This window comes from Anarhichas minor, unplaced genomic scaffold (genome assembly GCF_050575085.1).
Source record: "Anarhichas minor isolate MPS153535 unplaced genomic scaffold, ASM5057508v1 ptg000052l, whole genome shotgun sequence".
In the NCBI taxonomy this organism is placed as follows: Eukaryota; Metazoa; Chordata; class Actinopteri; order Perciformes; family Anarhichadidae; genus Anarhichas; species Anarhichas minor.
In genome coordinates this window covers 3200890-3272978 of record NW_027466498.1, presented here as the reverse complement: position 1 = coordinate 3272978, position 72089 = coordinate 3200890, and the positions used below count along the sequence as shown (strand labels likewise).

Below are 72089 nucleotides of genomic sequence, written 5' to 3'. Positions count from 1 at the left end.
GACCGTGAAAGTTAGCGGAAAGATTAACGTGAGATCTTTCAGACGAACATCCGGTTTTCAGAATAAGATGCCAACAAAGTATGAATTATATTCACATTAAGTATAAAACATGCTACCTGCATCTCGTGAGTTAAATGGAAAATACACCTAAATTGTGGGTAAAGTGTCTTTATTCTTTGATCGCTGGGTAACCATCATTACCTCTGAGTTACAGCATTATATTAATGAACAGTAGAGCTGCATTCACATGCTCTGACTGTTATGAAGACAGACATTTTTGCTGAAACGTGCTGAAACATTTTATTCCTGTTGCACAGCAGTGGAACGTTTCACATACAGTCACACACTGAGCACATAGTGCAAGAAATATGATCGCTACTGTGTAAAGGGAATACTGCTGTTAAAAAGAACCTGATTAGTTTAAAGTGTTTGCAAACCAAATGTTATTGCCATTTTGTTCATATAGCAGTACTTTTAAAATAAAAGTGCACAATACACTACTTTTGAATTAATTATTGAACTTTGCCATAACGATGAGATTAATCGCAAAAAATGCATGCGGTTAATCGCGATTAAAAATTGTAATCGTTGCCCAGCACTACTAATAATTGCATAAAGGAGGAAAGCACTTTATTTGTAGCCTATAAGTGCTGCAGAATAGATTTATTTTTTATTTTTTTGTCTTTTTTTGGCTGCACAACTGGGAAAAGGTTTTTATATATATTTTGGATGTAGAATATACTGTTACTGTATATTGGCATTTTAGCAGAACGTTTTTTATTCATTTATTTAATTATTTATTATTATTATTATTATTTATTTGGTGCAGAATACTGTTTTGTATTTAAACTAAGGTTTTGTTACTGTTATGTTGAAATCAGTTCCAAGTTACACAACTGTTAATATATTTTAATAAAGTTTGCCTGTTCAACATAATATCAACCAGGGGCGTCGTTAGGCCTATTTTAGGGGGGCTGAAGCCCCCCTAAAATGTTCTTCAGCTCCCCCAAATAATTTGGCATTATTGGCTTTTAAAAAAAAAGAAGAAAAAAAAAATATATATTTTTTTATTTTGGTGACGTCATTAAATTAAACTATTGTTTCTCACATGGACAAGTTATTTATAACTCTAACATGCTACATATGTGCGTGCGTTCTGGTTTGTATGTTTTCTCCCCCTTCAAATTACAATCCAATAGCCTATCATCATACTGAACGATATAAAGTTGACACTGTCAGGTCCATTCTCCATCCATTGTGTGCGGTCCCTTTAAGAATTAGGATTTGGGAATGACGCGGATATTCTTTATTTGAGAAAAGTTCATATTTGTGTTGTCAAATTTCACTATGACCCTCAAATTCTGTCTCTTGTGTTATCATATACTGAATGCAAGCAAATCTACAGAGCAAAATCACACTCTTTCTGATTGAACCAATCTATGAACTGTCTGAAACAATGGATATCCGCGGCCCCAAATGGGCCCCAAAAAAAATTGCCGCACGCTACGCGCGGAAACATGCTACTCCCCTTGGGGCTAAGCCTAATCCTAGAAACGCCCCTGATATCAACTAAGACTTTTGTTAGATGGCGGGGGGGCATTGTACCAATGCTGAGACCAAACCTACACCCTTGCTTGATACATTTAGGAGAAATCTACAGATACAAATAGACAAAGTAGTAAAATAAACAGCTAAATATGTGTTGTTGATGTTTTCTTTCCACTAGACTGAAAACAGATTTGTTATGGAAGTAAAATTGGTCATGACAAACCTGTCTTATTTGTGACAGTAGACATTAACTGTAAATGGACTGTACTTGTATAGCGCTTTTCTAGTCTTCCTACTACTCGCCATGTCATTCATCCATTCATACACTGATGACAGGGGCTACCATACAAGGTTCATTCATTCACCGTAGTCAATTTTGGGGTTAAGTGTCTTGCCCAATAACACATCGACATAGACTAGCGGAGCCGGGGATCGAACTGCCGATCCTCTGATTGAAGAACGACCCTGCTCTACCACTGAGCCACAGGCGCCCCAACTGTACATAAACAGGTGTGTCTGAGCATCACCTCGAACTGAGGACACATTTCAATCTGAAAATGGGGGTGATGGGGAATATTTAAAAAAGATAGTTGATTTCATAATCATTGTAGTTTAACCTTATCTTCTAAACTAAGTATTTGTTTACTGATCACTTTAAGAAATCGCATAAAGAAAAAATGTAACAGGGTGTTTTTATTGTGGAAAGGGACAGTCATCCGAGCATGCTCCTGCGCCGTAGCAGGACTGAGGTTCTTTAGTCTACACACTGTATGTCTCTGCTGGAAAAGTAAAACTCTCAATAACCCAAAAAGATATTACCAAGAGTAACTTTAATTTCACATTTCATATATATATATTATATATATATATATATATATATATATATATATATATATATTATATATATATTATATATATATATATATTATATTATATATATATATATATATATATATATATATATATATTATATATATATATATATATATTATATATATATATATATATATTATATATATATATATATTATATATATATATATATATATATATATATATTATATATATATATATATATATATATATATATATATATATATATATATATATATATATATATATATATATATATATATATATATATATATATATATATATATATATATATATATATATATATATATATATATATATATATATATATATATATATATATATATATAACATATGTGCTTGGACTAGTACTGCTGCACTGTGGACTCAGGAGTTATAGTTTTTGATTCTTTAATGTCAACATCCTGTGGAAACTGACATTAGTTCAGGAAGCTGGCATCGACACAGTCCACAGAGCAGACAGCTCATGAGTTGGTGGTTGAAATAAAGGCATTTCTGCAGATGACCATCACTCCAGAGGAGCAGCAACAAAACGACAGTGTCTTAAAGTCAAACAGCGTATCTGGTGTGGAGGATCTGCAGCTCATCAAATGGGCCTTGAGCTGAGGTCTATGTGTGTGTGTCCGTCTGCGTGGTCTCTGTTGTCTCCTCGCTGTCAGCATTGACTGACTGCTGCTCTGCCAACATGTCTGTTAGCTTCAGCTCAAGCAATGGATCCCTGGACTCTGCTGACACCTGCAGGACAAAGGCAGTACTGTGATCATGTGACTGAAAATGACTGTTACTTGCCAGGAATTTATCACTTTCACAAGCTTTCGCCACATGAATGAAGTTTCAAGATAATTACAAAATAGTGTTATTTCATTTCATTTCATTTCTATTAAAGTGGTTAATGCTATTCTTCAGTTTATGTGGTAGTAGGACAACAATAGCTCCTAAAAGTGCCTTTGAAGTGAAATAAAAACAGTGCATGTTTTATTTGGTTTGAGAAACAGGAGCATTCCTGTTGGACATTCAGTATGAACATTAGGACTATTTATGAACATGATGTTCCCCTTGCTGAATGTCTCTGTATTCTGAGCTGGAGACGGGGTCTCCATCCTGCAGATCTCAAGACAGTTGAGTCATCTCTGTAGCTTCTACTTTATTCAAACTGAAAGGCCTTCACACACCAGGGATGTTTTCTTTTCATGCAATTCATTTGCACGTAAATATGTTTTCTTACTGCCATGAGTACTTTCAGACAGAATGCAAATATTACGCAGTGAAAAGGTTACGTTTTTTGTTTGTTTTGGAACGAGATCGATTTTTCTGAGGTCTTACACCACAAATACAGAAATAGGCCATTCACAGTTACAAGCTACAAATCAATCAGTGATTTCTTTCCCCATGAAAACATGAGGTTGTGAATCAGCTGCTCTTTGTTTGATGATTCCACTCATCAAAGTTTAGCTGGTAACCCTAGTAAGCACTTAGGCTACATCCACCCTACTACATTTCTATTTTAAAACGCATATCTTTTTCTAAGTTTAAACCGAGCATCCACACTACTCCGGAGTTTTAGAGCACCGAAAACGGAGTTTAGAAACGTTACCGAAAGCCGGGTAAGATTGAAAACTCCGGGGTTACCTCCTAGTGTGGACGGCGGAACCGGAGAAGTTTTAAAACAATAATGGAGACACCCACGTTCGCTACTTGATTGGGTCTTAGCAGTCAAGACATTTCTTTCCCTGATTATCGACCGACTACCAGTTAATTCAACATGGATAACTGATTACAGACGTAGCTGATCTTATTGTCTATACTAACAGCTGTTGTGCAGTTAAATTCTGCATTTTTTAATTCTACTACTGCCGACATGTGGAGGAAGCAGCTGTTATCGGAGCAATTACCAAGCGGCGTGTCCAGTGGCGTTATCAACCCTACGGAGCCGACGTCTGAAGTCACAGTTTGCGGCTTTGAGGAGGGCGGTGGACACAAAACGGAGGACTTTCCTTTTGTTGTTGATGCTTATTTTGTTCTGCACAACTATTGTGAAGTCCACACAGAAACTGTAAAGGAACAAAAGCATAAATACTCTCCAGTGTGACAGGGACTTCAGCCACCGGCAGAGCTACGAGTGTGAGAGCAGACAACTGTGTGTGAGAGAGAGAGAGAGAGATAAAGCAAGACTTACAGCGTTGTCAACAAGTTTGAAAAATACCTCCACAAAATTTGTCCATTTGAGTTTATAGAGGAAGATTTTAGAGGAAGATCTAAGTATCAAGCACTACCTTAAGTTACCTGCAAACTCATAATTGGTGAAAAAGGTGACAAGCACCGAAACCCTATTGGGGGGGGCATGCTTCCCCAGGAGAATTGTATTTTAAATAGGAGCTTGAAAATGTAGCATTCTGGTGTACTCTGAGAAGAAAATTAAGTGATAAGACAATATTTAATAATAATTTAATAAAGTAATAATTTACTTTAAGCAAAAAAACGAATTTATTATTCAGTTATTAATCAGTATTTCAGCTCCATTATTATTAACCTTTATTTAGACAAAATCCATTGAGACCGAGGTCTCATTTTCAAAAGTTTGTCATATAAAAACACAGATAGCAAGAGTAGCGAGAACCATCGCCTGTACAAAATAAAGTGATTAGTTTTCATTGAACCCTGTTACTGTATGTCTTCATATTAACTTCCACTGTTACTGTAAAGTTGTTAGAATTGTGGCCTACCTTCTTGCAATTAATATGCATTCAATCCAGTTACATTATTAAAATTAAAATGATAATCTACTACAACTCACAACTACACGCTCAAAAAGCGAGAAAAAGGTATCCGGGTCTTGTTCACAAGGTAGCTTATCAAGAGTAAAATAATAGCTGTAATCTATACACACCTCTGCATTAGCAACCCGCTGAAATGAAGGTACAGGCACCTTAACCCTCTCATTACTTCAGGGTTCTTGAGAGCAACGTGGGACTGTTGGGACTGTTAGTACACTGGCTGTGGTCATTACAGTGAACATGTCTGTCAGTGTGATGAGAGGGCTTGTGAGCCCTTGTTGCTGTAGTTCATCTCCTCGGAGCAGAGGCTGCATTTATCTGCCTTATCAATGTATTTAATACACTGACAGCGGGAAGCTGTACTCACGTCTGTTTAGACCTCCACCTTTATCCAGGCCCAGCTCCACTCACAGCTCAGCCCTGCATCAAGCTGCGCTACACAAACAGCCTTCTCTTCATTAAGCTCTTTGACCACATCATCTCATCAGTATCTGGGCAAATTGTTCGTGGTCATAAAAGTTATTATGAACACGAAATCGGCTCATTCTACTTTGAGTTAAAAAAACAACCTGCAACCAGATGCGCTGGTGTTTGGGTTTAAAGTTAATGAGTGACCGCGTGAACTGAACCGGAACACGGGGGGGGCTGCATGTTTCATCACGTTACGTTTTTTCCTCCTAAATCGCGATAATGATGAACGTTAACAGTCGACAAAATTTCGCATGCAGTGGACGTTAACTTAACCCAGCAAGTCTGACCTGTAACGGAACATAACGTAACTTAAACTTTAACGGAGGGAAATGAAGACGATGTAGACATCTTAACGCTGATTGGCCAAGACTCGACACGTCTCCTTGTCTCACTCCAATCTGAGAAACGCTGGCGGGCCAGTTTTCAGGCTTTTAAGCAAAAATGTATAAATGTGGAAGTAGCCTCAGACTCTTACAGGAGGAGCTCCTCTCCGCCTCAGCATGATGCCATCTGTGAGTAATGCCTTCCCTGTCTCTTCAAACAGAGCAGAGTCCTCCAGCTCACCGTGGCTCTTCAACTCTGTGTACTTGTCTACAAACCTGCGGGAGCAAAGTGAAACATTTAGTCACATTGTCAAGGAAATAATATCTTTTATTTAACTCAATGAATTAATTAACTTTATTCAACTGTCTTTTCAACCCTGCACTTGGTGTGCAAACACTACAGATTCTGGAACATACATAAAAACAATTCACAGCCAAATCATTTAGATCAGTGGTCCCCAACCACCGGGCCGTGGGTCATTTGGTACCGGGCCGCACAGAAAGAATAAATATTATATTATTTCCGTTTTATTGATTATCAGAGTCTGAAAGAAGATTTATTTTGAAAAATGACCGGATTCTCTCGCACTTTCATCCGCCTGTGTCTCTTGACATGTCAGGACGCTTGTCTCGGTCACGTGATACGTTACCTCGAAAGTTAAGCCCGAAAACTAGCGAAAATTAATACAAAACTTTTGGAGAGCTTCTTTGCAAAGGGGGAAAGGCCCACTAAGGAGACAGAAGACGACCCTACAACTTCCACGAAAATGAAAGCTTCATTTAACAGACAATATCAGGAGTCTAATTAAATATCAGGAGTAATTCTTACACGCCAAACCCGCTCTGCATAATATGTGGCCACACAGGAAGATCAGCTGCTGGAGATTGTAAATGACGGTGGCCTTAAAAGTATGTTTGAGACAACAACTCTGCTGGTGTTTTGGATTAAAATCAAGGCTGAGTATCCTGAGATCGCCACTAAAGCACTGAAAACCCTGCTTCCATTTCCAACATCCTCTTTGTGAAGCGGGATTTTCTGCAGTGACGGCAATCAAAACAAAACGAAGTAGACTGGAACACACTTCGGGTGTCATTGTCTCCCATTACCCCCAGATGGGACCGTCTCGTTGCAGAGAAACAAGCTCAGGGCTCCCACTGATTCAGCGTTATTGTGAGTTGTATTTATTTATGCATTTTATATTTGTTTTCATGCCGATCGTATCATTTTATTTCGTCGTGTTTATCCGCCACACCTTGAAGGCCGGTCCGTGAAAATATTGTCTTACATGAAACCGGTCCATGGTGCAAAAAAGGTTTGGGGACCACTGATTTAGATCACACCTGACATTCTGACGGGTGCTTTCGTGCTTGTATATCATATATTTTTATAAATCACTCCAAAACCGAAATGATGATTGGGGGGAAACATACCTCTGACACGTCGAAACAAAGTTTGACTTGGCCAGATCCAAAGGCCGAGGACCCGTCCCATACTGCACATAGAACTTCCTGAAAGGCAGACTTGTATGGGTGAGTGGGGCCTCAACAATAAGGATGTTCACTTGCGCAGCGCAAGTAGAATACCATGTCGGGCGAGTAATTTACTCGCCCAAGTAAGTGATAAAAACAATTTAACACATTGCCTGTCCTTTGCTGATAATGGTCGCTAAGGGGTGTTCTGATTTATTTACTTAAAGCTACTATAAGAAACTTATTGTGTTGGTTTTGGCGGTCCCTGTGGACAAAAGTTAAGCACCAAACTCCATTCAGAAAACCTCTCATTTCACGGTATTAATTTCCCGTATGATATGAATTTTTCACACACCGTCATAACCGAAACAACTGCTGTAACTCTTCAACAGGCAGCTAAATATATTGTTCGCCGCTAGGAGCGCTACGGTCGGAGCTACTTGTCTTAAGTGTATTGAGAGGGACCCCTAATCATGGTTATAACTTTATAACACAACAATTAATAACCCACAACTAATGCTCTTTAACAGCGCAAAACACCACGGCACACAACAGTTTGTGACAAATAAACAATTTGTAATACTAATAATTGTACATTTATAAAATAACACCGCCGAACGGCATGCTGGGTACAACTCGCTAGCTAGCCCGCTAGCACAACAGTTAACAGTTGAGAGAGGCTCCGTCGAATTAACGAACAGAAAAGAGCGATGCAGGATGAACAAAGACTGGAGATGCACCGATAGTCTGTGCCCAAGAGAGGAGCTGTGTCTGCTGTTTGGAAGTGTTTTGGTTTTAAAAAATCCGACGTTTTGCGAGTTTCTCGAGCCACTGTTGTTGCCGCTGGTGGTAACACGAGCAACTTACTCCATCACCTCAGCAGAAAACATGTGTTGGAATACCAAGAGTGTGATGACGGCCGTCGGATTCGAGGCCGTCAACCAGTAACGTTAACGCGAGTGAAGCCGAAGGGTCAGACATCGCTTGAAGAGGCATTTGCTCGAGGCAGCATATGACAACAAAAGCAAGCGGTGGAGCGACATTACAAACTCAATAATGATCCAGCTATGCAAGGACATTCGAGAAAGACAGGCTCAGAGCAATGATTAAAACACTGGATTCAATGCATGTCTTACCGGGGCGACAATACTTCAGCCAAACTGCTATCACAACATTATAGGAACAAACCCTATAGTAAGCAAAGCCTTTATACATGATGACATTAAAATATTTTTATATTCTATGTACTCCTGACAGTAGAGGAAGCCACTATAAACCTATTTAAAAACACAGTCAAGAAAAAAAAAAAAATACCGTGATATACTGTGAAACCGCCAGAATCTTAAAAAAATACTGTGATACACATTTTTGGTCATACCGCCCAGCACTAGATGGAGGTCCCATTGGAGTCTGAGTTTAAGAAGTTTCTTGGACCTGCATGATTTCATCTGATTTTGTGTGAAATCAGACCCATACACCAATGACAGGCTTAAAGAATAACAATTTAAAATAGACAATCTGTTTGATGGTCTTGTTAATGGTAATGGTCTGTACTTGTATCGTTCTTTTCTCAAAGTGCTTTAAAACTACATGTTCATTCACCCTTTCACACCCATTCATACACTGATGGGAGGGGCTAGCATGCAAGGTGCCACTTGCCCATCGGGACTATCTAACTAAGACTGATCCATACCCAGTAAAAAGTTATTCACAGTAGCTTTAAATAAATATTAAACATGACAATTAACTTTAGTCTCTGTTGTTATTTGATACCTCCTGATAATTAAAACAATTTGTATCGAGGCAAGTAAAAATTTACTTTGGGCATGGAGATTTCTGACCTACTTTCTTGACCAAACACATTTATGTTGAACCCTGTCTTTCAACTACTTTTAGTGCTGACATGAGAGCAGCTGATTCCCATTCAAACATTTTTTGTGAGTCCAGATGAGCTCTCAAACTAAATGGCCAGTTTCATATATATTTCATAAACGTATTTATTACTGTATCACTCAATATATAGTGATGAAACTAGTGAATGACGGGCTAGGAGGGAACCAGTGAACGCACTGCGGTGTAGGGCTGGGCGGTATGACCAAAAATGGATATCACGGTATTTTGTAAGACTTTGGCGGTTTCACGGTATATCACGGTATTTTTTTTTTGCGTGTTAAAGCATTAATTAATTAACGTCGAAAAGAACCGGCTGGTCAACTGGCCAGCGAGCGGTGAACAGCTGTTTGTGAGGCGTGTTTCCGTTCCGTCACTTCCTGTTTCCTTCACCTACATTCCCCTGGGTCCTAAGCCCCTCCACATACAGCTTCTTATCACCCTCTATGTACCAATGTACATTTAGAACAAATACCACACATATTACACGGTAATCAGCATTGCATATGTGTCTAACCAAAATACCTTTTGTTGTTCATCCTGCATCGCTCTTTTCTGTTCTTTAATGTGAAGTTACTGAAGCGACAGAGCCTCTCCCAGCTGTTAGCAGACTGTTGTTAGCGAGCTATACCCAGCATGCAGTTCGGCAGGGAAATTTTATAAATGTACAATTATTAGTGTCACAAACTGTCGTGGTGTTTAGTTGTGGGTTGTTAATTGTTGTTATAAAGTTATAACCATGACTAGGGTTCCCTCTCAATACAGTTAAGACAGCTAGCTCCGACCGTAGTGCGCTCAGCGGCGAACAATATATTTTGCTGCCTGTTGAAGAGCGACAGAAGTTGTTTCGGCTGTGCACTGGTATGACGGTATATGAAAAATTCATATCATACGGGAAATTAAAACCGGTATAACCCCCCAGCCCTACTGCGGTGTATCCACAAACAGTTAATAAAGCTATGAGCTGTGACAAAACAAAACCTACTGATTTAATTTATTCAGGTAAACAACAGGCCTGCTGAACTAATCGGTGTTCTAGTAAACTCAAGTGCTATGATACATGAAGTAGGGGATTCCTTACAAAATATGATTCAAACAGCCATGACTTTGTTTGTGGTTACCAGTGTCAAATAACAACACTCCCGATCAATGTGTTATTTTCACAATATTTACACAGAAAGCATGTAGGTGTAACACATGGAAGCACATATAGTCACCATTGTGAGTACTCGACTTACGCTCTAACTTCATCCTCTCTGTAGAAGATTTCAGGCACAGCTTCCTGTTTGTTGGTACAGGGTCTGGTGTGTGGCTTCACATAAAGTGGGTCCCTCTTGGGTGGAAAAGCCTCATATACATCATACCAGATGGGTTTCTCTGACGGCTTTATGACCCCAGAGCGCATCAGATCTCGAACCCTGTTCATCACACAATTGATCATTAAAATGACATTTGACAAAAATATGATTCATTGTAAAGCAGAGACTTACACAGAGATTAATGATGTTGCTGGCTTAAACTCAAAGATCGTATGTATTAAGCTGCTTTAAAGTATGATCTTGCTCTTGTGTTTCCAAATTATTAGAATGAGCAATAAGAATAAATGTCACATACTCTGTATTATAATATCCTCAGCAGCCAGCACTGAAGAATTAGTCACTTTGATCGCATTTAATTCTGCTGAACTCCTCAATCCTTCTTTTTTACTGATCTGTTTAACTCATTAGTCAAGAGCTTTGGACCATGGTTAATACCCCTTCCGATCAGTTGTATGCACACAAACATGATCCGTCTCTGTCGCATGCTTATGTCATCACACCGTATCCTTAAACTCGTTTGACCGGTCAACGCTTGAAAAGAGAAATTAATTTGCCATTAGTTTCGTCCACATGTTGCATGTCACCACGTAACGTTAACGTGGTGACGATGACTTACGTGAGGGTCAGCTAATAATGTCACCGCTGCTGCAGGAGAGACATTTGATTATGATAACGGTTAACCGATTCCTAAAAACCCCGTTTTATTCACTTAAACAGCATGACGTATTCCGATTAAGCAACACGTAACGTAAATCTGTGGTAAACAACATTTTTTGTGGACCTGATCCGATGGCTTTCAATAGGTAATGGATATGGCTACCATTAGCCATTGTTAGCTGCCTAGCTACTACAAGCTTCTAAGCACAGCGTAAAATGCTGCTCACTTACCGGGTGAATACAGTTCCAAACCTCTCCAGTCTGCTGCCAGCCATTGCTGTTTTTTCATTGACAGCGGTCACGATCGCTTACAATGAATTGGTCCAGTGCTAACATATCTCAGACATCCGGTGGGAGCGTCTATTTCTTCTTCTTTGGCGGATTTCCGGCAGACCAGATGCTTTGCGGCACATTTCTGCCTCCCTTGGGTCGGAAAGTGTGTTGCAGCTCAGATTATTTCCAAAGGCATAAACCTGTCGCAGCAGACAATTCAAGGACTGCTCCCCCTATCTTGAACTGGTTCTCGGTCAGGTTCAGCAGGCTCTTCATTGTGATTGTCTCTTCTTCTTCTGCAGAGAAAATCTGCCCTCAGCCCTCCATTGGCCTCCATTCTGGAAACAAGCCTGAAACATCAGTTCAGACCGGATACAACTGTTAGCGTCTCCTCCCTGAGGCGTGCTCTGTATGTTTCTTCCCACAGACCACTCTGATGGACAGTTGGTTAACTGTCCATCAGAGTGGTCTGTGGGAAGAAGTTAACATGAGTCATACAACATACTGTCAATTACACCGTATCACCAAAATATACACTGCTGCCAATATATATTATAATTCAGTGGCGGGTCGTGTATTTCATACCTGAGCCTTCAGTGCTGTCCTACTACAGTTGAACCACCTCCTAACAGTGGCGGGCCGTCAGGGCCTGCAAGGCCTTCTCTGCTGGCCTAAACAGAATCACAAAGTTATAGCTATTTTATAATTTAATAATTTTTCTTAAATACACCATGTATTATAATTTATAAAAATATTTTCCCATTATCTTATTTAATCATTGCACAGCTACTGTGTTCCTCAGTTGCTCTGCTTCCAGTGCAGCTTGTTTTAAGTAGAGCTTTTATCCAATCAGATTTCACCTCTGTGTCTCTAGGTAAGAAGAGAGGCCCGAGGCCTGCAGACTCACAAGTGAATCCATGTGCAGTTTAAGTGAATGGGAACGATATTGTTGATTGTCATAGTGTTCAACCAATCATATCTTTAGTTTGACATGTTGGGTGTATTCTTTGACGTGTTGTGGAGGCTTGGATTCTACCCCACACGAGAGCAGGCCCCTGATTCACGTTCCACTGCTGTTTACAGTAGAGACGCTTCGATAATAAAATCTACCATAAACTGGTTTACAATCAAAAGTATTTAATCCTATTGAAGCTAATACAATTACAAAGTGAAGCACATTAATTACAGTATCTATAGATATATATTCTCTGCACAGAGAAGCATCTTTACCCTCATCCCAGATGGGAGCACAGCTGCCCTCACGTTGAGACCAGAGGAAAGAGACTGAATTCTTCCCCAGCACTTCCGTTCACAGTTTGAAAACCCCTCCCCTTTGTCTAGTTTAGTTCCTATTGGCTAACTTCAACAGTCTCCTCCTGGCATCAGACCGTTGAAGACCCTCGCACGGGTACAACCTGAAATTGCCTGTCTAGAAATATGTCTGTCCCTAAGCTTAACTCTTAACATACTATATTAAAGATAAGGATTTGCAACTTTTGGCAAAAACTTCACAAGTTTTACAAGCATAAATGGGACTTCCAAGTACTTGCTATATTATTATCCCCCACCTGTAAGAGGTGCTACTAATTCTACTAAGAAACACTTCTAACTATACATTCTAAAACACTCCTATATTTATGACTAATTATGAATTCTTAAACACTTCTACACCAAACACCAAAGTACGGCGGGACACGTACAAGCTACGGTGCTCTTAAAAACGTTTGGAGGGACCCGAGTGGATCTCGAGATCAACGAACAAGTTCGCAGGGAAACGGAGCACCACAAGGAAAAAGTTAAGAAGAATAGGGAAATATAGGGAAATATATATATATATATATATATATATATATATATATATATACAGGTGCTGGTCATATAATTAGAATATCATCAAAAAGTTGATTTATTTCACTAATTCCATTCAAAAAGTGAAACTTGTCTATTATATTCATTCATTACACACAGACTGATATATTTCAAATGTTTATTTCTTTTAAATTTTGATGATTATAACTGACAACTAAGGAAAATCCCAAATTCAGTATCTCAGAAAATTAGAATATTACTAAGACCAATACAAAGAAAGGATTTTTAGAAATCTTGGCCAACTGAAAAGTATGAACATGAAAAGTATGAGCATGTACAGCACTCAATACTTAGTTGGGGCTCCTTTTGCCTGAATTACTGCAGCAATGCGGTGTGGCATGGAGTCGATCAGTCTGTGGCACTGCTCAGGTGTTATGAGAGCCCAGGTTGCTCTGATAGTGGCCTTCAGCTCTTCTGCATTGTTGGGTCTGGCATTTCGCATCATCCTCTTCACAATACCCCATAGATTTTCTATGGGGTTAAGGTCAGGCGAGTTTGCTGGCCAATTAAGAACAGGGATACCATGGTCCTTAAACCAGGTACTGGTTGCTTTGGCACTGTGTGCAGGTGCCAAGTCCTGTTGGAAAATGAAATCTGCATCTTCATAAAGTTGGTCAGGCAGGAAGCACGAAGTGCTCTAAAACTTCCTGGTATACGGCTGCGTTGACCTTGGACCTCAGAAAACACAGTGGACCAACACCAGCAGATGACATGGCACCCCAAACCATCACTGACTGTGGAAACTTTACACTGGACCTCAAGCAACGTGGATTGTGTGTCTCTCCTCTCTTCCTCCAGACTCTGGGACCCTGATTTCCAAAGGAAATGCAAAATTTACTTTCATCAGAGAACATAACTTTGGACCACTCAGCAGCAGTCCAGTCCTTTTTGTCTTTAGCCCAGGCGAGACGCTTCTGACGCTGTCTGTTATTCAAGAGTGGCTTGACACAAGGAATGCGACAGCTGAAACCCATGTCTTGCATACGTCTGTGCGTAGTGGTTCTTGAAGCACTGACTCCAGCTGCAGTCCACTCTTTCTGAATCTCCCCCACATTTTTGAATCGGTTTTGTTTCACAATCCTCTCCAGGGTGCGGTTATCCCTATTGCTTGTACACTTTTTTCTACCACATCTTTTCCTTCCCTTCGCCTCTCTATTAATGTGCTTGGACACAGAGCTCTGTGAACAGCCAGCCTCTTTTGCAATGACCTTTTGTGTCTTGCCCTCCTTGTGCAAGGTGTCAATGGTCGTCTTTTGGACAACTGTCAAGTCAGCAGTCTTCCCCATGATTGTGTAGCCTACAGAACTAGACTGAGAGACCATTTAAAGGCCTTTGGAGGTGTTTTGAGTTAATTAGCTGATTAGAGTGTGGCACCGGGTGTCTTCAATATTGAACCTTTTCACAATATTCTAATTTTCTGAGATACTGAATTTGGGATTTTCCTTAGTTGTCAGTTATAATCATCAAAATTAAAAGAAATAAACATTTGAAATATATCAGTCTGTGTGTAATGAATGAATATAATAGACAAGTTTCACTTTTTGATTATATTCTAATTATATGACCAGCACCTGTATATATATATTAGTGCTGGGCAAGTTAACACGTTATTATCGCGTTAACGCATTCATTAATTAACGCCGACAATTGTTTTATAGCACGTTAACGCATTTTTTTAATTTTGAAAGTCCGTTGCTCACTGGCAGCTGTGGAGGAAGTCTTCAGACTACGTTGATGCAGCGTGTGGGAGAAGTATAGATAAACTGCAGCCGGTTAGTGTTGTGGCTGATGTCGGTCTGAGGAACGTTCTCAAGGTTGCGTTTGGTGTGAACGCACCTTTAAGATCGCAACGAATGACAGCACGTATGAGCCTCAAGAATGAGCTAAGAAAGTTAGCGGAAAGATGACCATGAGACAACATCCGGTTTCTTCAGACGAACATCCGGTTTTCAGAATAAGAATAAGATAAAGTATGAATTATATTCACATTAAGTATAAAACATGTTATCTGCATCTCGTGAGTTAAAGGGAAAATACACCAAAATTGTGCGTAAAGTGTCTTTATTCTTTGATCGCTGGGTAACCATCATCACCTCTGAGTTACAGCATTATATTGATGAACAGCTGCATTCACATGCTCTGACTGTTATGAAGACACAAGACAGACATTTAGCTGAAACGTGCTGAAACATGTTATTCCTGTTGCACAGCAGTGGAACGTTTCACATAAAGTCACACACTGAGCACAGATAGTGAAGAGACAGAACTGCTACTGTGTAAAGGGAATACTGCTGTTAAAAAGCACTTTATTTGTTTTAATAAGTGTTTGCAAACCAAATGTTATTGCCCTTTTGTTCATATAGCAGTACTTTTAAAATAAAAGTGCGCAATATACTACTTTTGAATTAATTATTGAACTTTGCCATAACAATGCAATTAATCGCAAAAAATCCATCCGATTAATGGCGATTAAAAATTGTAATCGTTGCCCAGCACTAATATATATATATATATATATATAAGATTTCTTTCCCAAACGGAAACGTTCTGCCATTTGGGGGAGGAAATTGGCATACCTGACCACCCCATTCAAATGTATTCCAAATGGCAGATTTTGATAATAACTTACTGTCCAGTTGGGACAGTCTTGTATTGAAATGGGTTGTTGTTAGGCCCTTACTAAAAGACTTAGAAATGACTTGTTATCCTAAAATTGAGAGATTGTTTTTCTAAACTTTTAGTATGTTGTTGCCAGGCACCTTGCATGGTAGTCCCTGCCATCAGTGTATGAATGGGTGTGAATGGATGAATGATGACATGCAGTGTTAAAGCGCTTTGAGTGTTAAAGCTTTTCAAACTGTCATATTTTCTAAGAAAATGGCTTTAACTGCCTGAAAGGTGCACCAAACATCCCATCTGAGGACCTGAACCTGCCCTTTAACTGCTGACTTTGTAGACCCTCTGGGGAGCTATGTTCTTTTAGGAACAAACTATTGAGGAGCAATAGGATGTGCATGCTTTTAGTGAATGTGAGTGCATGTGAGTGTGCCCCACTGGCTAGCTCACAGTGTGACCGGCCACAGTATGTCAGAATGGATAGCTGTGCCTCTGAAGTTGTGATTAAAGAAACCTCAAGGAACTGTATTAGCGCCGTTCCTCTTCACTCTCTGCACCTCAGTCTTCCGGTTCAACTCAGGTTCCTTCCCACAACTGCTTCACTGTTGGATGCATCAACAAAGACTTGTCACATGGTGCAACAACCATTGCCTGGAGCTCAATATCAGCAAGACCAAAGAGCTGGTGGTTACTACCAGAGGAACAGAAAGGCCCCCTGTTGCATAATCCAGCTGGTGGAAGTGGAGAGGGTGGACTCATACAGGCTATTGTTCCTGAGAAGACCCAGTTTCAGTGTGTATAACAGGCTTCTGAAGACTTCTACCAGTCTGTAGTAGCCGGTGCTCTGTTCTTTGCTGTGGGTTGGTGTACTGGAGGCCAGCAGACTCTACAAGCTCTGTGGTCGGGCTGGAATTGGACAGGCTGGAGTCAGTGGCAGAGAGGAAGATGAGGGACAAGATCATCCTGGATAACCCCTCTCATCCTCTCTATGACGAGTTGCTCATGGCAGGCTCAAGCTTTCATATCTGAATGTTTTTATATACATATGGAGGGTTAAATTCACTGGATGCATTCACATGGAGACTTCTAGTTGGTTTAAGTATTGGTGAGCAAAATGTCAGCAAGCCTCTCTATAACTGATCATAAAGTTGTATCTTTATCTCTGTCCAAGCATTTCTTTCATATAACAGTTGTAATAAATCAAATTATTAGAACTGGAACAACTCTTTTAAATATAAAAAAGTGAAGTTAAAAATCGCTTTAGCAAAGAAAACTTGTATTGTTAAAACCAGCTATTTAAATATGATACAGTACTTTCTTGATCTTGTATGAAACATTTTCACACATATTTAGGTATTTTCCCAAATATCTAGTGCTTTAACACTACATGTCATCATCCACTCATTCACACCTGATAACTGTTAAACTGATAACACGGGCTACCATGCAAGGTCCCACCTGCCCATCAAGACTAATTAGCATTCATACCCATTCAATTTGTGCTTAAGTGTCTTGCCCACGGAGCTGGGGATTGAACCGCCAATCCTTTGATTGAAGGGCGACCCTGCTCTACCACTAAGCCACATTTGCCCCTCAATCATGTTTAAATGCAATGAAATATAACCAATGAACCAAAGCATATATCCTACTTTTCTTTATAGAATACCTTACAGATGAATGAATTCCCCTGTCATTAGTAAAGGTACTCTAATACGGTAATTGTATAGACTCCCGAAAGAAAAGAAGTCTGCTGGAACAGATAGTAAATCATCTGAATTCTCCAAATAATTTTACCAGCAGATGGTGCCCTTTCTATAAGAATTATTTAATGAGAGCATGTTAGTCAATGCCTTCCCTTTGAGTATGACTCAAGACTACCATAATTATTCAAAGTCATATTCATTAATTTTGGTAATTGCCTATTGATAAATGATTATACACTTCTGGTTGTGATATTTGCTGGCACAATCAGAATAGTGCGTCTTCTATAATTGATGAAGTTCAATGAGGGTGTTTGCCCAAAAGACGTCTCTCTAACAAAAATACGGCAGTTTTAGATTTATTAGATTTTTTACACTGGATTTCAGAAAAAGGTTCTTTTAGAGTTCTCAAAGGTTTTCGACGTAGTTGAGCATAATTTTCTTTGGAGATTTCTTTTTAAGGAATGTCCAATCCCTTACCCATCAACTACATGCCAAGGCCTGGTGATATAATAGGTTAATCATTAGTTATTATTATTATCAGATTCATCTTAAATGTTGGGTCATCAGCCAGATTGGATGGGAAATGTAGCTTTAAGGAAGGGTGCCCAATCTGTTCCTCATTGCTGCCTGACTTCTATGTGACAACATTAAGTCAAGTGATCTTCAGTGCATCTCCACTGGTAGAATTATTGGTGTTATAACAGGCAGATGTCGTCCTTGTTTTCTACTGTGTGGTCCCTCTAGCTATCAAATAATAGATTTGTTCACTCTAACTAATGATCTTTGCTTGAATCTTAAAGTGAATTGTCGCCACTACAGATTGTGTGAAGAATATTTACTGTAAGCTATTTAGATGTTATTATATATAAAAATGAACACCAAAGATGTACTAACGGTCATAAACAGCAGGGTTTTATTCTCTGGGGGGGTTTCCTCATTAACATATGTTGCTCTGTCTATAGTCGTTAATCTTCACATAACAATAGAAAAAGTTTATTTAGTTTTTAAGGAAAAGCTGCAATCATTGTCTTAAACTTATGAGTGAGTATTTCTGGAATTCACTGGACTTTCACATACAGGCTTAACATGGATGATTACAACCTGCTGATTACAACCTGCTTTCACTACAAAATTTCATTGTGCAACCATGTGTTGTAAAAATGACAAATAAATGAACCTGGTAACTTTTTCTTCAACATGTTATTAATGATGTTCATCCTGTCTGTCTTATTTATCTGTCCTAAATCAGTACATGTCAGTATTTTCTTTGTGTAGCGCCTTTCCCTGAAACCATTGTGGTTTACAGTTGCTCTGTATATACAAAAGGACAGATTTCATTCCAACAAAATAAGAAAACTCTGGATTTACAAAAGCCTCCATGCAGGCTTAAAATGAGTTTAAATTCTGCGTAAATGCGAGTGGGAATGTAAAGAATGCAGCCCCACTCTCCAAACCGTTCTTGTTCCCAGGACCTCAAATACCAATGTGTCCATATTTCAACACCGTTGAGCTGCTGACATGTTCCTTCAGAATCAGAATCAGAATCAGAACCGTTTATTGCCAAGTAAGTTACACATACAAGGAATTTGACTTGGTGACTGGTGCATAACAATAAACAATGAACACAGTGCAATAATCAAGACATAATTTAAAAATAGAAGAAATATTAAAATTTACAATAAAATATGGTAAACAAACAAACATATAACAGTACGTTCAAACAAGTATATTATAAAAGTGGCAAGAGTATTTTAATATAGAAAGGATGTGCAAGGGTGTGTAACAGTAGGAAATTGTCATGGGGATGTAAGAGTCAGATTCAGTCAGTGGGGGTCCCAAGCTTTGTTGATGAACCCAACTGCAGAAGGAAAGAAACTGTTCTTGTGGCATGAGGTCTTGGTCCTGATGGACCGCAGCCTCCTGCCAGAGGGAAGGGACTCGAACAGTTTATGTCCAGGTTGAGAGGGGTCAGCTACAATCCTTCTTGCTCGCTTCAGGGTCCTGGAAGTGAACAAGTCTTGGAGGGACAGCAGATAGCAGTCAATCACTCTTTTAGCAAAGCGAATGATAAGCTGCCCTTGTCCTTGGAAGTGGCTGCAGCGTACCAGACAGTGATGGAGGAGTGGAAGATGGACTCAATGATGGCAGTGTAGAAGTGCACTATCATTGACTTCTTCAGCTGCCTCAGGAAGTACATCCTCTGCTCAGCCCTCTTGGTGATGGAGCTGATGTTAAGCTCCCACTTGAGGTCCTGGGTTATGGTGGAGCCCAGGAAGCGGAAGGACTCCACAGCGTCGACGGGGGAGTCACACAGGGCAATAAGGGCATGTGGGGCTGCGTTCTTGCAGAAATCCACAACCATCTCCACTGTCTTTAGAGCGTTGAGCTCTAAGTTGTTTTGTCTGCACCACGTCACCAGATGGTCAGTCTCCCACCTGTAGGCGGACTCAACCCCACCATAGATGAGTCCAATGAGGGTGGTGTCATCCACGAACTTTAGGAGCTTGACGAACTGGTGACTGGAGGTGCTGTCACGGTGTAGGCTTTGCCCCCTGTGTTCCTGTGTCTCTGTGTATGTGTGTGTTTCCCCTGATTACACTCATCCTACTCACCTGCCCAGTCCACCCAGCTGCCTTCAATCTTCTCATCACCCCACACATATATACTCCCCTGCTTTCTGTGTTCTGGTGGTCAGATCGTCTTTGATCATTCCCCTGTCTGTTCCAGTGTTGTGTCTGCTCGGTGCTTCAGCGTTTGGTACTCGTGTTTGCTCCTGGTTTGTACCATTGCTTTTTGGGACTTTGCCTTTTGTATTCTGTTTGGATTTTTGCCCACTTCCTGTTGGAGTCGCTTTAAGTTTTTGTTTATGACTTTTTAAGTAGACGACCTCGTCTTTTACTTAAAAACTTCACCTCGTCTCCAGTGTCTGCGCTTGAGTCTTAGCTAAACCTGAGAGAACGTGACGGGTGCAGCTGTTGGTATACAGGGAGAAGAGCAGAGGGGAAAGAATGCAGCCTTGGGGGGAACCGGTGCTGATGGTCCAAGAGACTGAGACATGTTTTCCCAGCTTCACGTGCTGCTTCCTGTTAGACAGGAAGTCTGTTAGCTAGCTCCGGGATGAAAAGTGCCAATGTTAGCTGGCTTTTTGCGCAACATAACGAAGCATCTCACTGCGCTAAACCTGCAGCTTCAGGGACGGGGACGTATGATCAAAGACATGTGTGATACAGTAAAAGTCTCCACCGCTGTGTTCCCGACTGCGCATTTTGCTGATAATTGGGCGCACTTGGCACAGAGATCACTCGGCGATTTGCCGACTTTGCAGCTCAGAAATTTTAATTTGAACTGCTCAGCAATCCGTTTGCAGTTGATGTGGAAAGAGCACCTGTGGAGCTGATAGACCTCCAGTGTAATGACACACTCAAGACAAAGTATGACTCTGTTAACGCTGCACAGTTTCCAAGCTTCACCCCGAAACGATGCCTTAACTCCGCCTACATGCTGCTCAAACGCTCTGCATGTTTGGAAGCACATACCTGTGTGAGCAGCTGTTCTCTGTGATGAAGAGGAACAAAAACCCACACAGGAGTCATCTCACTGATGCACACATTCACTCCATCTTGAGGGTTTCCACAGCACAGAACCTAACCCCAGACATTAATGAACTGGCAGCCAAGAAAAGATGCCAAACATCTGGCTCTGGTACATATGCATAAAATAATGTAGCCTACCTAAACATGTATTCTTTTTGCACTTTGTCCAATATCCCTTCTATCCTGTTTATTACATGGTGACTCTATTTGGCCCTCAACGTAGTCCCAATTTCTTATTTTGGCCCTCTCTGTGATTGAGTTTGACACCAATATGCTGCATTATGCTAAAAGGTGTCATTTTGTAACGTTTTTGGTTGTTGGTGTGCCGCGGGATCTTTTTAATGTAAAAAATGTGCCGTGGCTCAGAAAAGGTTGAAAAACACTGCCCTAGAGCACCAAATGTGTACTAATCTGCCACTAAAAATAGTCCTGGCTAAAACTTACAGTGCTTGTCAAAGGAAATTACTGAGCCTTTTTTTAAAGTGAAACTGCAGTTTGTTAAATGCTCACAAACTGCAGTTTGTGAGCTGTTTTTAAAGATTCTTCAGTAAGAACGAGTGGGCATGGAGCTGAGATGGCTGCATCAGAAAATTGATGGATGGAATGAAGAAATGCCAGCATATCTTTTAACAGGAAATAAAACGGGTGATGTGTCGATCAAGGTATTTTACAGTAATATAACCAAAACCTATACTATACACACAGTGCATGCAACAGCTTGTTCCTAAACTAAATCATCATACATCAGAGGGCAATTCAAAAAATAATGAACAAATTTAGCATTATCTTTGTCAGTCTAACCCTACTACAACATGTCCCGCTGGACAACAATGCAGGAAATATTGTGTCTGAGGACACCCTTTTGTTCGTTACTTTGATTTCACAACTCTTGTTTATGAAGAGCGGCACAGGCAGGCTGATTGCTGTGAGGAAAATTAGAGACAGTGAACTTTAAACCCTCCTCGTCAGCTGACTACAGATACAACTACTATAAGCCCTGCTCAACAGGACCTGAAACATTACACACATCACTGTAACACACAGTTCTATAAAAATAAATAACTGACACCATATGCAAAATGTATTCAATGTACTTTGTAATTTATTCTGTTCCTTAACCTGAATAATTTAACATTTTTCTGAGACAGTCCAAGAGCGAGAACATGGACAGATTTTGTAGAGTGATCTGAGAAACCCTGAAAGCACAGAAAAGTGAACAGACTGTAGTTTGTCAGTAGGTGGCTTTTCAGGTTTCACAACAGGGAGAGTTTTAGAGCCGCGAGGCATGCAGGCTGGTAAGACCAGGTTGAGTTCAGGAATGTCAGCATGTAAGCGAGTGGTGTAGAAAGAGGGACGGAGGTAGGCAGCCTATCAGAGGAGGGGCAAAGAGCAGGAAAGAGAGAGAGAGTCATAAATGCAATAATTACAGCTTAGGCAGAAATAAGTGACGCACTCTGCTGGTTCCAAAGGCTGCCTGTGTAGCTAACAACACTGCTGTCCCACTGACAGGAGGGAGAGACGGCCCAGGAACCAATTCTCTGTTCTTGGACTTGGTCTTCGGATTTATTTTTCACCAGAACTTTTGATTTCTAGTCATGGATTTGCTTCTGGATTCTGGCTAATTATGATATATTTTCAAACAGAATCTTCCAAACACACTTTTTTTTTAAAAGCAAAGGGAATCATTTACCATGTCTGTGACTGCCCTATTCAGGGGCAAGTGGGGGCACAAGTCACCGGAACCCCCAGAGAAGCATCCAGCAGCTGTGGTTAAACCCAGCCAGGGGGAGGATGATGATGAAGATGTGACCAGAGAGCCTATCCGCAGGAACTCCCGCTTCTATCGGTCCATGAGGAAGAAGAGGCCGAGCTCATCTGACCAGCCTGAAAGTAAGAACATATCAGGCCCCCACTGTGCCTGCATTTTAACATTGTTTTTGTACTAAACTTCAAAGTTAATCATCATTTAAGTTGACTTTTCTGGTCCTTACGCAACATGTATTTAGCCTAATTCAAACCTGTTGGCACTTATTCAACTGAATGCATATTTAACATTAACATGCTTCATTGGAGAGCATCACACTGCAGCAGAATTGTTTTGCAAGTGGAATCACTGTGTATTGTTGCTCTGCATTCTTGCCCCATTGGCAGTTAGCATTGATGCAGTTGTTTTTTAAGAAGTGGAACAAAGGCTTGGTACTTCCATCCTATTTACGAGTCCAACCTGAGAAACTAGTTTTGTTTAAGCAGCACTATGATCTGAGTTATTTTTCCACAGGTCAACCTCTGACCTTGTGATTTCAAGCAAAAAACAACTTGAAGTATGTTGAAATGAAATAACCAACATATCCCTGATATGACAAAGTTCTGGTGTTGATATGAGAGTCTGAAATGATTTGCAAAGTTCTTCTGGTGGAAATTCTGTTTGTCATCGTGCTTTGTTCTCAACAGTCTGTCAGAGGCACAATCCCAGAAACTGAATGACAGTGATAAAGAATGTATTGTTGTTGTGTTTTATGCGCTGCATTAGTCATTGTTCTCTATAGGAATGTAACACATTCTTACAGTAGAGCCACACCAAACGTAACAATAAAGCATTTGAGCTTAGACTTTGCCCGGCATCTCGGACAGGCCTCAAAGGGGAGGGATTAAAGTGATTACTTCATACATAACTAGACAGCTTCAACCTTATAAATACATTAAATTATAAAACACTGAGGCCTGTTGAAAAATGTCACACAATCCAGTCACCTGATCATCCTGTGACCTGAAATAATAAGGAAAATGTGCATTTTCAGAAGCAGTTTATGAAATTATGATTATGATTACATTTATTTCCTATCAACAGTTGTCAGCTATCCCATAGTGATCAATTTCACAGGCACTGATAACTTTGATCTTTGTATTTCATCAGGGATATGATCAGATAGTATTTGTTTTGATAGCATGTCTGATAAATGCACACCAGATCACAGCACAATGTGGCCACCACAAAGGAATATCTAACTGTACTTTCTCACTGTATTCATACGCAGTGAAGAATAAATACAGCAGTTTCTGTAATTATAAAACCTACAATTTCAAAGAGAGTGCAGGTGGTATAATGTTGGTACAGTTCTAAGTAGAGATAGAAAAGCTATAATGAAGCTTCTAACATAATACACTTACCTCCAGGAAACAGGTCTGTAGCTGACAGAAGCAGCTTTAGCTCAACTTAGCCCAAACACGGGCAGGCCAAATATTTCTTATCTATTTGATCTTATTATGTATGTGTTATGTATTTTGTGTATCTACCATGCAGGAAACAAGACATTAGGCCAACATTTGTTTTTGGAGCCACATACGAGAGACTTTGTGCCATTCAGAGGTTTCCTGCATTTACAATTTTCTCATAAGTCGTTTTATTTTTTGAGTGGAGGAGTCACATAGAGATGGTCTGCTTTTCTTTGCAGTGGAAGAAACACTGGCCTTGAAGAAAGATAATGCCTCAATATACTTTACAGAAGTCCGTTTTAACCCTCTGAACCCCAAGCCGTGTTGGGGCGGGTTTTTCATGAATAGTAGTAGAGAGAACTAAAACAAGTCTTTTGTGCAGAATAACCCAGCTACAATGACGTAAATCATAAAAAAAAAAAAAAAACACAAGTTAAATATCTTTGATAATTTATTATACAAAAAATGGCAAACAATCTATTATCAATGGAATCTATACAACATTGTTCCAAGTGCCCACAAGCGTTACCAATGTTGTAAAAAACAATGGAGGCTCTTTGTGCTATAAATATGAACTCTTTACATTTTTACAACCTGTACTTACAGTCTCTGCTGTCTTCACCTCTCTGCTCTGTGTTCTGAGATGTTAAATGTAGCATAAAATGATTTTGATGAAATAGCACTATTTTAAGCTTAGTTTTGGTCGCTTTTTCTGACAGAACTGTTCATTTCACATAATGAAAATCTGATAAATGGTGTAGTTCTGGCAAATGTTTAAAGAAAACATGCTTTTCTGCTGGCAGGTTTTGGGGTTCAGAAAGACAGATCAAAAAATACAAATCAGCTAAATTAATGTTCTGTTTATGATATCATCATTATTATGGGGTCCCAATTTTCTGAAAGATTCAACAACATTTTTTTAAACCTTGTCTTCACAGTTCATTAAGTGATGTCCCTCTGGTGTCACATTTACTCTATAAATCAAATCAAACTGTAAAGCATGTCTGTAGTTTGTGTTTAACTAAAACGTTTCACTACTTACACATCTTCTTTCCGAGCAGCAATGGTACATTTTTGAATTAAGATCTTCCACCGATTTTGTACAAGTTAACTTCTTCATGACCGATTAGACTGATCAGATACAAGTGAGAACTCTGATTTATCAACTACCAAATCATCCAAAGAACTGAAAACTGTGATAAAACACCCCATGTTCAAAAGGAATGTAATGTCTGATGAGAACCAATAGCTTGCCCTTTTTTATATAGGCCCTGAAATACTGTCATATACCAGAAGGCCTTTCAAATATGAGTTATACAATCATTAATGAAAGAGGGCAAAGTTCCATTTGTATACAAGTGAGACTGAATACAGACACATTGTCGACACCCTTTATTTCTTAAGTTTACTGCTTGCGTGTTTGCCCTCCACAGTCTATTCAGAAGGACAGAATAGGATTTTGGAAAAGCAATTGGCGACATCTGGAAAAAATATTAGAATTTGTATAAAACATAAAATATTTGGATAATGTTTACATGACCTAAAGATTCAAAGGACTTTTCAAGTTTTCACCTACCGGTACTTTCTACTCTTTCAACCAAAGACTAATAATTCATAAGTCTGAACACGTCTGCCTGTGCAGACAGGCAGTATAGTTTACATTATCTTTATCACTAAAAGTCACCATAAAATATTGTGTAATGTGACAAATTTCTGAGTAAAACAGATTATGTAAGTGGGGTAATTATGAGAGAAATCAAATCTTACTGTGTTTTTTTCCACTCCGTCTTTCAGAATGATTAGATGGTTTCAAACAATTCTAAATCAAAGTGGAGTTAGAGCAGAGTTAGCAGTGCCAAGGAGTGCAGAGAGACTGTCACTTTCCAAATCAGTTTCAAGGTAATTACCACACAAATAGCCTGTAAAAATGTGTACCGGTAATCATTGCCAAATCATATTGCTTCCATTTTGTCCCGAGGCAAATGTCTCATGGCCCTGGAGTTGTGAACCCCTCCAGTATATAATACTATGCTTTCTTGTAGATTTATGACAGGCAGTTAGTCATGCAGAATGATAAACAGGTATTCTTGACCATGGGAATAGGTGACAAAATCATCTAGACTCAAGGTTGTTCTGGAGGGTTGAAACACAGTGCACGGTGTCTTCATTAGATGAAAACTGAGCAAACTCCCTTCAATGACTGAGAGATATCATTGAAAGCACCGGAACAAGCCAGTATGAATAGACATTATGGACAATGATGGAGAATATCCTATTGTATATTTTAAATATACATCTATTGATCAATTTCTTCATTGTAGTTTAAGTGCACTATGTGTTTGTGAATGTGTGTAAGAGATGAGTGTGTGTAAGGACACACAATTTCATACAATACAGTGCACCAGCTGAAGGATGAGGAGCGGGGATTGGCCTCGTCATTTCAGCAAATACGTTTACAGTAAAAAGATGTTTGTCTCTTAACTTTGTCCAACTTTATTATTTTTGTATTTCTCATATTTAATTATAAAATGCTTTTGTAGCTATGCACTGCTGAGTGTTAGTCTTAAATGTCATCATGAATAGTATTATAGGGGATGCTTGATTTGTGCAGCAGCTTATCTTCGGGGCTTATTTGCAGTCTTTGTAGCCTGTCCAGAGGTTTTCCAAATGAATCTGAAGATACTGTATTTATCTGTCACATGTGGGAATGTACAAGTCAAAGTGAAACACTCCCAGTGGATATTCAATGTATATTCATAGACACCCACACACAGTGGGAACGATACAGTAGCATGCGGTGCTAACTGGAGATTCTGTTATTGTCAGGACAGGATGACGGGAGATTTGTAGGCTTGACATTAGGCTATAGGCCAAAGATCATTCTTAAAGTCTCACATCATTTTATTTTACTGTCAAATATAAATATAGTGTTTATTGTATCCGTATTTAATGAGGCAATGTAATTAAAATCAATTTTTTAAGAGTAACCTGAGAACACGAAACATTCCCAAGAACATGATCGGCAAAACAGAAACAACACAACTACACAAAAAATGTAAAACAGTTAAAAGAATCATAAAAAGCATTTTAGATAATAACAAATTTCCCCATGGGGATGAATAAAGTATACATCTATCTATCTATCTATCTATCTATCTAAAGCTTTAACATCTCCATGGGGAATGCAAGACTCTAGTTTGAGGGTAGTTTGCAGTTCATTCCATTTAAAAGGTGCATAGTACCATAAACCAGTTTGGCCAACATTAGTGCGTACATGAAGGATATCCAAGTAGTTACTGGATGATGAACTGCAGATACTAGACTTAAATGAGAGAAGAAATGTCCAGCAGTAGAGCTCTTTAAATGATGAAAATGAGATGGCTGTAAGGAGGCCCATCCACTCGGTGAGAATGACATTTGGTAATGCCCTGTGATACACAGGGTTTAACAGCCAAAGTGTTGATGGGCGGCGTGACAATTCAGAACATATCCATAGTTAGGACAGACATGAAGGTTGACTGCACAAAAAGATAGACATCCTTTAATTGATACATGATACATTGATTGTTTGATTTTTGTGTCAAATGTTGAAAATAAATACTGAATAACAGTCTGCTGTCAAGCCAAATTCCTAAGTATTTATATGACTCGGCAAGAGCCTTGTGAGTGCCATTTAAACTTTTAATGGCCGGAAAGTCAGTGTCCCTGGCATCGAAGGCAGACCGAAGATGAGTCAGAGTCTGGGTTGGCGCAAACGTATCCTCATACAACGGTTCGTATGATATCTTACAAAAAATTACTCTTCACCTTTTGTGCGTTTTCCTTCAAAAGTCCAGCAACACGTGTCAATTTCTGCTCGTTCCATGAAATACAGTCTTCTCTAAATAAACCTCCGTCTGCACAGGAAACTCAGTCAGGTTTAGGTAACAAAACCACTTAGTGAGGTTTAGGAAAAGATTGTCGCAAGTTAGCATGTGACAAATACTTTCATATAATAAGGTTTCTCTAAACATATAGAATCGATTAATCTATTAAACAGTAAAGCTCTCTTTAATGAGTCTTAATAATGTGGCATGGATTGTTCCCTGTGTGAGTCTATGTAGCAGGTGTGCTAAGTTAAAAAACAACAACCACAAAAACAAAAAACATTTTACATTTAAAGATATGAATAAACAATGTTTTAGTCTGATTGCTGGTAAGTGGTAAGACACTGGTCTCTGCTTGACATTGCTTTTAAAAAAACCATCATGGCTCATTATGAATTATTCCTTTCTTAACCAAGGTGTTGCTTCTTACTGTACTACACTCAGCACTCGAAGAAGGCTGTGCGTGTGTGTGTGTGTGTGTGTGTGTGTGTGTGTGTGTGTGTGTGTGTGTGTGTGAGAGAGAGAGAGAGAGAGAGAGAGTGAGTGATTGAAATGTTGGGATGATAACGTTCCACACTATTGTGCCTGATTATACTGCACTGTCTCCTTCTGATTACTTCTCTCTCTCTCTCCGTCTGTCTCTCAGGTTCTACCAGTCCTGGAGTCTCCACCTCTTATGCTCCCTTACCCAACAAATCACCTTTGTTGCCTGTGGCTAGACGGTGAGTCCTCATGCCTACTACTGCCCAACCCTGGCACGGAACACGCCCAGAAAACAAACAAGCACATACAGTGCTTGTTTAAACACTGCACACACACACACCACGGTTACACTTCATACTTGACACACACTCTCAAGGTGTATCATGTCTGTGATAAACACACAAGCCTCTCCAGTCCCTCTGAAGGTTAATTCATTAATACTGAAACAGCTGTCCAAGTTATAGCCAAAAGAGGAAGCAGTAGATGTCCAAGCCCCAGTACTGTGATAAAACTGTTAACTTGAACGAGAAAACTGCAAAAAGCATTCATCTTCAAAGTCATTTGGTCAGTTGTGTGCCATAAAAATCAGAAAAATAAAGCCAAACCAGAGATATAAGCTTGTTGCCCGTTGGCTTGTTAAAGAAAGCTGAGGCTTCAGAATGAGTGGCAAACAACCAGCTTCCAACAACCCTCAATAAAATCGATGTTAGTCTTTCATCCATCTGCCAACAAGAGAAAGAGTCCAAGGAGGCGGCCTGCACAGTGCTGTATCTGAACACATGTGAACACCCTAACTGACTTATAGCTTGGGGATTTCAGTATGGATGACAAACCTGTAGAGAAAACAATTTGGACACTTGATACATAGAGAAGGTTGTAATCCACTTAAAATGGACATGGTACAAGATGGTCTTTGCCACAAAATTTGACATCAGAGAAACATTGTCCATCCGCTTTGACTGTGTTTGAGCACCAAGCATCATTGATGTAAACAGAGTCCACCTCCTCTCATCCAACCAGAGACCTGCTCTCTGTCCTGTGGTCTGCCTGTCAAGTGCAGCTTGATCTGGGATGAATGATGGAGCCAGGTCTCTGTGAATTAGGACATTGAATGTCTAAAGAAGTCTGTTGCTGAAGAAAAGCTTAGAATGCACTCACTTAGACAACTAGATATACACTGTTAAAATCACATGACAAATGTACAGACAGATGTACATGGCCTTACTACATGGCAGTTTAAATAATTTTAGTTTCTAGGTGAAGATGACTGTATAGATGTGATTCTAAAGTGTTTTGCTATCAAATGTAGCCCTCAGCTTTCACCACAGCTCAATCATTCCAGAACTGTGTTGCCAAGCAATGGTGCGGCCAGTAACAGACATGCTCTGTACAACAGAGATGCTGTGGATAGAAGAAGAGGAGGAGTGGGAGGAGGGAGGAGTGTGGACATATCTGCTGCCTCCGACAGCCAGCATCGAGATTGTACAGCCGACATGATCCCTTACCGGACTCACAGCATTCATAGCGGAGACATAAAAAATTTGTCCGAGCAAACAACTGCAGCTTGCACTGTACAGGAGGTCGGAGGGAAAACCATGAGCACTCAACGGCCCAGTTCTCAGGGAGCAGATCGGAACGTCAACCTCAGGTCAGATCTGATTACAGTGGAAACAGAGAGGTGTAAAGAATAGAAATGCAAGAGGATTATTTGTTGAAGCTTAACCTGTGGGTTTCTGCCAATAGTAAATATAAAACATAAAACAGGCAAATATAAATAATTATTGTTTGTAGTGCTTTTGCTTGTGAGCAGCAAAATTACAAATGTACTGTGAGTTATGAGAACATAGGCGATGGAGAGATTGGAATAATTGAGTTGTGACTCATTTTGTGCCTAGAGAGTGAATATGAAAAGGTGCAGATGGATGTTTTATATTTTCAACAAATAATGTGCAGAGTAATCCCGCTGCTCAGGTTTACTTTGTTGGATTTGATGGAGAAAATAATTGTATGTCTGTGTGCTGGAATGAACCAAACAGCTGCATCATTTGTTGATACAAATTGAATCATAAAGTGAATATATTCAGCCATCTGTCTGCCTGTCCAAACTCATATTTCCTATTTTCTTTCATTTCAGGTTGCCGAGCAATGGAGATAGCTCCCAGACAATCTGCCACAGTCTCAACATCGTCAAAAATATTGGTGAGGAAAGACATGACGTGAGGGCCGCGTATGTATTCCACCCACTGTTACCAGTGCCACAGCTATAAAAAAACAATCTTATTTGTGAATATATATTATATGACTAAGACTTAACATTGGCAAGACACACACATTCACATATGCAACACACATGCAAACACTTATTTCTGATAAATAATGTACTAACCCAACAACAGGCATGATACGGCTTCAGCATTGCCACTAAGCTGTATATCTGTTACTGCATATCTGACTCCTTCATCAAGCTTGAGTGTCTCTATAAGCCGATTGTCGGCTGTGTTGACCGACTACTCACCCAAGTGTTGTTTAGTGTGTACACAGGATAATGGTTATTTGCAGGGTTTAGTCCAAATTTACTCAAGACAAGTTTACCTGCAGGACTATGGTGAACAATTCACAAAGGGCAGAAACAGTTTTATATCTTCGGTAAACAAATAAATGTGCCGTTTCCTTTTCTCCAACCTGTGCATTTCTTGGCTATATACACACATTCCACTCTCTCTTATGTAAGTGTCAGTCCAGTTCTACGCCCACCAAAGCAATCTGCAGTATATGACTGAGAGAGATTATGCAACAGGCTCCTGTTGTTCAAAGTCACCTTCCCTCTTGATATACACATAGCCAATGCAGTACATTAGCTTGATGTTTGTGGGTGCATTTAACTGATGTGTCCACCACGGAGAAGGATCCTAATGGACCATGGATTGCCATTGTTTTTTGTGCTGAGCGACACAAATGGAAAACGGACAATCGTGTCAATGTAAAAAAATACCGAGATTTCAATTTCATGACTATTTCACGAAGATGTGAGAGGGTTGATTTATCAGTACGATGATGAAGGTCAATGTTAATAACTTATAGCATTAACACATTTGCCACAGACGATCAATGAACCAGCTTTGTTGTTCTGGAAGCTGATTTATAAATATTAATTAAAAAGTTGCTTCCCAAACAAATATGCAATGTGTAATATTGATTTTTAAACTAAAATTATAAATAATCTCTTGGCTGAGCTGAGAATAATAATCACATGTCAATTTAAACTAGACTGTGTGTAATATTGTAACTATAAATGAGTCGACTTCTGTTATATTATATTGTTATAAGCACAAAATAAAAGACAAGGAACAACACATTCTGATCAGTCACCATGACTGTTATCACAGTAACATGACTAGCTGATCCCAGAGCAGTGTAGGGGAACATAACTAGCTAATGCTGCTATGTAAATAGCAGTGGATGTTTGTCAGACTGCTGTAGTGGAGAGTCTCTCATGGTCTTCTATCGGTCTGTCCTTCACACTCTACAGAATATTATAAAACTGCTCAGATATTTGACAAAATGTAGGGTGATTACAAGCAGCAGATGTCAATTTACAGAATGGCACACATTCTAACTTCGGATATAAGCAGGAAGTTATAAGCAGGACAATGTGGTAAACTTGGGCAAACATAGCTACCCAAAACTGGTCACAAACTACTACAAACAGGGAGCAGTAGAACAGAAAATGTAGGTCTATGCAATTGAATTATCACTTTTGTTAAATTGTGTGGGAAATGTGAAATAGCGCATTATAGTTAACTTGTGTTAACTTGTGTAATTTTATTATTTTGCGTCTGTCCAGAGCAGCTGTTTTTTCCCATCTAAAACACCACTGCTAGTCACAGTGGTAATCCAGACCTTTGCAAAAAAAAAAAAGAGAAATTCTACATGTGTACTTCATGCCTGACTCATTGTCTTTTGACTCTCCAGCCTTCCTGTACCAGGAATACCGGGACACCTCCAAGCAGCAGGAGATTGAACAACGGCGGCAGCATGAGAACCTTTCTCCTGGAGTCCCACCAGGGACTGTGGTAGAAGGGTCTGGTGTCATGTCCCCTCCAGTGCTACAGCTGCAGCTGAGGAACAATGCTCGGTCACTGAGCTTGTGGCAGAACCTGGAAGTTGTGCAGGCCAGCGGCCTGCTCACCCAGTTACCACAGAGTGAAGTCATAATGCAGGAGGTGAGCAATTTTGTGCAGGTGTAGGCTTATATAGATATGTACAGGTTTTAGTTATAGAATATTGCATTCAAGAGTAAATATGCAGTACAGCTGAGGCTGTAATGGGAATGGCATTCATTCGGCAAGTATTTGGTCATAAACCAAAGTATTTGACAAATTCAAATTTCGACCTGATGTTTGTTATGAGATCTCCACAGTGATTGCAATCCATCCTGATCACGAATGTCTGAACCAAATTGCATGGCACTCCATTTAACAGTAGTAAAGACATTCACTTTAAACCACAAATGTTGAATGTTAAAAAATGTGTTTCACTAAAACCTCAACCTTAGAGGAAAAGTCAGGGTTTCACCAAATAAGGTAGACTTCATCATCTGGGGACCATGAATGTTCATCCATCCAATAGTTCCTGAGATATTCAAGTCTGGATCAAACTGTTGCACAGACCGTGCAACAGACTGACATTGCCATCCCTAGAGCCACGCTGCTAGCTGGACTAACATTACTGACAATTCTAGTGACAGTATAAGAGAAACAAACAAGAGATACATTTAGACTGACAGCTGCCTTACTCCAAAATAACTTCATGAATATTCATGCAAACAGATTGTGATGTCTCATCTTCCATCAACACATAAGTAAATGGATTACTCTATTACACATCCATCATTTAAATCTGGAAATTTGGTAGGTTTTCCAGTGAAAATCAGTAAAATAAAAACAATGAGCCTCATCCAGCTGTGCAGCAGGACATCAGATTGTCATCATATCAACTGTTCACTGGGTATAGGGATCCTCGGTTAGTATTAATGTGGCATTGTGATTTGTTTTTCTGTCTAGGCCATGTTTGAGCTTGTTACCTCAGAAGCATCGTACTACAAGAGTTTGGAGATTTTAGAGACTCACTTCCTACGTAACCCTGATTTAATCAACACTCTTAGCCAATCCGATGTGCATTTTCTGTTCTCCAACATCGAGGAAGTGATGAAGGCCAGTGAAAGGTAGGATGAGGTCTTGATTAACACAAATCAGTTTATGATTTAAAAGTCTGATCAAGTTCTAGTCCAGCAAACAAGCTTTGCCTTATATCCCTGGATAACGATCTCTTAATAATTTCAGGTTCTTAATGGATCTTGAGCACCGAATTGAGAAGTCTATTTTGATTTCTGATGTGTGTGACATTGTTTACTACCATGCTGTGGAACACTTCGATGTCTTCATCAAATACGTCATTAACCAGGTGTACCAGGAGAAGAACTACAGACGCATTTTGTGAGTACCTACTTTCTAAATACATTGTCTTCTTCATACACTGCTCACAACAACACTTCGTCCGATTTGACTACTGATGATTAAGAGAGAGGAACTGGGAGAAAGAATAACATACTTCATACGCTGCTATTTTTTGTGAATGTTGTCAGCCGGCTTTTCAGTAGAGAACAGGTTTGCTTTTGATCATAACAAATGCGATGTGCAGGGTGTGGTTGACTATGACTATAATGCGTATGTCTCTCTTCATCAACCACACATACCTGAGTGAGAGGGTTGCTTTCCCACGCGCTGCAGAGGACAGGTTCCTCGGATGACTGACACTGTGGGACTTCTGCCAGCTAACAGAAAAAATGTCTGAGACCTGCTGGTTGTTTCAAAACTTAATATGAACATTTTAAGCCTGCGACTGCGTTTATGAACTAACATATTGGAGATGCGGCACAAAGAAGGTATATCTATTAGATGCCATTGTCCATCTGTTTTGTAGATGTACAGTACATAATGCCAAGTCTTTGGTGTAACAGTCTAATCACACTCATATGGGTGTTAGGAGTGCCAAGCCTAATTACTTGTCACAAACAATAACATCAGTGGCAGTGTAGAAAGATTAGTTCTATCAACCTAGGAAGAACATGACAAAACTGTTCAAAACACGGTGACTAATTATCGTGATACTGAGAGGAGAAGAGCTGCTTTCGTTTTCTCTCAGGTGTAAAGCATGTTCCTTCTTCAAACAGGCTGGTCCACTCTTATAGGTTTTTAGCGGATTACAGGACAGATTATTTCTCGGCTGAATCAAAGGTAATTTACTCTCTAACTTCACATTCACCGTCATGATTTAATGTTGTATCACTGTGTACCTTAAAGGACAGTGATGGTGGTATATTGTATTTTTCTTAGTGTCATAAAAGTCACCTAAAACAAGACCAAAACAAGTGGATTGATCCAAGTATTGCCTGTGGGGCTGATGTTTAGGTCTACTGGAAACTCAAAATCAGGATTTTGTTGCTCGTCTTGCGTTCATTTCTCTCTTTTACTTTGATCATTCTTATTTCCTGCTCCAGACACTGGCTTTTAAAACACTTTGGCAGTGTTTCCTCACAGGGAAATGCTGCTGCTGCTCTTCACTGGGTTTTCCCTTTGATGTATGATTGATAGACCGCCATTAGTCGATTTAGTGTGATGGGAATACCAACATGCAACATTACAGCTGAAACATTCAATTGACCTTTCACCATAAAACTTCCACAACATTCATTCCAAGTGACAAAGAAAAATGATATCTGTGTGCAGTTAGAACTGGATAGAAAACAAACTAAGCTGGTAAACAATTTAGTGAGAAGCTAAGAGGACAGGGGACTTTTTACCTAATTAAATGTACAATGGCAGCAATATACATATAGTTTATGCTTTATAGCTTTGGGCAGACCAACAAGTTGTTATATCATTAAATTGATTCTGTCTTTGTCTCTCTCTGGTGAAACTATGGGGCACACAGAGAAATACAGTCTTTTTGTCATTCATGGGGTTGCTTCATCGATTTGGTGTATAAGCCGGTCACAATCATATACAATAATATCTGTTGTTCAGGTTGTTAAAAGCTCATCTGGCTCAAACACAGTTTATATGGCTGGATGCCTCCATTACCTTTACACTGTGTGCCATGTTTATGCATTGCCATAGCAACCTCTGCCCTGTTGTTTTTGCCGTCTTCTTGATTTGCATGTTATTGAAACACCTATACCTTCCTGGGGCTAATTGTACTAATTTTAATCATAGTTTTAGTGATCATTATCATTCTTGTAATCTACACAGTGTTCTGTAAAATGCCAAACAAATTGTGATACATTTGAGCTGTCAATGATCTTTAAATTGTATCTTTAATTGTAAAGCACTTTGTATCTCTTCCAATTTGAGCCTATAAATAAATCATTGATCAGCTGTCTGACATTTAACAGGGCTGTCTAAGATATCTCGTGAATATGTTTTTCAAGTGATTAATCGGTGACGTGTGCCACGGATGCGCAGAACTGTATTTGTCCCCAGTGGGGTAATTTCATTGTATATGCAGCGGAGCACACACACACAAACACACATATCTCAATAAAAACACATAGGATAAATGTCATAACAAATAATAATAATTATTGGGGCTTGGTGCTGGGAACCTCAGTCTGTAGTGGAGCTTGGAGGGGGTGATTCCCAGAGGGGACGGAGCAAAGTTCAGGAGAGGTGCCGAGTTCAACAACTATGCATATTTCTGACTTAGTGCGCACTCATGTTTTAGACAGTGTCATGCATCTGGCCCCTGGCATCTGAACTTTAATTAGAAAGGTCAAAATAAAATGATTTTGAGCTCTTATGTGATTTGTATTCTTTACAGAACATCAAATGCTTACCAACAGTACATATGGATGGAATTAACTTCTAAAGTAACTTTCCTGTACACTTAAAAACACCTGAATAGATTAAAGATTCACCTCTTCAGTGGGAACCAATGGGCTTGGGGTTGAGAGCCACAAGTCACAAAGTACTGAGCGATGGACCAACACATAGTTGGCTTGAGTATTTTCATTCATTGGATTTGTTGACAATAGGAAAACACTAGCCTTATCCTTTAAGTGAGGTAAAGAACCTCAAGGTAATACAATTAAATCTAGCCCTCAACACTGCCAGGGATCACCCTGGCAGTGTTGAGGGCTAGATTTAATTGATCCATGGATGATTAGCAGAAACCTAACAGAGGTTAGTGTTTAGTTCTCTGTCTATTTCTGTCTCTCATCACTGTATCAAAGAGAGAGAGAGAGAGAGAGAGAATGTGTGTGTTCTTAATGTAGGATCAACTAAGCATTGTGTTGTCTTAACATGTCTGTCCAGAGAGGGAAACCAGGCTTTTCGGGAGGCCATGGCTTCACTGGAAAACCATCCGCGGGTCAGGGGCCTGTCCTTTACCTCATTCCTCATCCTTCCTTTCCAGAGGATCACAAGGCTCAAGTTGCTCGTACAAGTAAGTGTGCCAACATGAGTTCAAACTGAATGGATACTTTCTAGTAAAATGGCAAGATTCAGCAGTGAGTCTGGATATATTTTGAACACGACAAAGTTTCAGTCATAATTAGGGGTTTTGTGCCACTGTCAAGGCTTTTTGTTGTTGTTCTTTTATTTCACTTGGTTTCATTCCCAGAACATCCTGAAAAAAGCAGAGGAAAACTCAGAGAGGGAACCAAACGCTATAAAAGCACATCAGCAACTGGAGCAGGTGAGCATCAGTCAAGGGGCGGGGGCCAAGTTGGGTTGAGAAAGGAAATGGGGCCAAAGGATTGTGTCAACATAATGATATGACTATAATTACAATGATATGACTATCATTATCTTGGCACATTTCTTTACGAGCAAGCACTGGATTCCCGGTGTACCACTGTATGATGAGTTTGACTTACATTGATTGTTGACATGAAGGATAAAATGATTGTTGCCATGATAACTTTCCAACACAGCGGTGCAGGGTTTTGGTGTCTGATAACCTGCCTGGTATCTCGTTGTCTCCCCGGTACCTGAAACAATGAATCTGAAGCCCCCACACACTTAGCCCTTTGCCTCTCCAGTATGCAAAACCATTTCCTCTTTAACTGTTATTTATGTTCTCAGGAGGAATAAACTAAAAATAGATTAATTACCTCTACCTTGTTCACAGGGCAGTCACAATACACTGATAAATCATAAAATAAATGAGATAATAACAACAATAAGGAGCATGTCTCTTCAACTCATTAAAACCTTTTAAAACAACGTGTTTGCTTTGCTCTTTTTCCTTTGGTTGGGAGTTAAGACAGTGAAGCATAATTGTAAGTTATGACCAGCTCAAACTGGGTGAGGCCAGCAGGCGCTGTCAGCACCTCCGACATCCAGCTGCATAAAAATCAATAACCATTGGAGTTTGTAAATCACGTGTGATTAGTAAGCGTGACTTTGCACCCCATCTAAGTCACAACTAGTTCACAAGAGCTTGTGCTCAATCTGTGTTTTCTACAGTGGCACCACAAAGCTCACCATATTCAGTGTTTCTTGACCCTGCAGAGAAAACCAATGGGATATTAGTCAAGAAAAGCAAGTTTGATTTGATAAGAGTGACGGATGCACTGTTTTTATCAGAATTCTTATTTACACCTGCTGTACAACATCAAACATTCACTGGGTCCAAGTGTAATTACTAGTGCTGGGCAACAATTACAATTTTTAATCGTGATTAATCGCATGATTTTCTGCGATTAATCTCATTGTTATGCACAAAGTTCATATGGTATTCATTTTAACAAGCTGGGTAGCCGCCTGCTAGCGGCTAATTTACAGCATGCTGTACACTCTTGTCCACATGACTGACTATTTACTTTCCACACACACGCCCCTTCTTCTTCTACGCTGCCACCTCTGAGCACAGTTTCCCGTGACTGCTCCCCCTCCTGGCCTTCCCTGTCATCAACTCCTTCAGCTGCAGCTCTCCCCATTCAGACTATTGTGACTGAGAGGCTGCCCCGTCCACACCGCATTCACAAAGCCATAAACAAAAACAACCTCAGCTATATCCCTCCCAGTGATGTTTATATCGGCTCCCAGCACAAGTTCATCATCTACAACCCCACTTCTGTCAATTCCATCCCGTCTCTGTGGACTCATCATCGGCGTACCACCACTCCCTCATTACGTCATCATAACAAACAGCACGTGAATGCAGCCAACCTCAGAACCCTCCCCAAAACCTCACAACCAACCACAAAACACTCCATGAAGCTTGCTCTGTTCAACACTCGGTCACTAAGCAACAAAGGCCCAATCATCAATGAATTCATCACCGACAACAACCTTGATATCCTCTGTCTCACTGAAACTTGGCAAAAACACCTGGATTACTACGCACTCAATCAAACCACCCCAACTGGATATCATTACCTGGATAAACCACGCCCTGATGGCCGCAGTGGAGGAATTGCCGCTCTTCACCGCCAACATATCAAGACCAGACTGACTAACATCGACAGTCCACCCTCCTTTGAACAGCTCACATTCAAACTCTCTGGTCCTAAACCCCTGGTCATTGCAATTATCTACCGCCCCCCCAAAGCCAACCCTGCCTTCCTCTCTGACCTATCAGAATTCCTCACCCAGCTCTGCTCCGTCTCACCTTCCATCCTGTTGCTTGGTGATTTCAACATCCACATCGACTCCTCAGACTGTAAAACTGCCACCGAATTTCTGGACCTGCTTAAATGCTTCAACTTCACTCAACACATAGACTTCCCCACCCACAACCGCGGGCACATCCTGGACCTGGTCTGCTCCACTGAAATCACCATCAACCACCTCTCCGGCTATGACCTCACCATCTCCGACCATCTAGCCATCATCATGGAGATCGACATCCCCATCCCAGAACCCAAACTCACGCGCACCATCACTCTCCGAAATATCAAGTCTGTCTGCCCTTCATCCCTGTCAGCCTGTCTCACTGAAAAATTCTCCACACTCTCCCCCTCCCTTAGCCCTTCCCCCTCAGACCTGGTCAACCTCTACAATAACACACTATCCTCCTGCCTTGATCAGCTTGCCCCTCTCAAAACCAGAACTGTCTCATTCACCCACACTGCTCCCTGGTTCACCCCTGAACTCCGCCTCATGAAATCCCGGAAACGCAGACTAGAGCGACTCTCCAAAAAAACCGGCCTCACAGTTCACACCCTGGCGTACAAGGAACACATACAGCAATACAAACTGGCTTTAAACTCTGCTCGCTCCACCTACTACTCTGGCATCATCCGCTCTGGTTCCACCAACCCCAAGGTCCTCTTCTCCACAATAAACAAACTCCTCAAACCTATGGACAATCTCTCCCACTCCTCCACAGCAGAGAAATGCAACTCCTTTCTGACGTTCTACAAAGCTAAAATCGACACCATCTACAACCAACTGGCCACTTTCAGCCCTGCTTTGTCCAACCCTGTATCTGCAAATCCTCCACTAACTGACCGGTCACTCTTCCGATTCTCTCTCATCTCCCCCTCGGATCTCAATAAATCACTCTCTGGCATGAAGACTCCGACCTGTGACCTCGACCCTATCCCTTCCACTTTAGTTATGGCCTGTCTCCCGGCCCTCCGCCCGCACCTCCTCTCTGTCATCAACTCCTCCCTGTCTACTGGCTCCGTCCCTCCCGCCCTCAAACTCGCCTCAGTCACACCCATCCTCAAAAAACCTGGCCTTGACCCCGACATTCACAACAATTACAGACCAATCTCCAATCTCCCTTTTCTGTCTAAAATACTGGAACGCATTGTTGCCCATCAACTGAAAACTCACCTGGACTCAAACCAACTATATGAACCATTTCAATCCGGATTCAGATCTCATCACAGCACAGAAACTGCCCTCATCAAAGTCACCAACGATCTCCTCCTCTCCTCTGATGAACACTCCCTCAACATCCTGATACTGCTCGACCTCAGCGCAGCCTTCGACACCATCAACCACTCCATCCTCCTTTCACGTCTCGAGTCCTCCCTCCACATCACTGGCACAGCCCTCTCCTGGTTTAAATCATACCTCTCCGACCGTGAACAGTTCATCAGCATCAACAAATTCAAGTCTGACACAGCCCCAGTCTCTCAAGGTGTCCCCCAAGGTTCAGTACTCGGTCCCCTCCTCTTCATCCTCTACCTGCTCCCCCTTGGTGACATCATACGCCACCATGGTCTCCAGTACCACTGCTATGCTGACGACACCCAGCTCTACATCTCCACCAAATCCATCACCCCCACCATCCACTCCACCATCACCAACTGCCTCACAGATATAAAAACCTGGATGCAAGCAAACTTCCTCAAACTCAACACCGACAAATCTGAAGTCCTCATCATCGGCCCCAAATCATTAAACAATTCCCACCACGACTTCTCCCTCTGCATCGATGGCATCACTGTTCCTGCCTCCACACATGTCCGTAACCTCGGGGTCATCTTCGATCAAACTCTCTCATATGAACGCCACGTCAATCACATCACAAAAACCGCCTTCTTTCATCTCAAAAACATCGCCCGTCTCCGTCCCTCCCTCTCCTCCGCAGCCGCTGAAACACTCATCCACGCCTTCATCACCTCTCGACTGGACTACTGCAACAGCATCCTGTACGGCTCACCCACCAAAATCATCAATAAACTACAATACATCCAGAACTCAGCTGCCCGTCTGCTCACCCACTCCCGCACCAGAGACCACATCACCCCAGTCCTTCAAAACCTCCACTGGCTCCCCATACAGCAAAGAATCCAGTTCAAGCTCCTCCTCATCACCTACAAAGCCCTCCACAACCTTGCCCCTTCATACCTTTCGGACCTCCTGTACCATCACATTCCCAACCGCAACCTCAGATCTGCTGACGCCAACCTCCTTACCCCCCCTACTCTGTCCAAGCATCGGACCTGGGGGGACAGGGCCTTCTCCGTTGCTGCCCCCTCCCTCTGGAACTCCCTGCCCCAACACCTCAGACATTCTTCGTCACCTGCCACTTTCAAAACTGCACTTAAAACTCACCTATTCAAATCTGCTTTTAACCTCTAAAGTCAGTCATGTATGTTTTCTTTCTTTCTTTTCATGTTTATTTTATTTTATTTATTTTTTTCTTACTGTTATGTCGTATATTTTGTTCTTATTATAAATGCTTCTATTGTTTCTGTTTTTAACATGTAAAGTGTCTTTGAGTGCCTTTTAAAGCGCTATATAAATAAAATGTATTATTATTATTATTATTAATAATGAATTCAAAAGTAGTGTATTGCGCACTTTTATTTTAAAAGTACTGCTATATGAACAAAAGTGCAATAACATTTGGTTTGCAAACACTTTAAACATATAAGGTGCCTTTTAACAGCAGTATTCCCTTTACACAGCAGCAGTTCTATCTCTTCACTATCTGTGCTCAGTGTGCTGACTTTATGTGAAACGTTCCACTGCTGTGCAACATGAATAAAATGTTCTGCGCACGTTTCAGCAAAATGTCTGTCTTGTGTCTTCATGATGGTCAGAGCATGTGAATGCAGCTCTACTGTTCATCAATATAATGCTGTAACTCCGAGGTGATGATGGTGACCCAGCGATGTCCAGTAGCCTTGTCTCCAGTGAGAGCAACAGCTGGTGCACGTTGTAACGCCGTCGCTTTTATAGTCCTCTCCTTTTCATACAACTCATGTATTCTTCTTGTGATGGTGCATCTTGAGGCTCATACGTGCCGTTATTCGTTGCGATGCTAAGAACGTTCCTCAGACCGACATCTTCCACAACACTAACCGGCTGCAGTTTGTATCCACTTCTCTGTGGCATTTGTTAGCTTGTCTTGCTTTTGTTTATCTATACTTCTCCCGCACGCTGCATCCAACGTAGTCTGCCGAAACTTCCCTCCACCGTTTGTTTGGGTGATTTGCTGGCATCAACGGTGTGTATTGCATTTTAAAAAAAAACTGCGTTAATGCGTGATAAAATAATTGTCGCCGTTAATTAATGAATGCGTTAACACGATAATAACGAGTTAACTTGCCCACACTAGTAATTACCCAAACTCATTTCCATGTAGTGGAGTCAGAACTCAGATAATGATTTGAAGCAAGACTGACATTCTTGAGTCTTATTGATGTTTGCCATATCATACATGTTCTAATGACCATGTACATGCATGATTTATTTGGATTGATGGTGTACATTTGTGTCTTCCCCAGATCGTGAAAGAGTGTAATGAGGGGGTGAGAAAAATGAGTCGCACTGAAGAGCTTATCAGCATTGAGAAAACACTGGAGTTTAAATCCAAGGTAAACAAAAACCTTTGTTTTCATGATGGCACATCTTGTCCTGCATCCATTTCATAATATGAAGCCTTGCTAATGTGGCTGTAACAAAGTGGGAGGAGACGGTTAGTAACAATCAAACAGTGAGATACAATAATGGTGTTAAGGATAAAGGGGATTTTGTTCAGACTGTAGCTGTGTCCCAATTTAGAAACCACCTTCTTCAAGTCTGGATTGAAAATAAGTCCCATTCCAATGGTTTGAGAAATGCAGTGGAGGGCCGTGAATTTTATACCTGGCCCTTCACTGCTGTCCTGCAGCTGAAACACCTCATTATGACGCCACAGCTATGGTTATTATTTGTTTCGTGTAAAAAATGAAGCTCAACACCTATAAATACACTAACATGAATACGCCGAGAATGTGTCTCCTCTCTTCTCTGACTGCAGCTGGGACTGCTGCGCACTGCTGTGAGAGTAACCGCCTGTGAGTGCTTTGGGGCGGCTCACGGCAGCACCCGCTGCTCGTTCACGACAGTGCAGAACGTACGTGCTTTCACGTCAGAGTCAAAACACCAGAAAAGTTTCCAACAACACCAGAAAAAGTAGCTAGATTTGTCGCGAGTAGCTTTTGACAAAAAGTCGCCAAGAGGGTTTGGAAAGTCGCCAGATTTAGTGAGAAAATCGCCAAGTTGGCAACACTGGCACCGACTAAATGTGTCCCCAGAGCAACATTAGACGTAACAATGGTTCCTATCACATATAAAACAAAACAAAAATCCATCTTCATAAAAAGAAGTTGTACAAATAATAATATATAAACAAGCATATTAAAGCTACTGCAGATGTAAAAACAAACGCATTTAACTTACCAAAGCTGCTGTTCACTATTTAAAGACAAAGCCCATCCTCCTTTCTTTGTTAATAAAGAGTTTAATACCACGGTTGTACAGTACATCCGTGCATTTTAGTTCCAGTAAGAAGTCCTTCTGGATTCATGGACGCCAGTGAAGACAGTCGAGCCTCCCCAGTTGTATTTCTTGAATACGTTTTAATGCGTTTGAGGCTGAAAATGTCCGCTCGACAGAGGCAGCAGATATTGGGATTGTCACCCCCCAACATGTCACTCTAGCCCACTGACCAATCACGTATGGCTAGGCCAGCTAGAAGGCTCTCACATGTCAAAGAATACGCCCAACATGTCAAACTAAAGATCTGATTGGTTGAAGACTATGACAATCAACAATATTGTCCCCATTCACTTAAACTGCAAAGGGATTCACTTGTGAGTCTGCAGGCCTCGGGCCTCTCTTCTTACCTAGAGACATAGGGGTGAAATCTGATTGGATGAAAGCTCTACTTAAAACAAGCTGCACTGGAAGCAGAGCAACTGAGGAAGACAGTAGCTGTGCAATGAGAAAATAAGCTAATGGGGAAAAAAAATATGATACATGTAGTGTATTTATGAAAAATGATAAAATTATAAAATAGCTATAACTTTGTGATTCTGTCTAGGCCAGCAGAGAAGGCTTTGCTGGCCCTGACGGCTCACCACAAAAGAAAGCCACATTTCTCAGAAATGTGGCTTTCTTTTGCCCTGTGTTTAAATATGCCACTGTACGGAGTAAACCAGAGAAGCTGCTATTAAGAGGGATGAGTAGAGTTCATGTAAACTACTGTATGAGCTATGGACAACCTATTCTTCTTTACATATGGAAGCCAAAAGAATGGGTGGAAATCTTGTGTTCATGACTAAATTAAGTTAATTATCTTGCATAATGTTTGTCACATTAATTATTCAAGCTTGAAGAAATAAGATAACAAGTATTAACAACTCTGTGTCTTACAAAATCACTTCCCAACTAAACTGCATTCTCAATTATGTTTCGAAGGAAATGCATCTCCTCCCAGATTACAGCTGTGTGCTCTCTTTAGCAAAAAACAAAGAGCCATGGCTGCTACAGAGACCCTTCCTGATAGTATCACAAAGGAAGAATACTGTCAGATTCTGCACCACCCGAATAGCACTGATACAAAAAGCCCCCTAAAAAGAAATTCCGAAGAAATTGTGATTGTATATGTGGCGGAGTCTAGCCCTCTGTCTAACTGCAAGTGTATCGGACATGGTTTTTCATTTGCACGTCTCAATCAATACACATGTCTGTACTGGCTCTGTGCAGGCTCAGCGCCGTCTCACAGACGTAACTGACACTTGGAGTTTGTTTGGGCTTCAAGTCTATTTTTTGACAATACACAAGTAAATGTGAGGCTGATGCCCAATACAAAGGCATGGAATAACTGTGTCTTTGGCAGAAGGTTATTTGAGAAAGTGTGAGTCGAGAGGTCCTTGAACACGGAGCCATAAATGAGCTCCTCACTAGGAAGCCAGTAACAATCTATATCAAAATGATATGCTTATTCTACTTAATTATAAAAACTATAGATAAACTAAAACAATTAAGTGAATATTTAATACAGATATGCAATTATGATTGCTGGGTGTGCCAAGACAATACTCAAGCTATCTGTCAAGATGAGTATATCCGCAAGCCGAGTGAGCATCATGCCTTTTAAACATAAAGGCGGCAAGAAGAACCTAAGGCCCGTCATAACAGCGTGCACTGGAGCTTATCGTAACTACTAAGGAATCAGGAGACCACAATCCCATATTAGGAACTTTTCAAAGTAAAGGACACTTTGGCGAGGACAGAAATGACTCTGGGGCAATATATTTGTTTAATTAGTGAGGTAGTCAACGAGCTCAATCACACACAAGCTTGAGACTGATCTTTGAATTGTATTCTTATGGGGGGAAAGGCACTGGGGGGGGGGGGGGGGTCGCTCCGCCAGACTTGTGTTTATGGCACATACCACATACCAACAACGTCCCTTGTGGGGGTTTTTGTTACATGTCATAACAAAACCCCTCCCTTCGTTTGCTGTGTGCCTCTCTACTATCATCCATCCAATAAAGGCCATGATGCCAAAAACAAATATTTAAGAAAAATGTGTACTTAGCAGAGGTACAAAAACAACAGGTGAAAATGTATGCTGTGTTATTACTTTGACTGCATATGTAGGTAAGAGAGGAGAGAAAATGAATCCAGTTGAGCTGAATGGTTGATGAAAGAGCACATCTTGTTTAAAGAAAAAAACAAAAACGAGTTGGTGAAGTACAGGTTAGTTTAAATGGAAGAGGGAAGGGATGTTGTGAAAAGACTGTTGCAACTGCTGTTGCACGTTGAGACCGATAGAAGGCTGTAGTACTGTTTGGTAAAGAGCCACGGAGTGTATGCTGTCAGGAGTGGAGACATGGTAATGCAATCCATCTGTGACAAACATCCACATAGACATTTGTCACAGATCGAGAGAGGCAGAGATGCATGAGCAGCCATTCCTCACTGAGAATAATGCGAAGAGTGCTAGACTGGCCAATTGTGGCAATTGTGTGGATTCATTTTGACAAATGTGCTTGAGGCGTTTGGTTTTTAGTTTTAACAGACTTTCAGATTTTTCAGAAGAATGGGATTATAAAAAGAAACAAATTCTTATTAATTTGGAGTTCAGTCCCAAAGGTTTAGGCTAAATTATGTTTGGCTCTTTGTGATTATACTGTTTTCCACAAAGCTCAACAGTTAGTTTGGGCCAGAGCAACCAACTGTTAACAAACCATACTAACTCTATTCACTCATGTTTTGAGTAGGAGCATGGCACTCTCCACTGACTAACCAACCCAAATGCTCTATTAACTGCTAATAATCAGTGATACGTATCTATGATTAAGGACAGGTTCTCCACACCTACTAATGGTCAAAGAGGTCACACGAAACATAGTTACAAATGTAACTTACTATCCCGTATCAAGTACATGATGTACAAACTAATACATCAGAATGATACTGTGCAGAAACTATGACATTAAAGAAGTTTTAGAAATTAGGAAATATTCCACTAACCCTGATTGGAAACTCCTATCTTTCTTCCTGTAGTCTGTGCCCATCATTTCACACTCGCGCTGGTTGCTGAAGAAAGGTGAAGTGCAGCAAATGGCTGGGCCTAAGAGCACTAGGACCATGCGGAGTCGTAAGCTCTACCAACCAGTCTACTTGTTCCTTTTTAACAATCTGCTGCTGATCACCAAGCGCAGCTCAAGGTAAGCATTTGGTAATGTATGCTCACTGTGAAATACTCAGTTAAACTGTAAATCCTTCCTACATGAAGCTTCATTTTGTGTTGAAAGTGTTTCATAGAGGTGTTTAACTTCATGATCACTATGAAGGATATAGTTTGTGGTGCTGTGTAACTATTTTGCATTATACAGAGAGGTCTTTTGTTGTTTAGCCTACCCTCATTGATGTTAATGGACTGGACAAAATAATTAAACAGTATACAATACAATTCAAAAGCACCACAAACGTGTACATGTATGTTCACATTCAGACTGTTAATTCAGTCAACTTGTTGTCAGTGGGGACAAGTTCCAGGTTATTGACTCATGCACACGGGCCATGTTGAGGACTGAAGATCTTGAAGACCAGGGCCAACTTCTGGCGAATGTCTTTAATCTGAAACTGCTGGAAAACCAAGAGGAGCGTCCAGTCAGCTACATGCTCAAGGCCTCCAGTATGTAAGTATCTGAAGCAGAATCAGCTTAGGGTTCCACTGAGATGTTGAGAATGAGATGGGGTCAGCTGTGGATGGGTTTGTTTGAAAGCAAACAGACTAATCACGGTTATTTATGATATAGATATGTGATTTTAGCATGAAGCTGAATTACTATTAAATTAAACTGCTGATTGTAAACTGTTCAGAGGCAAGGCAAGTTTATTTGTATAGCACATTTCAACATCAAGGCAATTCAAAGTGCTTCACATAAAACCATTAAAAGCATCAAAACATAAGGCAAAAGTAAAGGAGATTTAAAACAATTGAGAACATTCATTGAAACATTAAACACAGTCATTAAAACACTAAAAAGCAGTGTACGAAATAAAATACTGTAGTAAAATGTAGAAATGCAGGAAATTGATTAATATCCTTGAATCTGGTTGAATTAAAGGAAGCAGCAAACAGAAAAGTCTTCAATCTTGATTTAAAGGAGTTGAGGATCTCAGCAGACCTGCAGCTTTCTGGGACTTTGTTCCAGATATGTGGAGCAGAAAAACTGAACGCTGCTTCTCCATGTTTAGTTCTGACTCTGGGAACAGAAAGTAGACCAGTCCCAGACGACCTAAGGGGTCGGGATGGTTCATAAGATAGCAGCAGATCAGAGGTATTTTGGCCCTAAACCATTCAGTGCTTTATTAACCAACAGCAGGATTTTAAAGTCTTTGTTGGACAGGAAGCCAGTGCAAAGACCTCAGAACTGGAGTGATGTGATCTTAGTGAGGACTCGAGCTACAGCGTTCTGATTGGCTTTTTACAGAGACCTGTAAACATACCTTTACAGTAGTCGAGTCTACTGAAGATGAATGCATGGACAAGTTTTTCCAAATCCTGTTGAGATATAAGTCCTCTAATCCTTGATATATTCTTCAGAACAATGTAATGATGAGCAATCCATGTAAGACATTAAAATATTTACGTATGTAAAATATATATAAGAGGAAATACATTTAACTTTAGTCCTTGCGCTTTTGGCCAGTGTTTTGGCCTATAGTCCGCCTTTGTATACAAGAATGTGTTCTTAACAGTGGTGGGCCGTGCATTTTATACCTAGGCCTTTAGTGCTGTCCTACAGTTGAACCACCTCCTAATAACCTCATTATGACACCACAGCTACGGGTTATTATTTGTTTTAAGGGGTGTAACACGTATTCGTATTAAACTGTTCAGCTTACGAACCGAACAATATGTTTGAATAATACTAGTGCTTAAATTGTGGGAAATATAATATTCTTTCGGTGGAGCCACTGCTCTCAACCTGGCAACCCACTCAACGTGCTGTCTGACATGCCCACCACGGAAGACAAACATTGTACTCTGGTGATGCACGTGTGTTCTGGGAGACACACTATGCTAAATTAGCTTAGCAGGAAAACCAACAGCAGCACACATGCTGAAAACTCTCCCTGCAGCATTTAGCTGTTCCCTACCGATTCAAACAGGGCTAAAGCAATCGCCACACAATCCCCATTTCTGCAGACCATAGTTCTTACTTTATAAAAGAAAACAGATACATACACAAATCTGTACTTAGGGGGACGAAGGCAACTGGTGCCTGCGACTGCCCAGCATGACGACATGCGACAGCATGACGACATGCGACAGCATGACGGGATGCTTCGTCATCAACTGACAATGCATATAGTCAAAATCAATGTAATTAACACAATGACAAGAACAAACTCACAAGAACCAGTCACATATATTTATATGACAACAAAGCATGACAAATCGATCCAGCAACACTGCAGCGCTAAAACACGCATTCTGCCACACACTGAAGAGTACGGGCCATGAACAATGTTAATCATATCATAAAAACGACATCATAGACAAATGAACACAGTAGTAACGCTACTGCAGATGTAAAAACAAAGCAGTTCACTTACCAAAGCTGCTGTTCACTTAAAGACAAAGTCCATCCTCCTTTCTTTGATTACAAAGAGTTTAATACCGCGGTTGTACAGAACATCGGTGCAGTTCAGTTAAGAGGTCCTCCTGCGAACGTCTTCGTTGAGTTGTAAATCCACTCAGGTCTCAGCAAAAGTTTTCAAAAGCACCGTAGCTTGTAAGTGTCCTGTCGTGCTATGGTGTCTTGTTGCTGCCTTGGTTAGCAAATCTAGCGTAGCTCCAAACACTAAGACGCTCAGTCGCAAATAAAACCCATTCTTAGCCATAAAATGTGCAACGCTTCTACGACGCTGTCAGCCAGGAATACCATTCGTACAAATCCTTTTCCTGGCTGGGTCAGGGCTGCTAGCTGTGGGGTAGGCCGACCCTTTCTTACGATGTCCAGCTTTTCTGGAAATGTCCTTCTCCAGAAAGGCCAGTAACTCCCAAATCCGCTTCTCTTCCTCCTTCAGCCATTGAGTGTTAACAAAACAAAGCTACACCAAGCAAAATGCTAAAAATGTCATGTCAATGTCATAACTTCTTACATATCTTTCAACTTGAACTCGAACCTTCCCTTAATCACAACGTTAAATAATTACTTATCATTCTCTAGATCAGCCTTTTTGAAACTGAGAGCTACTTCAAGGGTACCGAGTAGTACGAAGGGCTACTTGTTTGATACAAACTTCCTGAATAACAAAGTTGCACATATGATTATTATTTAATAATAATCATAATGTATGTGAAGAGACTGTCTGATGACATGTCAATGTTAATTATTCCTCACAATAATTATTAACAATGATTGTGTATTTTGTTCAAAATCACACCTGTTATATTTTTATATATATTTTATCACTTCTAACATGTTTTAGGAAGTCATTAACTGTCATATCTTCAAATCATGTCTTGTTTGTACTAATCACTGTAACATTTTTGAACAGATCATGAACTCTGTCCCATGTTTGACAGCGTAGCTCCAAATAACAAATAATTTGATAACAAATTATCAGTTATGTAAGATTTTTAAAAAATCAACTCTTTCACATTTTTTAATTAATCCTATTGCATCAGTACTAATCACCAAATTTTGGGAAGTCTGGGTCACCTTTTCATTGCTCAATGAAGCCTGCATGCCGGCCCATCATGGCGGGAGCCCCGTCTGTTGTCACCGACACCAGCTTTTCTAATGGTACCTTTTTCTCCACGAAGAAACTAGTAAAAAGTCTCGTCTATAGCCGAGGGGAGGATCCAACCCTCCGAGGCGCGCGAGCATCTTCGGTCGCCCGCGTTCAAACGAATGATGAAGAAAATAGAAAATAGAAAACCCAATATATATTTTTTCATTGATGATTATGCAGTAAGTTTAGGGGAATCAAAGCCGTGATACAGCAAAAAAAACAAAAACAAACAAAAAAAACTGGCCATGTAATCCTCAGCAATTTAAAGACATTCTTATGCAACAACCGCCCCTACAGACTATATTAAAAAATGGATCAAACAAAAGCATCCTTGTACAAAAGAAAATAAATCAATGATGGTAATAAAAATAAGAGTACAATGTAAATATATATTCATATCAAAACAAGAACGAAGTTTATAAAAATGTATTAACCTTTAACTGGTTACTCATCATGACATCCTGTGAACAGGAGTGATAAGCTGCGATGGATGTGTGCCCTCACTCCTAACCGGCGCACACGCTTTATGTCAACTAGTGCCCACCAACAAGGTGAGACAGAATATCACAGCAACATTGTGAACAGTCCTCAACACGCAGACATGGATATATGAACTAACTATCTGTGATATTTATCAGACTCTCCACAGGTGCAATGTATTCACTCATACTCATCTCAGGAGCCAGATGAACTCTCCATCGAGACGGCCGATGTTTTAAACCTCCTAGAAAGAACAGACGATGGTGTGTAGATGCTTTTATGTCCCAGTCTTGTGCATTGTTTTCTCTTTCCATCTCCATGTCATCTCTGGTCTTTCTGTGTCTTCTGTATTCCAGGCTGGATGATGGGGGAAAGGCTCCATGATGGCGAAAGGGGCTGGTTCCCTTTTCGATTAGTAGAGGAGATCCTGAGCAAGGTGGTCCGAGCTCAGAACCTGAGAGAGGCCTTCAGGATCCAGCAAGCCCAGAAAGGTGGAGGAGTTCTGCAAACTGAAGCCAGGATTGGTACAAGGGTGGGAAGACGCACTCCAAAGTTCTCCAACTTCTCCAATCAGTGAATTCATCAAATGTGGAGACCAATGAAGTAAAACAGAGAAAGTAACAGTGATGAATGTCAACATTCAGGGCCATATGCATAAAAAAAAATGATCAGGATACATGTGACTTAAATCCCATACAATGACATCTTGTTCTTTTTATTTTCACTTAGCAGTTGATGGTTTTAATAATCCAAATGATCAAAACGCTTGAGGCAATTATCTTGTACAAGCGATGCTGCATGTCTCATATAAACGCATGCTGAAGGTGTTTTGTAGGCCCACACACTGTGGTGTGTAATGCATGGAGCAAAGCTCTGTTTGGTTGGGAGCTGTATTTGGGGATGGCAAGAACTCCAAAAGTCTTGTAAAGGAAGTGTAAACATCCTTCAGCTGCATGGGCATGTTTTAAAAGTTGTATGTGTTAATTTCATTGTAAAATTCCTTTCAACACTGAATTATACCCCACAGCCACAACACAAACATTTAGGTGGACGGTGACCACGAGAGTTTAATATAAAATACAACACAATGAAATACAGAAACATCGAAAACAAAACAAAATACATGCAGTGCATTTAGTGTTTGATGAAATCCTATTTTATGAAAATTAGCAATGATCACTAAAAAGTCTTTGTCTACAAATAAGTGAGTTATACTCCGCCCAAAATCTTTTGAGTTTGAAACACTGAGCAATCAACTCTGCATCCAGACTGTAAAATATGTTATAAAGGAGAACAACGGCAGTAGTCAGCTTAGCTTCATAGCGGTTACAAAAGTGACTGGACATCCATAAGAAAATCTGTGGTGTCAGCTTCAAATGTGTGCACAATCATGCAAACACATATGCCCCAAATAGATTGCACGCACACAGACACATAATATATCTCGTTAGGTTTGGTACATGCACATCCATATCAAAACTGGTATATGTCCCAAAAAATACATGCTTTGCTAGCAGAGACCCAAATCGGACCCTATATAACAGCTTGGCATGGTGGCTGATCAGAACACACACCCCTACCAAAACACACCTATAGTCTACTCACCTCATTTTATTTAAATGGAATCCGACGAGTCTTGTGTCGTGCAGAATCCTGTCCTGTAAATCAAACTCCCTGTCTCTGGGATAGTTTTGAATTATCTAAGTTTTTATTTCATTTAGGTTTTGACTTTCATTTTAGTTTAGTTTTAATAGTGTGTTTGCTAGTTTTAGTTTAGTTTCAGTTTCTCAAAAAGGTTGTATTTTTTAAATATTTAGTTTTCGCTTTACAGTAGTTGTAGTTTGTTTTAGGGCCAGGTATAATGTTTTAGAAGGATGTAGCTACCACATAGCTATCATATTGCAACTTCATCCTGACCCCAATTGATTAACATTGGACCTGAGCTGCCATTTGATTTACTAAAATATTTAAATCATGCTCTTGTTATTTAATTAGTCTGCATGTGAAAAACAATAGTGAAATATGTGAACATTTTTTTTTTTTCATCTACTGGAATGTCAAGTCTGTTCAATTTCTGTAGTTTATTGTCACGAGAGAAGACAAAAATCACACCTCTCTCCTAGAGCTAATAATCTAAAGTGAAATGAATTCATGTTCATTTTAATTTCAATCATTTTTAACCAGGCAATATTGTTTCAGGAAAGATCTTTTTTTCTTAAGGGATATTGTAAGTTCACGTCAGTTTTTTTCAAATGATAATTTTTGTTTTGGTTTTGATTTTATTTAACATTGAGAACCCTGACACTCTCTCCTCTGCCACAGTGCAAGTATTTTCGAATTTGTTCGAACGTTAAAGGTGCTAAATTCAATATTCAGAGCATTAATAGAGCAAACAACTATTGTCTATGCAAAGATATAGAGGAGTAATGTCTACGTAGGCCAAGAATTAAGTCACTCTCCCTCTGTGTGTGTTGTGATCTGAGCTTTTCGGGCCGGACGGTTAGCGTGCCCACTAGGTCACAGCGGCCGTTCTGCACTGCTTTCATACAACGATTATAGCGCCCACTCTCTAGTTCCCCCTTAGGAAAACACTGTTAGCTTTGTCAGCACCTTTGCTGGTGTTTGCGCTGTTAGCTGCAAGCTTCCTGCTTAGCTGACGCCATGTTCGGAGCTGTGGGAAGACAATAGATATGCTCTGAAGAACCGTTAAAAAGGATCTCTCTGCTCCTGCAACATCATCTACATCATCTTGTTAGATCATTACTGTCACATGATGAAATAGACACTCGTGCGTGGACTAGAGTATTATTCCATTAATCCGTACAAATAAAACAAAAACAATGTACACAGATAATTTAATTGAATAACTCTATAATATATATATATATTATATAACTATATAATATATAGCTATACAGTATGTACATATAGACATATATGACATCATACAGACATCAGAAAGTGTGATTGCAGTTTTATAGTGACATGTACTTGAAATATATATACTACCAAGTGCAGCTTCAGGTGAGATTACAGTTTACATTCCTGTGCATTACACATGGCTCCCAGCTGCAACAACGTATCTAGCACACTGTCATAAACAGTCCTCTTGATTTTTGACCTGCCATGAACCTAAGCTGACCACAGTCTTTGTCCTCTGTCAAAGAACAAACTACAAACTAATAGTCACCTTCTGAGCCTACAGTATTTTCTAGTGAAAAGATACATTTTGTACGGGTTACTTCTTTAAAACTGTCAATACAACAGAAGTACACACACACACACACACAAACAAGGGATAAATACTATAAAAGCAGTTTAATGCCAAATAACTGCAATTTGTCGTAACTTTATAGAATGTATCAACACTATGGATCAGCATGATTGTAAAGCCTTGTTTGTCTTTAAATATGGTATATGTACAGTGATGCAAATATTTGATGTTCAAGCTAATAATTACTAAATAATTTTATTTTGTAAGATATAAATTATTGTTCATAAAAAAGCATTAATCAGAGATGTGCCTGTGTCGCTGATGTAAATTTACCGATTGCATTATTATTTTGTTATTTCTTTGGAACATACAAATACATATGCACAGCTGATCTTTTCCCTTTGTACTTTGGTTTATGGTAACCACCTCCCATTTTAATATTTACATTCACAGTCTGTAGGACTATACTAGAATAGGAGGCATTAGCGACAGTGTGGGGCCAATATGTCTCTAATATTTATATTTTATTTTGGTGACTGAATGTTGTTGCTCCAATGAGTGTGTCACTTTGACAGTGGCTCCCATATAGTTTTAACACAGTATGCAAATACAGCGAATTCTACAGACCTATTTGACTGATAGACTGTAGCGGATCATGGTTGGCTAAAATGGAACATTTATTTATGTCTTAACTAATTTTCAAAGCATTTCATTATTACTGAGGTTAATGCAACATGTGGACATAGGTATTTTTCGGGGTACAGACACAATACAGGTTTTTGAAAAGCATGTAGGAACCAAACACAGAGACAATGTGAGGTTAAAATGTCCATTGAAACATACAATAGCTGACTAGAGCAGATCCTAAGGACACAAGATGGGATACCGTCTGGGCCAGCAGCTTTGCATGCTTTGTCATATTTCAAAACCTTAGTCCCTGCCACATGCACCTGGAGTAGTCGGAATACTTTTCAAAATGATCCTGGTATTGTATTTTAGTTGACCTGATGGCTTTCCTAAGCTCGTACCAGGTTTAATTGTAGCGATCCTTATCCCCTGCTTTAAAAGTGGTGGTAATTTCTTTCAATTTGAGCTAAATATTGCTATGACACAAAACAAAAACAAAGAAACAGAACCAAACAGTGCTGCATTCCTGTTGTGCATTTTTTGAATTTGCATTAGGTGAATTCTCTGGACATCTAATATGATCGATAGTCATGTGATGCAGAAAAGAGGTATTGCTGAAGTATACTTCAATGTGTCTGCCGGTGATGGCATACTTTATCATTAATTTAGTGGGCAGTATATACTGATTGAGTATGTAGTATGCAGTACGTTAGTATGCATTTTCAAACATACCCTGAGTCTCGTAAGCCCATATCCTGTGTAATACTTCTGACAAACTGACTGTGGACCATAGACTGTATATAAGAAGTGGAAATAGCCACCGTAACGTCACCCATTGTTATGTGGACTATGGTTTTGAAACCTCGAGTTTGGCATTTTGTCTATTGTCATCTTGTTCTTTTTTAAACCAAAAGTGACATGAGAGGGTGGACCTAAGTACAACCGAATGCCTAACAATGTTATGTATACATAACATTGTTAGGCGACCAAAACGTTAGAACTCACAGATTGAACAACGTAGAGACTTGTCAATCACAAGGTCATTCAAAGCTACAAGTAAAATGACTTGATTGGGAACAAGAACTGGTAAAGTATGTGATGGTGCATCAAGGAGTAGAACTATGTCACTGTAGGTAAAGCTGAACTTACTCTACTCGCATTGCTACTCTGATGCATTCGGATATGATGCAAATGCTTTTGGCAATGATTCATTTTTTTCCAGATTCTCGATAATAAAGTGTCTTCTTCCTCTTGCTAAGTGGTAGTTACTCATATAGCAGTGCTTTTCATGTAGTACCAGTACCTGATCTGTGTGATATTGCACCAGACTGTCATGTTATTTTAGACGGTTTTTTTTAAAACGAATGGAAAACCCATCACATTGGCCTTTGTACTGTCGCTCAATTTGATTACCTGGAGTGTACAGTATAATGGACTAAAGATGGGGGGCTGGACTCTTTTTACTGACTCCAGTTTGTACAAGTCACTCACTAAACAATGTCAGGTTTTCAAGTAATTTGAGTCACCGAGTCAGTCAGAGCAGCAAACTCCAGCAGCAACAAACAAGACCAGTTTGTTACACACACTGCAGCATTAAATAACAAGTCAAGAAAATCACTCTTATCAAGCAATAATTACAGAGTGATGGTTAATGGTTAATCAATCAAAAGCGAGTAGTAGCAGTTAGATGTTAGATGTTTTCAGGGGAGACCCAGACCGCTGGACTTTCCAGTCGCACCAAAAATGAACTGGATCCGGTTAACAATCAAAAAGTATTTAATAAACAAGAGAAGCTAGAACAGTTGCAAACTGAATTACTCTATCGATATCAATATGTCCCCAGGGCAGAGTTCTCACAAGGCCCACTAAATAGCCCAGCCCAGCTGGTAAACGAGTGGTAACGGCGCGACCTCTGGCCAAAACCCTCTGGAACTAAGCCTATATTTAAAAGTCTCTGTCCGAAAGTTTAAATGTCCAGTATCAGCCTCTGTGATTGGCCGAAATTCAATAGCCCCTCCTGGCTTGGGGCAGTTATCTCAGTGTTTGGTTGAAGTCGTCCGGACTCCTCCTCAGGTCCTGGTGGTCAGTTGTCCACCCCTCTGTCCTCTGCTGCACCTCTGTAAAGTCTCACTCAAAATGTTCCCTTTCTGACCCTCAAAACTATTCATATAGTGTTTTAATACCTTTAGTGACTATACTTCTATGGTTTAATACATTCAATGAGTAAAATACTGTAACATAATATCCTCTACAAGTAAGAATATTGTAAACATAATACATTCCATAAGTAAATATTTTGTGACTCTAACATATTTTGACATTCTTTTTATTGTGACACTTCTACTCACCACTTGGGGTGTTATTTAATCCTACTTATAATATTTCTAATACTGAAATCCTCCACACAGTCTACCAAAAGGGGACAAATTAAAAAGTTACTGAGTGAGTGATTTGTGTTGTTATTGGGCTAGTAGTAGCAGCAGGTAGGTGGGGTGAGTCAGTAAAGTCATTGGAGATCAGGACTTGTGAGACCGGTTCAATTCCAGCCAAAGACATTTGTTGCATGTCATAACCCTCTCTCTTTCAATGCTTCTTTTCCATATCTACACTGTCACTTTCCAAAAGCTAAAGGCTAAAAGAAAATGTCTTGTAGCAAGTCAGTGAGTCTTGGAACTCAACTGTTAATTAACATTGGTTTTGTGAATTGACAAAATAACAAAAAATAAATATTGGCCATTGGCAGGTTCTGATGTTTGAAAAGAATAAGGAATGTGTTGTGTACTTTACATTTCATAAAAGATACAACATAGTGGCGAGTCTTTTTCTCCAAGAAAGATCTAGATGATTACATCACTTCAATTTCAGACAGGTACCTGGTAGGTAACTCAGTAGTTGCCTAGTTGAAATGGCAGACAACTAGTGATCAGAGTGGTTGGAATCTCCCCAGCATGATCACACAGACATAGTGAAAAGCCTATAATGACAAAAGACCTAATTGACTTTCCATTGGTATTGTTTCTGTGGTGTTTCTGTGGGTCACCACCGCATACAGTGCTGTTAAGAGGTCATGGTCATTTCACATACTTCTTTGAGATCTGGCTGAATCTCCCAGTTTCACTTGTTGTATCACTACTAGTGTTGAATACATCCTAATACAGCAGTTTGGCATAATTTTGAGCCATTTTGAGATCTCATATCTCTCCTCCATGGAATGTTCTGCAGATTAGGACCGAGCCAAAGTAACGAATGCTAGAGAATATCACGGCGTATATAGAAAAACATAGAAAAAAGAGATTTAAAGCATACGGTTAAAGTGCTTGATCCCCACTGCAATATCTATTCACGTGCATTAAGTATGTCCATTGTGCCTGCCTTGTATAAATGAGCAAAAACTACAACCCAGTTCAGGAATTATCAACAGGTCAGAGTCTGATAATGGAGCATTAGAATCAGAAATACTTAACATTTACATTACAGACATTTCTTTTTTTTTTTTTGTTATTTAATTATTTATATATTATTGATAATATACCAGTATTTGAGTGACTCATTTGAGTGATCACATTTAAAGTGATCAAAAACGTACTGAAACTTGACCCGAAAACCAAGTTAATTACGTGTAACACTCTTACTATTTATATACAGTTGTGTGAAAAAGTGTTTGCCCCCTTCCTGATTTCTTATTTTTTTGCATGTTTGTCACACTTAAATGTTTCAGATCATCAAACAAATTTAAATATTAGACAAAGATAACAAGTATACACAAAATGCAGTTTTTAAATGAAGGTTTTTATTATTAAGGAAAAAAACAAATCCAAACCTACATGACCCTGTGTGAAAAAGTGATTGCCCCCTAAACCTAATAACTGGTTGGGCCACCCTTAGCAGCAACAACTGCAATCAAGCGTTTGCGATAACTGGCAATGAGTCTTTTACAGCGCTGTAGAGGAATTTTGGCCCACTCATCTTTGCAGAATTGTTGTAATTCAGCCACATTGGAGGGTTTTCGAGCATGAACCGCCTTTTTAAGGTCATGCCACAGCATCTCAATCGGATTCAGGTCGGGACTTTGACTAGGCCACTCCAAAGTCTTCATTTTGTTTTTCTTAAGCCATTCAGAGGTGGACTTGCTGGTGTGTTTTGGATCATTGTCCTGCTGCAGAACCCAAGTGCGCTTCAGCTTGAGGTCACGAACAGATGGCCGGACATTCTCCTTCAGGTAGACAGCAGAATTCATGGTTCCATTTACCACAGCAAGTCTTCCAGGTCCTGAAGCAGCAAAACAGCCCCAGACCATCACACTACCACCACCATATTTTACTGTTGGTATGATGTTCCTTTTCTGAAATGCCGTGTTACTTTTATGCCAGATGTAATGGGACATACACCTTCCAAAAAGTTCAACTTTTGTCTCGTCAGTCCACAGAGTATTTTCCCAAAAGTCTTGGGGATCATCAAGATGTTTTCTGGCAAAACTGAGACGAGCCTTTATGTTCTTTTTGCTCAGCAGTGGTTTTCGTCTTGGAACTCTGCCATGCAGGCCATTTTTGCCCAGTCTCTTTCTTATGGTGGAGTCATGAACACTGACCTTAATTGAGGCAAGTGAGGCCTGCAGTTCTTTGGATGTTGTTCTGGGGTCTTTTGTGACCTCTTGGATGAGTCGTCGCTGCGCTCTTGGGGTAATTTTGGTCGGCCGGCCACTCCTGGGAAGGTTCACCACTGTTCCATGTTTTCGCCATTTGTGGATAATGGCTCTCACTGTGGTTCGCTGGAGTCCCAAAGCTTTAGAAATGGCTTTGTAAACTTTTCCAGACTGATAGATCTCAATTACTTTGTTTCTCATTTGTTCCTGAATTTCTTTGGATCGCAGCATGATGTCTAGCTTTTGAGGATCTTTTGGTCTACCTCACTTTGTCAGGCAGGTCCTATTTAAGTGATTTCTTGATTGAGAACAGGTGTGGCAGTAATCAGGCCTGGGTGTGGCTAGAGAAATTGAACTCAGCTTTCCAAAGATGTGATAAACCACAGTTAATTTATGTTTTAACAGGGGGGGGGGGGGGCAATCACTTTTTCACACAGGGCCATGTAGGTTTGGATTTCTTTTCTCCCTTAATAATAAAAACCTTCATTTAAAAACTGCATTTTGTGTTTACTTGTGTTATCTTTGTCTAATATTTAAATTTGTTTGATGATCTGAAACATTTAAGTGTGACAAACATGCAAAAAAATAAGAAATCAGGAAGGGGGCAAACACTTTTTCACACAACTGTATATACATATGTAACATAGTTAGTTGTTCAGGTTAACATGTCTGTTGACAAAAATAATGTGAACTAACTTGAAAAGTACATAAAAGTAGAGCTGACTTAATTTATTTGGACCTAGAATAGACTATAATCGCCATGTTTTAATAAAGTTAACCATTTGTTTTTTTATGTGTTTTATTGCCAGAAAATAATTCTCTAACATTAACATGATGCCGTCTTTCTAGACAGAGCATGCGCTATTGTCCACAAGTGTGACCGTTCTACTATATTGTCCTTTGTCATAAATGCAGGTATGTTACAGTATGTTGCTCTATAGAGTGTAGTAATAAACATGCAGATGGAGTATTTTCTATGGTCTACTTCACTAAGTTAAATAATTGTTATAAGAGGACAAATATTTTTTTAAAGGGTAACAGTACAGTGGAAGAAATCTGTATAAATATAATATTGTTAATATTTTTTGTATTTCTCCTGAATTTAAACCCACGATAGGCTCACTGTATCATTGTACCTCTGTATCAGTGTATTTAAAAAGTAAACACATGGGTAACCTTAAAAGCAACGGAGGACTTGCCACTAGACAGAGCATGCAATTTGTCCTTGGGCAAGACACTTAACCCCAAGTTGCCCGTAGCTGTGCCGGTGTGTGCTGTTGTATGCATGTTAGTTAGTCCTGATGGGCAGGTGGCACCTTGCATTGTAGCCCTTGCCATTAGTGTATGAATGGGTGTGAATGGATGAATGATGACATGTCCACTCAAAAAGTGCTTTGAGTGGTCAGAAGACTAGAAAAGTACAGTCCATTTACTATTTACCTGGAGACATCTCACAGAGGTCACACATACAAACATACATACATACACAATTTCTTAACTAATGCTGACTATGAGAATTTAAAACAAAAAGATTGCTCGAAATAAACAAAACTAAAGATAGGTTGGCTTGTCAATAATACTTCGTTGTTGTTCCTGTTACGTGTTGTTTTTAGCGACAGGTTGTTTGCTATATGATTAGGCAGTCACTCTCCCAAACTTATGAAAATAATGAGCTCCCTAGCTGAGGAGGTGTCAGAATGCAGACAGTGGTAATTAGTTCCCAGTTCTTGGAGGTGTGTGAAGTCTGACATCTGCCTGCATCCCCACCAGACCATCATTCACACTTCTAATTGGTGTTTATGTTGCATTAATTATTATTCTAGACACAAGGTAAAATAACTTTATTGTAATATGCTATTTCCCATAAGAAAGACACAACTTTAGATTGCAAGAAACTGGAAGTGGCATGATGCCACATTGTGTAGCAACTCTTGACCTTTTCCTTGTGTGGCATGCATGTTCTCTCCATATTTTATTGTACTATTTCTGAAAGGATAAATACATACAACTGATATGAATTGGGTTACTTATGGTAATAATATTTTATGCACATGCAATTTATTGACATAATGCATTTGTATCACTGGTCCTCAGCCAACAGATAACAAAACAACTCATTCAAATAAAAAAAAATCTTCTTTCTTGAACACTGTGCAAAACTAACGTGGTGATAAACAAAACCTATAAATTACTATTTTAAGCAGTCTGTTTTTCAGTCACCTGTAATATTTTCCTTGGTTAGACATAACCAAGGAAAATCACCTGGAAAATCACCTGGATGCAAACGTTCCAAATCCTAATACCACAGGTGACAACCATCGAGCACCGAAAACGGAGGAGTTTGAAAACGCTCCCGAGGACGGATAAGTTTGAAAACGCCGGGCTTGCATTTTCGTGTGGACGGTCGAAAATGGATAAGTTTGGAAACGATGACGCACACACCCGCATTCGCTACTTGATTGGTTCGTAGCAGTCATGACATGTCCTTTCCTGATTCGTCACAACCCCTATCACCTGACCCTATCACGGAAGAAAACAAACAGCCAGGGCTACCAGTGATTCATTTCAATATGGATAACGAATTTCAAGGGTCACTTGCTTTGTTGTCTATACTAGCAGCTGTTGTGCAGTTAAATTCTGCATTTTATAATGCTACTACTGCCTACATGTGAAGGAGGCAAGCTATTATTCAAGCGCTGTGCGACAATTCCCGTGTCCGTTATCAGCCCTACATGGAGCGCTGGTTTTGGGTGAGGCCAGGAAGAACTTTCGCCTGGTGGAATAATTTCATCAATGAAGTTATGATTCCCGAAGAATGGCGAGAAAACTTTCGAATGTCCAGATCGGCATTGATCAACCTTAGCGAAATATTACGTCCGCATGTGGAGGGAGCAACAACCACGATGAGGGCGCCCGTGGATGTACTTACAAAGGTAGCGTGCACGTTGTATACCTGAGTGACGAGGGCAGACTCCGGAAAACCGCTAATGCATTTGGACTATCTCAACAAGTTGTTTCAGTCATCATCCGACAAGTCTGTAAGGCCATGGGTCCCAAGTACATCCGAAAACTGAGTACAGAGCCCGAAGTGAGGGACCTTGTGGTCAACTTCTACCAAGCACACGGTATGCCACAATGCTTGGGGGCCATTGACATATCGAAGTGAAACAACCACGTGCTAAATCGACAGACTTAGCACGTGAAAGGGGAAACATTCTTTGAATGTACAGGCCGTGTGTGACTACAAATACTGTTTCACGGACGTAGTTGTGAAATGGCCGGGAAGTGTGCACGATGCGCGTATATTTCCCAACTCGCAATTTGTGACTGTGAAGGATTTCAGTATTAAAAACATTATTAGTAGGATTATATAACACCCCAAGTGGTGAGTATAAGAATGTCAAAATGTTAAAAAGTCACAATATGTTTACTTATGGAATGTATTATATGTTTACAATATTCTTACTTATAGAGGATATTATATGTTACAGTATTTTACTCATTGAATGTATTAAACCATAGAAGTATAGTCACTAAAGGTATTAAAACACTGTATGAATAGTTTTGAGGGTCAGAAAGGGATCATTTTGAGTGAGGCTTTACAGAGGTGCAGCAGAGAACAGAGGTGGACAACTGACCAGCAGGTCACAGAGAGGAGGAGTTCAGAATGTGTGCTACTAAGGATCGATATTGGGAGGGGACAGGATTCAAATGGAGCCAATCACTGATCGACGGAGGATCATTCAGACGTTTTAGGACAGTTTCGGACACTTTCCGACTCTCAGGGGATATAAAGAGAATGTTCTAGAGAGCATTCCTCAGACCACATCCTCTCTCGTTTTTCAGTACCTGGAATGGCCAGACCTGTGAGTGAGATGCGTGCATGTGATCTCTGTTCTCGAGAACATTACTATTGATAGTTAATTCAGTTTGTAATTGAACTTCGTGTAGTACATTAAATATTGTTTTGATTTTGAACCGGATCCAGCTAATTTTTCTGGTGCGCGTGCGCAGTAAGAAGTTCGCAGCAGAAAAGTTCCTGCGGCCTAGCAGGCTCTCATCCTTTGTTTTAAGCCTCAACATGACCTAAAAGATGGAGCAATTCCCCCATGCCCTAAAGAATTGATAGAGGGCGAAGATGCTGTCCCTGTTTTTCTGCTGGGTGATCCTGCTTATCCCCTGATGCCATATCTCATGAAGGAATACCCTAGGGCTGCAACTACCGATTATTTTAATAATCGATTAATCTGGCAATTATTTTTTCGATTAATCGATGAATCGGATATTAATGGGCCAAAAAAGGCGAGTGAATAAAAACGTGTCTTTAGTCTTACAAACTATACCACCCCTGCTTTACTACTGTTAAACGAGCTAACGCTAACTTGTCATGCTTGTCAAGCTGGATAACGAGTAAACACCAGCACCAGAAGAGCTACTGGAGGGACGTTACGTTCCTCACTTCAAAACGGAACAAAAGTAGGATTCTGTAGTGACTTACCCTGCTGTTGAACTCCCTTCCTCCTCATCAAGGACTCCAACATGTTTACGTTTTAGGTGCTGAATCATCACCGTGGTGCTCCCGTGCCATGCCATGTCGCTTTTGCATATCTTGCAATTAACACACTTTTTCGATTTATTTAGTGTGAAATGCTCCCACACTTCGCCCCAGCGTTGAGATGTTTCTCCTGTCATCATTGACTGCCGTTGTTGAATCAGGAAATAAATACTGTAGCCGTCTGTATTCACCCAGAGCTCTACGATACCTCATATCAATAGAGACCGGACCAAACTATGTGTATATGTGTGTGTGTAAACCATATGGTACAAACAATAAATAGACGCTGCCGTATTTACGTCTACATGACGTTATTCTGAGTGTTGGTGGAGCTGCTACAATGTTAGCATAGCCTAGCACCGATCCATCCAAGCTCCATTGAGAAGACAAGTACAAATCGGCATCATTACGTAGTTATTTCGGAGTCCCTTTTTGTCGGAGAAGACAAGTACAAATCGGCATCATTACATAGTTATTTCGGAGTTTATTGCCGTTAAATCACAGCCAAATCAGTTTATTTTGTGTTCATACAGCGACGTGTGGCTTGCTAGACACAGTGAATACACTTCGATAAAATACAAAGAGCTTCTAGTTGGTTCAGAGCTCCTGGTTCAGGAAACTATTTTGACAGCAGTTAGTTTCCCGGGATATCTGTGACTTCCACAACACGTACTAAGCAGAAATAGAGGTTATTTTTGCCATGGTTAATGGCGGACAGTTGAACGGCTTTCAGGGCGATAAGCCACGCCCCCTCTCCGGCGCGTCCAGCGCGAATGAACACAAATAGTCCCCGGCGATACCCGGTCTCTATCGCCTCTACCTCCGCTCTGCTCTGCCCGCGCTCAACTCAACTTTTTTTTTTTATATTCATAAACATCTCCGCGACTTATTGAGTGGCGTAATAATCGCGCGACACAACGAATCGATAATGAAATTCGTTGCCAACTCTTTTAATAATTGAATTTTATCGATTCGTTGTTGCAGCCCTAGAATACCCCAATGGCGGAGTTACACCACAGGAGCAGTATTATGGGCTATCACTTTGCAAGGCACGCATGTTGATTGGATGTTCATTCAGTTTGAAGGCAAGATTTGCTACTTTAAGGAGGGCAATGGACATAAACATGGAGGACCTTCCCTTTGTCATCTATGCTTGTTTTGTGCTCCACAATTGAGGTTCACAAAGAAACTGTTAGTGGAACAATGCATAAATGCTGCTCTGCAGTACGACAGGGACTTCCAGCCACCTAGCAGAGCCACGAGGTCAGACAACAACGAAACCGAGGGGAAGCATGTTAGATGTGTGCTCACCACATTTCTTGACCCATAACATAGTAAAACTTGTATTTGCTAGTGTTCCTTATAAATGCTTTTTTTTTGCCTAATCTGTCTTGAGTCTGATGTACGAAAGAGGGGCCTGCGTTGTACAGTGATACAACACAAACCCTGAATATCTGATGCATGCTGGCTGACCTCACTCCGGTGATGAAGAAAGTGGATTCAGTCTTATTTTATTGTTTACTTTATCTAAACTTACGAGCAAAAAACACACCATCTGCATGTTTGTAGGTTGTAGATGATTGATTTTTAACTAGTATTTTTGTGTGAGATAATAACCGTGTCTCACATTGGAGTAGAAGTTAAAAGGAATACTTTGCTAGACAATAGCATATTAATTGTTTGAAACATTATTCAACAAATGGGATTTTTTTAGCATTTATAGCATATTATAGATGTGTTTTGCTGTAGATGGCCATTTATCAGAAGACAAACCGTTTGCAAAGTAGGCTGTGAATTCTACAGGTTGTAGATGTTTGATTTTCAACTGTTCATTTTTTAAAGTCTTTTTGTGTGATAATAACCGTGTAGCTTTGGAGTATCTTAGTTGGTGGTTATTGTGTGTAAATGATAAAGGCGATAGAGGCGGTCCATTGTAGATGACCACCGGCCCATTGTCTCCACAAACTCGGCGTCTGTGGCTTATAGACGATGAAGGAGCCGCCTCTTAATTTCAAGATCTTCCTGTGCCACTGTGTCCATGGAGAGTTTCCTCTTAAGCCTTTCCCTCCTGTGGCCACCTAGGGACGCATCCAGTCTCTGGCGGCGACTTGCCTCCGTCTCTGCAGAGGTCGCATCCTCTGTCCCTCTGTCCCCACCTGACACGGAAGATGACCCAGAGTCAGAGGTGCTGCCGTTGGCTCCCAGGGCCTCCACTGCCATGTCTTCTGTCTCGATCCCTTACCTAATGGCACTGGTAGCTGGAGAGCCTCCCCAAATTGACTCGCAGAGCTCAAAATACAGCAAAACGACTCGTCCATGGCCACTTTTTTTGCCAGAGTCCACCGCTTGTCTGTAGCGGACTCGTATGGCCTTAATCTTTGTCGTTAGCTGAACTGTGAACACAAAACAGAAAGACATTTTTTAATATCTGTTGTGTAAGGCATCAAATGTGAAGTAGGAGTATCAAGTATCACAAAATAGATATACACAAACAAAATACTGAAATAAGAGTACCTCAATATTGTAATTAAGTACAGTACTTGATTAAATGTAGTTTACTCTACTTTGGCTACTTAACACCAAAGATATACTGGAATGAAGCATTGCTAAGTTGTGGGTGGTTATCTGGATCATAACAGTTTCATCTTCGCTCTACACACCCCACTATTCCACCCCCACCCCCCTCCCCCCCAGGAACAAAGGTTGTTTGTGCAAAATGAGTGCAAAATGAAAAAAAAGATACACATTAAGAAGGTAAAAGACACAAAACAGAACCTTTAAAACTTCAAGCCACAACTTTTTAGCTGGGGCTCCATACCTTTGGTAAGTTCTTCTTTGTTGTGTGGGTACTCTTTTCCCATTGTCATGGCGTCCACCGGCGTGGGATAATGCTCACGGAAATGGTCCAATACGTCGCCGTACTTGTTATGTAACGACTCCCAGTCCATATTTTGCGCCGCGTTGACCACCTTGTACTCTTGTGTGACTTTCAGTGGTAGTGTCTGACCACCACGGAAGTAAAACATTGTACTCTGGTGATGCACGTGTGTTCTGGGAGACACACTATTCTAAATTAGCTTAGCAGGAAAACCAACAGCAGCACACACGCTGAAAACTCCCCCCGTAGCGTTTAAGCAGCTGTTACCTACTGATTCAAACAGGGCTAAAGCAATCGCCACGCAATCCCCATTTCTCCAGACCATAATTCTTGCTTTATAAAATAATTATATTATATTATAAGACGGGATGCTTCGTCATTAACGGACAATGCATATAGTCAAAATCAATGTAATTAACACAATGACAAGAACAAAATTACAAGAACCAGTCACATATATTTATATGACAACAAAGCATGACAAATCAATCCAGCAAAACTGCGGTGCTATAACACGTATTCTACCGCACACTGAAGAGCACGGGCCATTCAAATATTATTCACATTAGAGGGAACAATATTAACCATATCATAAAAACGGCACGATACAAAAATTAACACAGTAGTAATGCTACTGCAGATGTAAAAACAAAGCAGTTTACTTACCAAAGCTGCTGTTCACTTAAAGACAAAGTATATCCTCCTTTCTTTGTTTACAAATAGTTTAATACCGCGGTTGTACAGAACATCGGTGCGGTTCAGTTCCAGTAAGAGGTCCTCCTGCGAACGTGTTCATTGAGTTGTAGATCCACTCGGGTCTCAGCAAAAGTTTTCAAAAGCACCGTAGCTTGTAAGTGTCCTGTCGTGTCTTGTTGCTGCCTTGGTTAGCAAATCTAGCGACCGTGGCTCACTGGGTTAAGAGGGTTGTACTTGTAGGCCAGCTCTGACAGCTCTGACATGTCAAACTAAAAATCTGATTGGTTGAAGACTATGACAATCAACAATATCGTCCCCATTTACTTAAACTGCAACGGCTCTCTTGCGGGCCTCTCTTCTTTCCAGCGCTGCAGGCTGGAAGCAGAGCAACTGAGGAAGACAATAGTTGTGCAATGAGAAAATAAGCTAAGGGGAAAAATAATTAGAATACATGTAGTGTATTTATGAAAAATTATTAAATTATAAAATAGCTATTGTCATACACGGTAGTCTAATGCACTTGCGCATATACTGGGGTTATTGGGCACAACCACCACAACTACCTGGTAATCTCAGATTATTACTCCAGGTTTCTAGAGATACTGCAGCTGCCCTCGACAACGAGTGCACAAGTTATCCAAAGACTGAAAACGGTCTTCGCCAGGTTTGGCATTCCAGATGAGGTGGACCCCAATTTTCAAGTGCGGAGTTCAAGGAGTTTGCGAGGCAGCTCGACTTCAAGCACTGCACATCCAGCCCTCACCACCCACAGGGCAATGGGCACGCAGAGAGAGCCGTACAGACGGCAAAGAAAATTCTCAAGCAAGAAGATCCTGTGCTCTGATGAGCTATAGGTCCACTCCCTGCTCCACCACAGGCTTCAGTCCAGCCGAGCTGTTGATGGGGAGGAAAATCAGAATCACACTCCCCACTCTGGAGAAAAATCTCCTACCCAGATGGCCCAGCAGGACAGCTGTGAAAGAGAGGGACGGGAGGGAGAAGGCTAAACAGGCTCACTACTTCAACCGCCGTCATGGAGTAGTGGCCCTGCGACCAGGAGATGTTGTATTCTCCAAGTTGGACCATGAAAAGTCATGGTCTTTGCCAGCGGTGATCTCAAGCGAGAGCACCACCCCGAGATCCTTCGTCATCAGGACGCAGCATGGAGCAGAGCTGCGGCGGAACCGCCGTCACCTCCAACCAGTGCCGGTTCCCCAGCCCATCCCAGCAGAGCACGAGGAAATCACAGGGACAGACACACACTCTGACGGAGCTAACATGTTAGAGACTGTTCCTGTCAGTCAGACAGGTTGTGGCTACACCCACAACCCCTCTACCCGGTCAGACTGTGACCAGATCTGGACGGGTGTGCAAGCAAGTCGACGGGCTTGACCTGTAGAAGTGCAGATTATATGGCCTTTGGGGGGGGGAAGAGAAAAGAAAAGTTGTACTGACATGGATGTGGTAATGTTGATTTGTGAAAAAAAAGAAAGTTATACAGCCATTGATGTTGATAATGTTTATTTGTTGTTGATTGGAAAGAGACCAGTGTATGTTGAAATGTCTCCATTTGAGTTAATCTTGGTTTATGTTATGTGCTGTCTGAATAGCCATTCTCAGTTAAAGTGTTCCTTTGATGTTACAAAGGAACATCAAAGTGTTCCTTTGATGTTACATAACACTCACAAGACATAACACTCACAAGAGTGAAGCCCGCTGCACCCACAGAGTAACGGTTTGGCTGAAAAGACTGTTCAGACAAAGCCCTCAAGCACAGCGGATATACCCGTACCTCAGTTACTGGAACACACCATTTGATGGACTGAAGTCGCCAGCGCAGCTGCTAATGAGCAGGCGTCTGCGCTCAATCCTATCAATCACGGAAAAACAACTGCAACCTGAACTTGTCTGTCACAGCTCACTGCAGGAGGCAACTGTGCCAACAAAGACAAAAACAATACTACGACAGGAATGCTAGGAGTGCCATGCACTAGAAGGAGCTATGGTCCGTTTCCAGCTTCTCACGGGGACATGGGAACCCGCAACAGTCGTCGAGCCAGCAGGTACCCAGAGATCCTACAACATTCGCACAGATGGAGGTCACATGCTCAGGCGTAACCGGCGTCACCTCCTGCAGACGTGTGAAAGTGGCGCAGGCCAGGTACTTCCACCAAACAACCACCAGATGGAGCCTGAGGACACTGAGTCTCAAACAGTACAGCAGGACACTGCAGGTCATACAGGTCCCAAAAAGCCACCAGACTACTACCACAAGATCAGGCCGCATAGTGACTTGCACCCAACAGAAGAACTGAAGGATATGTTCATGAAAAAAGTTTGAAATAGTTGAAATGCCGTTTTAGCATGAAATGTTTGTATGATCAAGTTCCATTAAGAAAATGCACATTTTTTTGTTTCAAAAGAAAGGGGATATAGTATCCTGGATACTTCCAGTTCAGGTAACTATCGTGTTGTGATGATGTCAACAATGTGCACAGTAGTGTGACACGTGATAACAATAAAGATGGACGCCCCACCACGCCCTGTGAGACAAACTGGTATCATTCGTTTTGATTGGACAATACACAGAATACTACATAGGCTATTGTGCCGAATACACAGTGCCGAATACACAGAGCGAAAGCACAGGGCACAACCTCTTGTATTATATTATATTTGTTTTACTTCTGTAAAAATGTTTTTACTTTGGTTGTCGCCTTTATTCCAAAATGGTAGAGGCATAGCTCTGCTGCTGCACACTGATGTTGCAATTGACGACAATTAGCTTCCACTTATAGTAGTGATAGTTCTTTACTTCTGCATTTTGTTGTGCAACCCTCTGTTAAATGAATGTTGAGTGTAAATATGTGTCCCACACATAAGTTCTCCATCCTTTCACTGCCCATGCCAGGGCCTCTTTTTCTGTTGTGGAGAACTTACTCTCAGCGGCTGACAGTGTGCTGGAAGCAAAGGCAATAATACATTTAGCATTGTCTGTTTGTCATTTTTAAAAACTATGTAATGAATTGTGAAGTGATATTCACCTAGTACATTAGTCACTGGGACAGTATGCCCAACCTTACTCCCTTAGGGTCTGTTAACATTTTTGAAGTGACTAGTGCAGGGGTCGGCAACCTTTACTATCCAAAGAGCCATTTTGCCCTATTTTCCACCAAATAAAATTTGTCTGGAGCTATAAAAGCTATTTGATATCACAGCTTATATAGTTTTATATATAGTTATATTATATATACAAAAACTATAGTTTGTTGTATTTCTGAAAATATAGAACAAGAATAAAGACAATTCTTCACATTTTATTGCTGTTTTACCTGTTATAACAATATCAAACTCTTATGAAGAGGAGAAAAAAACTTGAGAACAGGGGTAGGGGAAAACAGTTGAGAAATCGGGATAGAGGATTTAACTGTGGGAATAATCAACATACAAGATTCTGTTCATTCTTGCTTATAAATTATATTCTCTCTGAACACGTTTCTCTTTTTGGTGAACGTCATGTGAGATAACTTCTTCGATTAGCGCAATATTCCTGCTCTTCTTTATATTTCCTCATCTCTCCCCCGTGTGTCACGGTGTGTGTAAACCTCGCTCGAGTCAGGAAACTTGTCAGAATACCCATATTTGATTGGCTGAGCTGCATCACCTGATGTGATTTGCAATGCGTTGGTCGGTGTGTTTCCTGCACCGCCGAACAAGTACCGTAACGGCTGAATAAGAGGCGCCGGTTAAAGGCGCTTAATATGTGCCTAATATGTATAATTCCGTATTATCTATCAGATTTAGGACCTGGGTCCGGATCCGGTCCGCCAGTTGGGGACCCCTGATGTAGACTCGGGGAGCTGCAACAGAGGGGCTGAAGAGCCGCATGCGGCTCCCGAGCCGCAGGTTGCCTACCCCTGGACTAGTGTAATGGCAAAATATATTGAACTCTGTGTGTCAAATACAGACGCTGTATGT

The 72089-nt window shown here is 40.5% G+C and overlaps 2 protein-coding genes across 7 annotated transcripts; one reads left to right on the top strand and one right to left on the bottom strand.

Annotated features, from left to right (window-relative positions):
- Nucleotides 1–2763: 2763 nt before the first annotated feature.
- Nucleotides 2764–11715, bottom strand: mrps23 (mitochondrial ribosomal protein S23). 6 transcript variants are annotated; one of them, XR_012947351.1, is made up of 6 exons: nt 11577–11715; nt 10608–10787; nt 7441–7530; nt 6162–6285; nt 4334–4576; nt 2764–3176 (listed from the first exon to the last, which is right to left on the bottom strand). XR_012947351.1 is itself a non-coding variant. In XM_076075462.1 (5 exons), the coding sequence occupies exons 1-5, from the start codon at nt 11618–11620 to the stop codon at nt 3051–3053; spliced, it is 564 nt and encodes a 187-aa protein (XP_075931577.1). In that variant the 5' UTR covers nt 11621–11715; the 3' UTR covers nt 2764–3050. The 6 variants fall into 6 exon arrangements, 2 of the variants coding, with proteins under 2 accessions (XP_075931577.1, XP_075931578.1); XR_012947354.1 differs by having other exon boundaries at nt 4334–4492; XR_012947352.1 differs by having other exon boundaries at nt 7441–7518.
- An 11375-nt stretch (nt 11716–23090) lies between these two features.
- Nucleotides 23091–52076, top strand: ngef (neuronal guanine nucleotide exchange factor). Its single transcript, XM_076075414.1, has 15 exons — nt 23091–23289; nt 29125–29200; nt 30304–30609; nt 31096–31160; nt 32934–33184; nt 34025–34185; nt 34304–34456; nt 37334–37463; nt 37641–37715; nt 43216–43305; nt 47270–47433; nt 47749–47907; nt 51491–51570; nt 51658–51762; nt 51856–52076. Exons 1-15 carry the CDS (start codon nt 23091–23093, stop codon nt 52074–52076), a joined length of 2235 nt encoding a protein of 744 aa, XP_075931529.1.
- Nucleotides 52077–72089: the final 20013 nt, after the last annotated feature.

What these genes read in the sequence shown, in the direction of transcription:
- mrps23 (XM_076075462.1), bottom strand. Translation starts at nt 11,620, where the DNA reads ATGGCTGGCAGCAGACTGGAGAGGTTTGGAACTGTATTCACCCG. An exon ending in TTTGGAACTGTATTCACCCG is followed by an intron (nt 10,788 to 11,576) that starts GTAAGTGAGCAG and finishes TGTGATGAACAG; the next exon opens with GGTTCGAGATCTGATGCGCT. An exon ending in AGAGAGGATGAAGTTAGAGC is followed by an intron (nt 7,531 to 10,607) that starts GTAAGTCGAGTA and finishes CACCCATACAAG; the next exon opens with TCTGCCTTTCAGGAAGTTCT.
- ngef (XM_076075414.1), top strand. Translation starts at nt 23,091, where the DNA reads ATGTCTGTGACTGCCCTATTCAGGGGCAAGTGGGGGCACAAGTCACCG. An exon ending in TTGTTGCCTGTGGCTAGACG is followed by an intron (nt 29,201 to 30,303) that starts GTGAGTCCTCAT and finishes CAATCATTCCAG; the next exon opens with AACTGTGTTGCCAAGCAATG. An exon ending in ATCACCAAGCGCAGCTCAAG is followed by an intron (nt 47,434 to 47,748) that starts GTAAGCATTTGG and finishes ACTTGTTGTCAG; the next exon opens with TGGGGACAAGTTCCAGGTTA.